This window comes from Triticum urartu, chromosome 6 (genome assembly GCF_003073215.2).
Source record: "Triticum urartu cultivar G1812 chromosome 6, Tu2.1, whole genome shotgun sequence".
NCBI lineage: Eukaryota > Viridiplantae > Streptophyta > Magnoliopsida > Poales > Poaceae > Triticum > Triticum urartu.
In genome coordinates, this window is record NC_053027.1 from 29,231,967 (window position 1) to 29,303,275 (window position 71,309).

A 71,309-nucleotide genomic window follows, 5' to 3' on the forward strand; every position below is an offset into this window, starting at 1 on the left:
ACAAGTAGTAATTAAGAGCATGAACTAGTAGCTACTGATCCTGCTGCTCCCTCTCAGGTAGAATAGCATAGAACATGTATAGCTCTCCTGATTCATCATACTGGAGCATGCAGATGAATCTGTCTCCTAATCTTGGGTTGCGCTTCTCCTTGCTGCCCCGTAGTACTTCTCTGTGATCGTTAACAATTTTGCTCCAATCTTTCACTATTAAGCATTCTTCGCTTTCAGAAATCCTGAATGCACTCATGTGCAATGTAGGAAATCTTGGTCGTAAGCTAACCATTGACATGCGACCTTTTGTCTCGATCCACTGAGGCACAACTGTCATCGGAAGTCCCTGTTGAAGAACATCGTATAGTAATTAATATACTAAGCAATGAAAGTTTAGCTTCAAAAATAATGTATGCAAAAGATGCACTAATTAAGGACAAATATTTAAAATCTTACCATCTTTCGATTATAGATGTGACCGTAGTTCAATACGATCACCATTGGTCGCACGTTTTGAGTACTAACATTTCTAAGTTTAGAAAAAAAATTGTCTTGACAGTATTAAGATCCTCAAGCCATGAAACATAATGACTTATCTCCTCGCAGTTTAGTTGAGCCTCGGGGCAGTAGTAGGTCCTGTCTACCAAGCGCCGTACATGTTTGCTTGAACCGAAATAAGCTGTCAATACAAATTAGTTGTCAACTATTTTTGAATAAACTGTATCAAAGACATAAACACATATGCATGCATGGTTGAGAAAAACTCACCAAATGGTAGAACTGGAGGCGTTTGCACATCGACCCAGATGTCTATATTACCTTCAATATCATCTTCCGGACGAATATCAAAGGGCGACGGGCAGCGACGACGGGAGCGGCGCGCGAGAGGTTGACGAAAGAAGTGGGGAGATGTAACTGAAATTTCGTAAGTGCTGTATATATAGGGTGAGCCTTTAGTACCGGTTGAAGCCACCAACCGGTACTAAAGGCCTACTTTGGCCAGGCAAAGAGGCGGGAAGAGCAGGCCTTTAGTACCGGTTGGTGGTTCCAACCGGTACTAAAGGGTGGTCTTTAGTACCGTTTGGAGCCACCAACCGGTACTAAAGGCCTTGCGCTGCCACCCCAAAGTTTAGTCCCACCTCGCCCGGCGAAGGGCAGCCGCACTGGTTTATAAACCCAGCTGCGGCTACCTCTTCGAACTCCTCTATATAGCAGGCTTCTGGTACTAATTAATTAGGGCGCGCTGCCCTGTGAGTCTGCTGGCCCTTCTGGGCCTGCATTTGCACACCGTAGGTCTGGCAGGCCCACTGGGCAGCGCGCCAACAAATTTTTTATATAGTTTTTTCTTTTCTGCATTACTTATTTTCTTCTATTTATTTTTGAGTAGTTTTTTATATAGTTTTTTCTTTTCTGCATTATTTATTTTCCTCTATTTATTTTTGAGTAATTTTTTTGTATAGTTTTTTTATTTTCTGCATTATTTATTTTCTTCTGGAAATTGAATGCTGCATACTGAACAATTAGGTAAATGACCGAAAAACAACAAATGATGTCAGAACATGTTGGAAATTGATGACATCGCTTTAAATGCTGGATACTGAACACAAAAGAAGTCCGGAGTTCAAATAAGTTTAAAAAACATTGAAGTGGCCATGTAACAGATGAGTTCTCGTCCGAAACCCTGATACTCGGAAAGAGTATGTCCAGTTTGTACACGAAGTGCGTCCAGTTTTTGCCGTGACCCTCTCTACTCTTTCGCGCATGCTATGCGGGTGATATGATGATACCATGCCAAGTTTCAACATTTTCAGGATTCAATTTGTAGTGATTTTCAATTTCACGGTCATTTAGCTCTCTAAACAATTAGGTAAATGACCGAAAAACAACAAATGATGTCAGAACATGTTGGAAATTGATGACGTCGCTTTAAATGCTGCATACTGAACACAAAAGAAGCCTGGAGTTCAAATAAGTTTAAAAAACATTGAAGTGGCCATGTAACAGATGAGTTCTCGTCCGAAACCCTGATACTCGGAAAGAGTATGTCCAGTTTGTACACGAAGTGCGTCCAGTTTTTGCCGTGACCCTCTCTACTCTTTCGCGCATGCTATGCGGGTGATATGATGATACCATGCCAAGTTTCAACATTTTCAGGATTCATTTTGTAGTGATTTTTAATTTCACGGTCATTTAGCTCTCTAAACAATTAGGTAAATGACCAAAAAACAACAAATGATGTCAGAACATGTTGGAAATTGATGACGTCGCTTTAAATGTTGGATACTGAACACAAAAGAAGTCCGGAGTTCAAATAAGTTTAAAAAACATTGAAGTGGACATGTAACAGATGAGTTCTCGTCCGAAACCCTGATACTCGGAAAAAGTTTGTCCAGTTTGTACATGAAGTGCGTCCAGTTTTTGCCGTGACCCTCTCTACTCTTTCGCGCATGCTATGCGGGTGATATGATGATACCATGCCAAGTTTCAACATTTTCAGAATTCATTTTGTAGTGATTTTCAATTTCACGGTCATTTAGCTCTCTAAACAATTAGGTAAATGACCGAAAAACAACAAATGATGTCAGAACATATTGGAAATTGATGACGTCGCTTTAAATGCTGCATACTGAACACAAAAGAAGTCCGGAGTTCAAATAAGTTATTAAAAATAAAAAAAGAGGTGCAATGCTGGTTAATTTGCTTCAAGCCATTTGGAATAGTGTAGACTGCACTGCACATAGCTCAGTGCAATCTATGATATTCCACAAGGCTTGAAGCTAAACAACATGTAGGTGAGCATTGCAAGTCTTCGTCATTGTCTGTGCACTCACGGCTTATAAACCGCTCATACCGCCTCTCTCTTGGCGAGGTGGGACTAAAAACAACTTGCCATAACCTCATTAGTACCGGTTCGTGGTACGAACCGGCACTAAATGGTGATGGTGGGGCCACAGCCTGACCGCAGGCTGACACAGCCTCTTTAGTACCGGTTCGTGGCATAAACCGGTACTAAAGGTTCGCCACGAACCGGTACTATTGATCGCCGCCACGAACCGGCACTAATGTACACATTAGTGCCGGCTCTAATTCAAACCGGTACTAATGTGCTTCACGTTTGACCCTTTTTCTACTAGTGAACTTTTTCGCGGATGCGCTGGCAGCAATGCTGCGGAAAGCGGTGGAAGCCGGGCACATCAAAGGGGTGTTGGGACACCTCATCCCTGGGGGGATATCACATTTGCAATATGCGGACGATACGCTATTGCTATTTTAGCCGGACCTCCACAGCGTGGCCACAGTTAAAGCCCTGCTTATAAGCTTCGAACTCATGTTGGGCCTTAAAATCAATTTTCACAAGTGTGAAGTGATGCCCATGTGCATGGACGAGCAGGAAGGTAGACGCATCACGGATCTACTGAACTGTAAACTAGGCAAACTCCCGTTTACATATTTGGGCCTCCCGTTGGACGCCAAGCGCATCTCGATAGAGGGGTGGGCTCCGCTCTAGACTAAGGTGGGCGGGCGGGTTTGCCCGTGGAGGGGTAAGTTTATGTCCTCTGCCGCTAGGCTGGTGCTCACGAATGCGAGCCTCTCCTCGCTCCCGCAATTTTCCATGGGACTTTTCCTTTTGGCCGAAGGGGTGCATGCCAAGATGGATACACCCCGGTCCCGTTTCTTTTGGGAAGGATCAGGACCCAAGCGTAAGTACCACATGGTTAGGTGGGACGCGGTTTGCCGTCCCAAAGCCCAGGGAGGGCTAGGGATCACGAATACTAGAATCCTCAACATCGCGCTGATGTGTAAGTGGATTTGGAAACTCTCGCAGGGGGCGACGGGTCTGTGGGTAGACCTGCTGCGTGCAAAGTACTTCCCCTCCGGGAATTTTTTCAAAGGAGTGGCGAGGGGCTCTCCTTTCTGGAACGACCTGCAAGCGGTCCGGCCGGCTTTCGCTATGGGGGCCAAGTTCGGCATTGGCAATGGGCGTTCGGCCCGTTTTTGGTTAGACCATTAGGTAGGAACCCGGCCTCTATGGCAAGACTTCCAGGACCTCTACAGCCTGGCGGTCAATCCGGAGCAGCACGTTGCCACGGCACTTGCCTCCTCCTCCCCCCCCCCCCCCCCCCCCCCCCCCCCCGCGATCTACTTCAAACAGGAGCTAACGGGAACAGAACAAGCTCACCTCACGGTTTTGCTTGCTCTTATCGCGTCGGTCGCTCTTTCCTCGCACGAGGATACAGTGACTTGGTCTCTCACCCCATCCGGCAAGTTTTCCGTCAAGTCGTTGTACCGGAAACTCTGCCAGGGCCAGTCCTTCCAAGTGCCGAAAGGCTTATGGAATGCGCGACTCCCGCTTAAAATTAAGGTGTTTTTTGGCAACTGTTTCGTAACAGATTGTCCACCTCGACCAATGTTGCTAAATGCAATGGCCCGTCGTCCGGCCTTTGTGCAATTTTGCAATGTCTCGGAAGACGCGAACCACGTGTTTTTTTGTTGTCCGTTAGCTCGTTTTGCTTGGAATGCGGTTCGCACCGCAGCCAACACCACATGGAACCCGGGCTCGACCGCCGATCTTGTGGCCATTGTAGACTCGGTTCATGGTGGCAACAAACGCGTTCTTTGGAGCTGTGTGGGCGCGCTGGCCTGGGCCCTCTGGCTCACGAGGAACAAACTTGCGATCGAGGGAATCTTCCCATCCCACCCTGCTAATATCATCTACAAATGCAACCTTTTCCAGCAGCAGTGGAGTCCGTTGGCGAGGCGCAAGGATGCTGATAAACTTCAACATGCACAAGAACGTCTTCGTCAAGTCTACATGATGGCTAGGGAGCCACCCACCTCTTCTTCGACTTGAAGTGGCCCTTTTGGATGGCGCACGAGCGAGCTTGCGTGCTCTAAGCTCAGGCTGCGAGCCATGTAATCATCTATGCTTGCTCAGTCTGCTTTTGGCCTGCCCGATAACTCTTCAGACTTTGCGCTATCTTTGGCCGGAGCCTCCGTGCTCGTGTTTGTAATCTCAGATCCTGTCAGTCACGCTGCCTAGTTGTAGGCTTTATTAATTTAAAGCCGGACGCGTCCAGCGTCTCCATTCTAAAAAAAGGAAAAATCTTCCGATGTCGATCACATCCACGCCCGCATCCCAAACACTTGACTTTCTGATCAGTCTGACGAGTTAAGACTTAAGACAAGTGTCATTTGTGGAAATAGCATGTGGGTGGCGCTACTGACCAATTAAGGCAAGTGGCATTTGTGGAAATGACATGTGGATGGACCAGTTTACGATGGACCATTAGTGCATACGAGTTGCATGTAGTAACGTAGTAAAATGATACCGTCAGAGATAGAGATATAATTTCCCTTCTGCCACTTCTCTTCAAAGGAAAAAAGGCGACTTGCAAAGTTGCAATTTAGGTCTTCCGGGCGAAGCTCGATGCTTACAACACAGATCAGCGATGTTTGTCTTACTTACTCTACTACGAGATAGGTACAACACGAGCTGTCACTATACGCTTTCGGATACACTAGTCTGCTCGGCTATTTAAGGTCTCACAACACGCCCATTGATAAGCGGGCCTCAGGGCCGGCCCTAGCATCTTAGAGGCCCTTGTGCGAGCTTCATATAATGGGCCCTTATAATGGACTCAATTTTTCTTTCAGTAAAGGACGTAGCACCGTTTTCAGATTCAGTTAATTGATTTACATGTTAGCTACTTTTACTTTTCTCACAACCAGATGATAATTGCATTTTTGAAACATTCTTACAAAAAAAAGGAGAGAGCACCTGATTCTTGAATCTTGGTTTTGGCGTAAATTAGAAGAAATTCTATGCTCCATCTATCCAATAATCAAAATTCATGCAACGACACAACCTGCAGAGTTTACATGACTGCAATTTGTACAAAAAAGAGGAATTGAGTAGGTTAAACATCAGCAATGGTTCATCTCATGAATTTTGATTATTATCTCAACTGATCATAACAGAAATAAGTAGACAAAGATCAAGGAATTATGATCTAAAAATTACCTGAATCAGCAATGGCTTTGTTGCTTCGCTTCAACAGTGCCTAGACTTCACGTCTGCATTGCTTGCCCTCACACACTGACCACAGCTAACTGAGGAAGGACGGCCAAACTGCTCTCGCGTTCTTCCCAGGGGCCCAGGACTAGAGTGTGTCGCCGGCTGGCCTCCGTCCGCCGGGTTTCTTGGGGCTATTTATAGGACGCGAGGAACCAAAGAAATTCATTGATTAGCTTTGGGAATTGGGGCCCGGCCTCTTAGGAACTTGGGGCAATTAATTGGGAAAGAAGATGGAGAATGGGAGATGAATGAGGGTGTGATTCAAAGAGCCAGCGAAGGATAAAGATTTGCTTCTTTTTTTTGAGTTGAGGATAAAGATTTGCTGTTCGTGCGTGACTTGTTTCCTTCTTTATGGGTCAGGCCTGCTTCTCTTGTGTACTTGTGTACTAGTAGTCTATTTTTCTTGAGATGCATGGGCCCCTGCTGAGGCTGGGCCCTAGGCCGTCGCACTCGTTGCCATGGCCCAGGGCCGGCCCTGGCGGGACTATCACTTCCAAGTTCCACTATGTTGATGGCCTCTGCTGCAAGAAGCAGCACGCCGCAGCTTCTCCTATTCCTTTACGCTGGCTGCGTCCTCCTTGTCATGTCGAGTAATGCTCCTTGGCATGTCGCAGCAGCTGCCAACTCGCCGTTCTCCTTCAGCTTCGACTTCTCCACCATATCCACCTCCCGCTTAGAAGACCTCCAACTCGAGGGCGATGCGGCCCAGCACGGGAAGCTAGTCGACCTGACCTGCTACTCCCTCACGCAGAGAAACCCCTACGGCGACTGCACGGGGGGGATGGTGTACGCTCACCCGGTGCCCTTCTATGACAGTATCACCGGTGAGGTGTCGAGCTTCACCACGCAGTTCACCTTCGCGATGGGGCTCAACTCCGCTGGCGGCAACGAGGGTGGCATGGCTTTCTTCCTCTCCAGCTACCCTTCAAGATTGCCGCCGGACTCAAGCGGCAGTGGGGGCAACCTTGGTCTCCCTGGTAATGACGGCCTGAGCCAAGCCTATGGCACAGACCGGTTCATCGCCGTTGAGTTCGACACATTGAGCAACACCTGGGATCCAAGGGGCACCCAGGACCATATCGGCATCGACATCAACACTGTTAGTCAGTCGGTTAACACGACAGGCTTGCCCACCTTCAGCTTGAACGGCTCTATGACGGCGTCCATCACCTTTGACAGCAATACCAAGATGCTTGTCGCCTCCCTGCAGTTTGATGACCGTCCTTCTGTCGGCCCTGTTGAGGTAAGCACCATGTTGCCAGATCCCGTCACGTCCTTGCTACCGTCGGAGGTGGCAATTGGGTTTTCTGCGGCCACCGGTGAATCCTTCCAGCTCCATCAGATACTGTCATGGTCCTTCAACTCAACTCTTGCAACTCACGCAGGTATATCTGTATGCAACGCCCTAATTTTCTAATTCAGAATACTTGAAAGAATTATCTGGCAGAAAAAATGATACTAATATATACTCCCAAAATGGATTGCCGGTGTCTTCCCCTTTTCCAAAAAAGTCCCAAAATGGATTGACATAATAAGTGTTTGATTTTTTTCTAACTTTGATCATGAATATACATAAAAAAAATTAGATTCATCGTGAAGTAGTTTCATGGTCATTGTCTCGCAATTTTTCTTCAGCATATTTAGGAAAAATAGCAATAAAAGTGACACATCTCATAGGCCATGTCAAAACCTATTTTGGAAAAGGAGTGAAAATATTTTTTTATTATTAAAGAAAAGGAACAAAAAGATTGTTATTTTGGCTAGGTAAATTATATTTTGGACCAGCTATTTGTTAAATTGATAACATGGATGAATATTTCTAAATTTTGACAGTTTGAACCACATTTCAAACTGAATATTCCACTTTGAACCAAATTTAACTCACATATTCAGTTCAAATGTGGAATGTTTCTAAAACGGAGTAGGATTATTTCTCAACATTCAGTAGATGTGGAATATTCACTATTTGTATCACCAGGTCTCCCTAAATATGAAATGTGCTTCAAAGTAGAGTATTCAGATCAATTGTGGTTCAAACTGTCAAAAATTAGAAATAGGATGTCCAAGTTGTCATGGTGTAACTCTTTTGTAAAAAAAAAAAAGGTAGTGGAGTTTAGACCTCTGTCATGTACATCTTACATCTCACTAGTAAAGTTTACTAAAATACCTCCATTGCCCACCAAATAACATGAATTTTTGCTCCAGCCAAAATTTTCAACAGCCTACCATCTCTCGTATAAATCTCGCATCTAAGTCAGTCACGTTCCTTAACTTGCCTATTTATTTTTCAATGATCCCCATGGCCTGATGGCCAGACTCCAATATGAGTGATAATTCTTAAGTTCTCAAAATCAAGACATTTCATAGAGTGTTTAAATATTTATGCTATTAGTATGAATTTAGCATTTATAATTTATTACTTTATTTGGCCTTTTCTTGTATATATAGGTATTGGCCCACTAGCAACACAAATAAAGCTAAGCCGAGTGAACGGATCAGGGGACACTAGTGGATCAGGGGAAAATAGCGGATCAGTGGACGATAGCGGATCAGGGGACACTAGTGGATCAGGGGAAAATAGCGGATCAGGGGAAAATAGCGGATCAGGGGACACTAGTGGATCAGGGGACACTAGTGGATCAGGGAACACTAGCGGATCAGGGGACAATAGCGGACCAGGGGGCACTAGCGGACCAGGGGGCACTAGCGGATCTGTGGACAATAGTGGATTTGGGGACACTAGCGGATCAAGGGACACTAGCGGATCAGGTGACACTAGCGGACCAGTGGACAATAAGGGGTCAGGGGGCACTGGCGGATCAGTGGACAATAAGGGATCAGGGGGCACTGGTGGATCAGTGGACAATAAGGGATCAGGGGGCACTGGCAGATCAGGCGACAATAAGGGATCAGGAGGCACTGGCGGATCAGGTAGAAAACCCCATATGCTCGTGATCCTACAATTTTTTTGCATGAATATTGTTTTCAATTACAATAACGATACACTTTGATTTAAATGTCAATCGCTATATTTCTGTATAGCATAGAAAATGATTTTTCCAATAATTTGATAATGTCCGTTAGTCATGGCCTTACTATTGCATTTAACACTGAAAGTGCCCATTGCTTTTTGATAATTTAGTAGGATTATAATGCTTAAGTCGGCAAATACCAACAACATTTAGCTCCGCCAAAAAAAATACCATGACAAAATGCTGGCTAGACCATGCCATGCTGCATACAATAATCATAATATATGGTAAGATATTCTAGAGAATATGTGAAACTTTAGAAGAAGCAAAGAGGACTTGCTTGATGAAGACCTGCAGGTTTGTGCTGCCGTTTTGCATGGAGGACATGGAAACATTTAGGTTATGTAATTGTGCTGCATCCAGGTGTTGTCAAGACCTTGTATTTTGTGCTCAGCTTTGTCTTGGCACACTCTAAAATTCTCAAAGATCATGTGTAAATTCTAGTTGCGGTTGATGGTAATGGCTTGGCCGTGGATGTTGGACTGGTATGACTTAGGTTGGGAAAGGGCAAGGGATGCGCGTCAGAGTAGTACTTGTGGATAGGGATGGCAGAAGTGGATCTTGATCGAGTTATTTAGTTATTAATTACTCCCTCGAGTCCAAAAACGTTGGTGCATTTGAAACGGGTCTAATCAAACTTTTAAAACTTGACTATCAATTCAATGTGTAAAACAACTTTGAAACTTTTGACTATCAATATGTTTTGACATACTTACATTCAAATGTGTATATTTTTCCCTAAGCAGTAGATCCATGATATCACAATTTTATTTAGTTCTATAATCATATTATAACGTTAAATAATGGTCAGAGTTGTAAGTTGGAGACCGTTTTGTGTCCCAAATCATCATATTTTTGTGGACCGAAAAGGGTCACGTATTCTTGTTACCTTATAGATGGCCTTTTATGGTCACTTTGCTTAGGAATTTTAAAACACAAGAGCAAGCAAAAGAAGTTGTCTGGCACAGTCTACAGGAAATCTGCGCCCACGCCACACACAAAAAAGGCTTTCAATAGGTTTAAATTACTTTTAAGGATATCCAATTAGTGAATATTTTCCTATGAAACTGAACAGAAATCGTTAAAGAAGAGTCGTATGCATTGACATCCCATAAACTCAACAGAAAGGCTCATGTAGATGAAGATTTCTAAATTTACAGTCCTGCAATTAATGTTCCTTCATTTTCGAAAAAGTGTTGAAATTCTCTCTAAATAAAGAGGCCCTCACTAACCATAACTCTCGTTGTAATGGCTCGGACAGTGCTTGTCTTTTGTTTGTACTCTGCTCTGCTTAATAATTAATAAAAATGGTTGTGTGCATCACATTGATGCAGAGGCTGGGGGTTTAACCTCCTTCTCGAAAAAAACAACACAGTGCCATGACTCCAGGAAATTCAGTGCAAATTTGATTTATTGTTTTTTTTTTTGCGAATTGATGTATTGCTTTGAAGATGTGCACCTTGAGGAGAGTAACTTCAACAATATTTAACCAGCATGGTCCATCCTTGAACAGGTAGCGGAGAGTATGTCATCACATGGAGTATACTATCTGTTCTGTACTTGGTAGCCCTGCTTTGGTGCGCAATGTCAGGTTTTTCACATCGTAGGTGGAGATTCAAAAGCGATTCCTTCGTGTTGGGAACAACCGGCCTTGGGCGATTTGAGCACAGCGAGTTGGCCAGGGCAACGAACGATTTCTCGGAGAAAAGCAAGCTTGGAGTCGGTGCCTTTGGTGCTGTATATAAGGGGTGTTACAAGGACAAGGAAGGCAGGCAATTAGAAGTTGCTGTGAAAAAAATAAAGCAGACTGAAGGAAGGGATTTCAGCGGCGAACTCAAGACGATTAGTGCAACGAGGCACATGAATCTAGTCGAGCTGAAAGGTTGGTGCTGCAGCCGAGACAACTCAGCCTGTATCGGTTTCTGCTGTTGCGGTTGTCGGCAAAAGGTTAAACGTTTCCTTGTATATGAATTGGTACCTAATGGCGACCTGGAGTACCACCTGAAGAATGTTCTACCATGGGAGAAGAGGTATGCATGTATTGTTCGTACCTTTTCTTTTTTCTCCTCGAACTTGTAGAACATGCACCTTAATTTGGAGCAGCTAAAATGAATTGCTACCAAGAGTAATCATTCTATATTACCTGGTATAGAGTGACACTCTATGGTCTATGGCTTTAACCATAGTTATGATATAACAATATATTTCAGCTTCTTGTACTCCACATGTTAACATATGTAAGGAGCACATTGGGTTAAAAACGTTGCTTTATACTTTTACTTATATTAATTTAACAGGTACAAAATAGCGAAGGGGATAGGTTCTGCCATAACTTATCTCCACCACGGATGCAAGAGGTGCATCTTGCACAGAGATATCAAGCCAAGCAACATACTCTTGGACGATGAGTTCAACCCCAAGCTTGGTGACTTCGGGCTATCGAGGATCACTGGCAAGGATAGTACCATGCTGATGACAACTGCTATCGGGACGTTGGGGTACATGGATCCACAATGCATTAAAGATGGGGAAGTAGAGTACAACTGTAGGTCCGACGTCTACAGCTTCGGAATTGTTCTACTAGAGATTGCATGTGGAAAGAAGCCCAGGGAGCAAATCCAGCTGGAGGAGCTGAGGAGCACCGGAACTGAAGCCCAGTTTGTGGAGAATGTCGCTGATGACAAATTAAATGGAGACTACAATAGGACAGAGATGCAGCGCCTGATTTTCCTGGGACTCAGGTGCTCCCACCCAGTTGGGCAACAACGTCCTTACATGAAGGATGCAATGAAATACCTGGAGGATGGCATAGAGTTGCCTGCTATAACTGAAAGACAGAGCCACCAGGGTGCATATGGCACTATTTGCTCTGACGAGCAGGCACTTATGTCACCTGGTGCTGTCTCTTCCTGTTAGTCAATCTCAGCTAGCTGTGCCATTGATTCATGGGTCAACACTTTCTCATGCCTCATCCAAGCGTGTGTGTTTCTCATATGCACACATCTATCGCTTGCAATTCAACTTCCTAAGTTTACCGTTGTAATTCGGATATTAATTCATCAGTATATCGACTGCAGCAGTCCTAAGGCTCTTAAGTTTATCATGTTTACCTCCAGTTAGTAGAGTCCAGAAATATAGTCTGTTGTCAATGGAAAGGCGGCAGTTTTTATTTCAGTGTTTGGGTTTATCACTTCTATTGGATTATTTTTAGAAAATGTACTCCTCTGTGTTTACATCACAAAGAAAATAAGCAAACGCTTTAATGCATGTTGCATCCATGCCGTTCGTGTTTGGGTTCAAGAAAATTAGATGGATATATGAATGTTGCATCCCTGGTAATCGTTAAATGTGGGAATGCCTTTTGGTGGAATGTGACATTCCGACTAGCAATGTCAGATTACCGTGTTTGGATGGAAAAGTTTGAGACCGTGTTTGGTTCAACTTTGTTAATGTGACATCCAAGCCTCTCCATTGCTGCGATCTTCTCCAAGCCTAACTACTGCTGCAGATCATCTCCAAGTCCTTCTCCACTGCCGTTTATCTATAGCCTGGGAACTAGTTTCAGACAATGTTAAGTTGGAGACCCAGGAGTATCTGTCTACAACGTTTAATGGATTTCTTTGTACAAGTTCATTTCTTTACTGGGTGATTCAGCGTGAGCGGTAGTGAAACATTTAATGGATTTCTTACAAGTTCAATGCTTATTCAGTAGAACTGCCATTTGTTGCATGGTTACCACAGTTGATCAGTTCGACGGCACGAATGGGGTTACTCCAGCAGGCACATCCACCGCGCCACAACCCGCCACGACCAGGATCCGGTCGAGCCCGAGCCAGTTCGAGCCGCCGCAGCCGCGACGGGCATCACCTCCTCGCAGTCCCTCCACGTCTGGCCACACGCCCGCGACTCAGCCTGGACGTGCCGAGCGGGCTTTTCGGCCTGCTCGTGGCCCGTTAAGGACCGGACCGTACGGTCCAGGACCGCTACAAAATTCGGTCGGTCCGAGCTCTGAATATCGGCCCGATAACACATCCGGTCCGGTCCTGTTTTTAACCGGGCTGACCAAGCGGACCGAGAGGCGGCCCAAGGCCCAGGCGCCCCACAGTCCAACTCCTGTTCGTTGCTAGGGCACGGCGCACCCCCAGTCGATCCATTGTATCCTCCCAGTCCCACGCCGCACACCAAAGACAGAGCCGCCACCTCCAGGTCAAAGGCGACGGCGCCGTCGGACCTCGCCCCATCCGGCCGTCCCTCTCCAATCTCCATCGCCACCTTGATCTCTCCTACCGCGCCATTGTCACCTTGCTCTTGTCCAAGCTGGAGGAGCACGAGTACGCTGGTGACGCAGATCAAGCAGCAGGGACGCAACCTGCACGCCGTCGGTCCCGCCTCCCCTGGTTCCTTGCCGAGCGCCACGAAGAGGAAGGGACTAAGGTAACCTCGTCCTCGACTATCTCATCCTCTGTAGTTTCTCCTCTGTTTTAGGTATAGGTTGTTGTTTATTTCATGATTGATGTACACTTGCTTGTACCGATGAAGTGATGAGGTAGAGGTAGATGTTTAGGTTGTTGCTTTATTGTTGATAGATCTACACTTACAGATGAAATGATGAGTTATAGGCTGAATCAGGCAGAGATAGATGTTGCTATTTTTATGACAATGTGCTTCTTTTTGTAGAGAATGGTGAAGGGGAAGGGGAATGAGAAGGAAAATGCGATTGGGAAGGAGAAGGAGAAGGGCAAGATGAAGGCAAAGGAGAAGAGCTTAAGTTACTTAATTAGGCAAGAATCGCCGCTGCCTCCGCCGGTTCGGAAGAAGGGCAAGCCGCCGAAGCTGATTAAGAAGGCGAAAGACTATACCAATGCCCCAATCGCAGATTTGATTTGTAGGGTAAAAAAACACCCTCCGCTGCCTCCACGTCTCCCCAACCGCACCGGCGCTGGCGTGCGTGCTGCGGAAGCTGCTGCCTCCGGCTCCGCAACCAACTCCGAGATGGCTCATGCATCTACTATGGTATGATTGTTTTACTTGATGATGGATGTAGCCATATTCACATATATCCATATAGGTACTGTTTTTTCTTATTTGTGTGCTCATGTGTGTTAGGTGTCAGAGGAGGAAGAGGAGGAGGAGGACGAGGACGAGGACGAGGGCATTCAGGAGGAGGAGGACGAGGACGAGGACGAGGGCATTCAGGAGGAGGAGGACAAGGACGATGAGGAATACGAGGAATTTGTTGTCCCACCTGGAGGTTATTATATGTCGGATTTCGACGAGGATACGTCGGATGGGTACAAGGAATCAGCTGCTGAACTAGAAGCCGAAGGAGGTGATGATATGTCCGATGAAGAAATTGTGCATGTTATTTCCAGTGATGAGGAGGCAAGAGAAAGGAACAAGAAAAAGACCAAGAGGCCAAGAGCCAATGCTCCTGTTAGGACGTCGTCAAAAGTTTGGGTCCATTTTCATAAGGATAAGAGGCCATCAAAGAAGCACCCTGGAAAGCTTGTGTTGAAGGCATGTTGCAATTATTGTGAGTCTGAATATGCATATAAACAAGGTGGTAGCACCTCAACTCTTAGAAGGCATCACAAAGTGTGTAAGAATTACAAGAACAAGAAAGCTAAGGAAGCCATCCAAGCAAATCTTTTCTTCCGAAGAACCAATGCTCCAACAATGGACCATTCCATTGAGTATGACCAAGGAATAATCAAAGAGCTTGTTGCGAAGATGATATGTCTGCATGAGTATTCATTCAGAATGGTTGAACATAAGTGGTTCAATATTCTAATGAAGAGCATGAATCCAAATTATCAACCCATTGGAAGGAAGGTAATAAACAGTGAGTGCATGCAGGTTTTCCATAGAGAAAAAGAGGTGCTTAAATCCCTCCTAAAGGGTGTGGACTCCATTAGCTTAACTACGGATTTGTGGACAAGTAATCAGACCATATCTTACATGTGTGTGGTTGCACATTATATAGATGAGGATTGGAAGATGCAAACTCGTGTGCTTGCTTTCATAGAGTTGGATCCTCCTCACTCTGGAAATGTCATTGCTGATGCTCTCTATGTTTGTGTGACCGAATGGAAGATTGAGAACAAAATCATGTCCGTCACACTCGACAATGCTTCTAACAATGATGGTGCCGTTGATGCTTTGAAGGCAAAGTTCTTGGTTCGTAGAGGTATGCTTGCTGTTTTTCAACATATGCTTGCTGTTTTCGACTCGTATGCTCATATAGAAGTTGAATATAGATAAGGAGTTGAACATATGCTTGCTGTTTTGAACATATGCTTGTGGAGTTGAACATGTGCTTGCTGTTTTTGAACATATGCTTGTGGAGTTGAACATATGCTTGCTGTTTTTGACTTGTATGCTCATATGAGAGGTATGCTTGCTGTTTTTAACTTGTATGCTCCTATTCTTTTGCAGGTGCGGACTTCGATGCCCAATATTTCCATGTCTGTTGTTTTGCACACATCCTCAATTTGGTGGTGCAAGATGGGACAGAGGTCTTGGACCCTTTGATAAAGAGCTTGAGACAGACGGTGAAATATTTCAAGAGGTCACCTTCTCGTCTCAAAGCATTTGTGGACACTTGCAAAAGCTTAGGTGTCACGGTTGGTAAGCGTTTGCACCTAGATTGCAAAGCAAGATGGAGTTCAACCTATAAGATGATTAAAACTGCCCGTAAATACAAAGGAGCCTTGACCTCTCATGCGGGTTCTGATGCCAACTATGCTTGGGCGCCATTAGAAGCAGAGTGGGATATGTATGACCTTATTGCTCCATTGCTTAAGAGTTTGGCTGTGGTGACGACCGCATTTTCAGGCAGCTTATATCCTACTTCAAACACCTTCTACTTACACATTGTTGGCGTCAAGGTTGCAATCAAAGAGGCAATGAAAAGTACAAGTGAACACTATAGGGTAATGGCCGAAGAAATGTTGGAGAAGTTTGACAAATATTGGGAAGAAAAGAACAACGCCATGGTGATTGCTACCGTGTTTGATCCAAGGTACATATGCTTTCTGTTTTTCAACAAATGCTTGCTGTTTTTACTCCTATGCTCATATAGAAGTTGAATATAGATGAGAATTTGAACATATGCTTGCTGTTTTTGAACAAATGCTTGCTGTTTTTACTCCTATGCTCATATAGAAGTTGAATATACATGAGAATTTGAACATATGCTTGCTGTTAACTCATATGCTTGCTACCATCTTTGATACAAGGTACAAGATGAATTACATAGAGTGGGCCTTTGGAGAACTTTATGGACCGATGAGATGTAAACATGAGTTCGACCTTGTAATGGAAGAGTTGGAGACCTTGTATGACAAATGTGTGGCCCAAGATAATAGAGGTGGAGCAAAAGTAAGTGCATCCTTGTCTACAAGCATCCCAATTCAAGCTGGGTATGAGTCCTTCTTATCGGCCCGTTCAACACAAATATCAAAGAGTGAGCTTAGAAATTATCTAGAGGATAAATGTGAGCCTCCCACAGTTCCTCTTGATCTTCTTGGCTGGTGGAAGGTACATGCTCCTAGGTACCCAATGATGGCAAAGATAGCAAAAAAGTTCCTCACTATCCCGGCTACCTCTGTCTCATCGGAATTAACCTTTAGCACTACCGGAAGGATTTTAGGTATGTCAACTTATCCTTTTAAACTTTGGATATGAAATTGTCAACTTCTCACACTCGAACTAACATTTGTCAACTTGTGTTGTATTAGATGACTATAGGAGTTCTCTGAAACCCTCTACGGTGGAGGCCTTGGTTTGTAGTGCAAGTTATATCAAGGGTTCACACATCGACTTGAATGTGTTGGTATGTTTGCTATTTTCTCTTTAAATTTTCTTTGTATTTTGTTTGTCATATGTGATGTGAAAATTTGGCTATGTAGCCGAGGGAGGATGAGGAGGATGAGGATGTTGAGACCATAAAGCTACCCTCCTAAAGTGTGGCAAGATGAACAACTGGTAACTACTATCCCTACATGTTTCACCATACTTGTCATATGATACCCAATATGTTTATGTGGACGTCTCTTTTCTTGATTGTAGACATGTGGATGTTGCTCTTGCTATTTTGGAGATGGATGTCAAAGAGATCTTCTCATGTGGATGCTACTTTTGCATTTGTGTTAATGCTGGACTTGCATATTGTCATTGCAAGTTTGAAGATGAACCATTCATTCGTGTATGTTTGAAACCACTCATTTGTGTTATGTTGGAACTTGCAATTGTTATGAACTATGAAATGCCATTGCAAGTTTGTAATCATGTCGTTCAATGATGATATGAACTCATGTTTGACTTGTGGATGTGATACATGCTGTTTGTTGCTGTTAAAATTCTGTATTTTGATGTCCAAAATTCAATGAACTGTTATACAAATTTTTGGTGTATCCATTTTCTTTACAAATTAAAAGAGATGCCTACAGTGGCAAAATGCTCACTACGCGAGGCAACAACCGGTCCAAAGGAAATTCATAAGTTGTTTCTCAAGTTGACTGCTTGTTCTGCTACAAATAAATCAACCCATCGTCTTCTTTAGCTAGCTTGCATGCACTGATTCAGATGAATCGATCGAGCTGCCTACCTGCTAGCTTGCACGTACTCAAATCAATCGATCCAGCTCCCTGCTAGCTTGCACGTACTCAAATCAATCGATCCAGCTGCTAGCTAGTGTGCTAGCTTGCACGTACTGCATGAAAATGAATCGATCCAGCTGCCTGCTACTGTGCTAGCATCACATACTGCTACAAATGACAGATCCAGCTCTCGGTCCATTCGGTCCTCTCGGGCCTGACCGAGCTGGGGTACTGCCGGTCCGGTCTTGAGAAAGCGGACCGCTCGGCAGCTCGGTCCGGTTCGGTCCGGACTGGCCGCGGCCCGTCCAAAGCACGGCTCGGTCAAAGACCAGACCGGCCCGGACCGTGTCCAGCCTGACCCACGACCCCGCCGCCAGGCGCTCGCCATGCCGCCGACGCACGCTGCGCACGCGCACCGCCGCCAACCGAAGCCCGTGGCCCACGCCAGCCAGCCACGAATCGGGGGGAGAGAGACCTCGCCGCCGACCGAGCTTTACCCGGCGGCGCACCTGGGTGGCAGCGAGGGGAGGGGAAGGAGAGGGAGGTCGCGGCCCGGCGACGCTATGGTTAGCCCCCCTGGTCGCTCGCGGGAGGGGTCGGACACGTGAATAAGGTGTATGATTTAGTTCGAAACGGGATTATGCATGATGTCCCATTCCTAGTGATCTTTAAATGCAATGTGTTGAGGTGGACTGCCCTCTAGACCGACACTCGGACTAGGCGACTAGCAATTCAGATTACCGTGTTTGGTTTGAAAATTTTGAGACCGGGTTTGGTTCAGCTTTGTTAATGTATAAACGGTATTACAATCATATAGCGGGAGGCAACTGCAACAGAATGGAAAAATGCTAAATCTGCTTGGTTCAGATTAGTAACGCTTTCGGTTGTGGAAACTGAAGAATGCTGTCAGAATAGACAATTACTATTAATTAACAGGCGGTCTGGATATCAATACAAATCAAATTTCTGGCGAACTTAGCTCTTAGGTGAGGGTTGGCTGTCGGAAATTTGGTATCTGGCTATGCCAGGCGGTGTGTGTGTGTGGTCTGAGTTGTACCAAATCAGTGCCGTGTTTATTGGTTTCTTATAAATGAAATCAAGATCGGAGACTCGAAAACAAATCAAATTTCTCTGTCAAGCACAAAGCTATAACTTGAGCCCACTGCAGAACATATACCACTAAACACAATAGTTCCCGAAGCGGCGGTTGGCTGCAGGCTAGGCACGCACAAGAACAGGCTTACACGATGGACATGAAAAAAAAAGACTAACCTAAACACTATACCGCGCGTTACCCGGCAGACGACTACCGAACACTAGCCATTCCATGAGGAAAAACTCCGCCCAATACGCTGCCGAAGATTCATTCGATTATACTTCAACTGGTTTTTTTAGGTGCCGGTTTTTTTCTAAATTAAAAACAGTCACAAGTTTGCAAAACAAATCATGATTTCGAAAATGTTATGAGTTTAAAAATTTGCAAATTTAATATTCAAGATTTTAAAAATGTGTTCCCAAATTGTAGAAATGCTTGAATTTCAAATATGTTCGCGAACTAAATGTTCCCAAATTCAAAAAATGTTCACGAATCTCAGAAATATACATGATTTTTTATAAACGTTCCCTCTAAATTTAAAATATGTTCACATAAATATTCCTGAATTTCAAAAGTTGTTCATGGAAAACGGAACACAAAAAATGAAAAAATTGATAAAAGAAACACACACAAAAAACTACTAAAGGAAGGTTCTAGAACCTTCCTAAAACCGGTGCAGAATACACAGATGTAAGAGCATAAAATGGGTCTACCCATGTAGTGGGCGACAGCTCCGGGGGTATGCGATTGGTTCACATCCAACGTAGTACGTGTGGAATATGATCTATTGCCGAATGGTCCGTTTGCCTCGGCTCTCTTTACCGTAACGCTGATTTGTTTTTGTTGGGGACCGGAAAGTATTGAGCCTTCTCTTTTAACCAGACATACGGGTGCTTTTATGTAAAAAGTCGGGCTTTGATCTGCATCCCGAGTTCTAGATTCAACGACTCATGTTTGAGTTTTCAAGACGCCGACATTGCCTTCATGGGGGGAGTGTGGCTATATGAGCAGATCCAACTCCAACCCCCTAAACGTTCCCATCCCACTCTCTTTTCTGGTTTCAAGAGCATGCAATGATGCAATGGCCAACTGTCCATCGTCTCATCCAATGGTGCCACCAACGTCGGCCATCACACCGCCTGCTTACCTCCCCTCCAACTAATTAAGTCATGCCCTCGAATCCCGATCCCTAGTGCCCAAACTCATGCCTCAGTTTTGATTCTCCATCTCCCCTAGCCACATCTGCCTACTCCTTCCATATGTCGCTTCGACAACCACAATGATCTCTCGGGTGGTTGATGGAGTTGTGAGCGCCTTCTCTGTGCCCCTCTTCGATGTCACGCCCATAGCGGCCCTCCTACCGCCCTCCTGCTCCACTTTCGATTACGAACAAGAGCCCGATGAGATGGATGCGATGACAACAATGATGTCATAGTCCCCAAATCCGAGCTATTGGAAGTGGAAGAGAAGAGCTTGATGAGCACTTGGCCACCAAGGCTGCCATCGAAAGTCACACACGCAGACGAGGCCACGGTATTGAAATTTGAATGCACATATGCAATGTGGTGTTTAATAGTTTATGAATCTCGGAAGCAATGTCGACACCGCCTTCGGTCCTTCGTATCTTGGCGGGCGCTTCGTATGTTTTTGTGCTAGTGTCAAGGTAGTAGATCTCTACATGCTGGTCTTCGCGTTGGTGGTGTTGTGGACAACCAACAGCTTCGACGGCAGCAGGCGGGCCCTTGGTTTTTTTTGCTTTGTTCCCACAACCTTTGGATTAGCAATGACACTATGGCCTTTATTCTCCCATTGTGTCTCCCCGAGTGATAGATTTTCCATTGGTGGTTTTGTGCTTTCCGTTCTCTATTGTTGTGGGAAGCCGACTGAAGTTTGTTATGGAGATCGTTTGGCTCTGGGATCTCCGACCTACGCAAGGCTTCTACGATGGCGGCTTATTCTCAAGGCATGGTCCAGTTGGACCTTAGCATGACTTCCTGGCCGCAGTATACAATGTCAGATTTGGAATGCTTTGTTAGACTATAGGATTAGGATGTTAAGCGGGTAGCATTAGGTATCAAATGCACTGTATCTTGCTTCATCACATCGCTCGAGTCAAAGTTTGCTACTCTTAAAGCAAATATGCAGTCATCGATGTGTAAGAGGTGCTAAGATTGTCTTGCCTTTGGTTTACCTCTCTTGGTCACAACTAGATTGTTCAACCTTCTCTTGTTGTGAGCAAGAAGTGATACTTTCGCCTCTTCAAAACTCATCAAAACGTTAGTCAACCCATCTAGGCATCCCCAGCAATCCAACATCACAAAGAAAGCAAAAGAGCAATGCAAATTAGCTAATTTAATCGCCAATTGTTTATGTAGAGCCGCAGGCTAATACAGGTGCAATTCAACATACAGAGAGCTCCTTACCAACTACCAGGTATGCAATTCGACATTCATTATTACTCCCTCCGTTCCTAAATATTAGACCTTTTAAAGATTCCAATATGGTCTACATACTGAGCAAAATGAGTGAATTTACACTCTAAAATATGTCTATGTCAATCTATATGTAGTCTGTATTGAAATCTCCAAAAGGACTTATATTTAGAAATGGAGGGAATAGTTAGTACTAAGCCTCCAAATATCTAGCTCGGAACCAGATAGAAACTCCACAGAAAAGCACATAAAATGGGGCATCATGCAACAAAGTAAGCAGGAACCTGATGTCGAAATCAACATGTTTGAGACAACATGAAAGATAGTCAAACACGCCCACACATGCGCACAAAATAACAGCAAGCAAGGCCAATCAGCAGTGCATCCACCACAAGGCAAGTGCCATAACATTCGCGCCAGTTGAATGTCTACGGAAATTAGATAACAGGCAGAAGTTAGCTAATGAAGCAATATATTGATTCCTACAAGTGCACTCCACATCGAGCATAGGAACGAAAGGAATTGCACCCAAAAGCCCACTTCTGCATCTCAACCGCCTGAATAAAAGTAGATACCTGCAGAGCAAATATCACCGGTCAATGAAACTTGTACTACCATTCAGGAAAAGCTATTGGTGTTGTATGGCTCAAACAGAAAATGTTAGGGTGGAAATTGTGCCAAAAGCCATCTCAACATTACTAGACAAAACCAACATCCCAAACATAGAACATCGATAGGTAATTTGTAGTGTGGTAGTGTACTTTTAACTTCAAATATTAGAATTATTTGGCTACACTAGTCCGAGTAGCGGCCGAAGAATAGTAGGCATATCAGCATATGAGGAACTCATGGAGTACTAAAGTATAAACATATGACTAGTTCATGGCCTCGTCGGGATACTTCCAGAAGTACTCTTCAAGTATTGTGATAATGGTTTCTTCACTAGGTATCCCAATGATCCACAATAAGTAGGACTGTAAATGGCAAACCTATAAGTCTATGAATGAAGGAAATTTGTAAACAAATGCTCATGTTCTGCTACTTATCAATTACTTGCATAGACGGCACCAACATGCAAGTTACACTGTGACTTAGTAGATCCTTAACAACAACATAATAAGAGTTAAAGGCTTTCCCTGAGAAAATAGTTCAAACTTCAAAGCCAATGTAACAGCAAGTATTAGTTGAACAAAAATGTCTCCCAGAAGCACAGTGAAGTGTACGTAGTTCATTTGCTACTACTTAGCATGATAGCATTCTCATCTCTAAGCAGGCACGAGGATATGCACAAACGGAGAATGTGGAAGGGTCCTTGTTCACTAGTTATCGGAGAAGCTAGAGGGGGAAGAACTCACACTACCAGAAGCAACTGAGGGAGTACTGAGGGGGTAAAAAACAAGGCAGCTGGATGGAACGATTGGGAAAGGGAAAGAACACATCCAGTAGAGAGGGCTGGTGAAACACCAGAAAATAAAGCAGAGGGCAGGTGGGTGAAGGCATGAGGAAGAGAGCTGCGCAGGAAGGGATGACGAAGCAGCACTTGGAGCAAATATTCAAGACACAACCTGCCAAGCAAGCATTGGAGTGTAGAGAACATCTTAAGAGTCCTCTCTTGCAACTTGGCACTTCAGACATGGGAGTAAAATGAAAAACAGTACATTTTCTTAAGCAACAGTTCCAATAGCTAACATACATCAAGCAGAACATAAGCTTACCTGCTCAGCCAGTACATCATGATAATCTGATAGGATTCATCTTATGTATCGGGTGGAAGATCAGCTGCATCATGTCCACCACCAATGCATGTCTCTGTAAGTATAAGAAGTCAAACAACCAATGGCATTCCAAGAAAAAGTCAAATAGATAAGAGGATAATTCAAATACATATTTAGATAAACTCACAGCCGTAGTTTAAAAAATGACAGTTTTGATAGAACATGACGAATAGATAAATAAACCACATCTACTGTCAAATTTAAAGAATATTCCGAAAATGATAAGTAAAAATGAATATGATAGAAAACGAAGAGCATGCGCACCCAGACTATTAACCAGTCAGAAAAGGAAAAACCGCAAAAGGATCATACAAATAAATCCTAGCAAAAAAGGGATCATGCATGAATATTCAGATTTCATTACTTCAAATAAACTTAGCCTAAAAAAAGAAATGAACTCAATTCTTTAGTTCTCTCTCACACAAACGGACTTTTCACTTGCAACTTAAAAGCGACCGAATAAAAAATCATAAATTTCGGACAAATTCTTCATTATCGTTTTCAGATTATTATCAACATTAACAGAGATAGTAATATTGAATAAAAAGAAACTGAGCTAGCTTTAAGCTTCCAAATGTACCTATTGAGTTGCCTACTTGAAATTTCAGCTTATTCAAGCTAGCTATCATATCTTGAGAAAAACTGCACTGAAATTATGTGCCCTTATAAGAATTCTTGCATATGCCAAGATGCAGGCAACTTGAAATTTAGCTCAACCATTACAGAAAGAATCTGCCAATCTTGGTGTTTATTATTTAATGATATGATATTCATATAACAAACTGTTAAAGAAAGTTTGCTAGCTCTGACTTGCACTACAGTTCAATGGTGTTAATATCATAATATTACAAGAACATTCCTACATATTTGTTTGATAATACAACACATTGATGACATCCATCACCTGGATATGGAAGCTGGACTGGTGACATGCATATAAAACAGACGCTGGCTATCAGTACGAGATGTGAATCAGATCACAAGCATCACATAAAACACCAACACGTAAACATTGGAATAGAAACACTACAAAAAAAATGCTATATGTTGAAGAGATCAGGAAGCAGGAAAATAAACAAGTGAGCGGGATTCCGTCAACCAATTTTCAAAAATTTAACTTCATTTTGTCATACCCGAAGTGTAAAGGCATGCCATTACCTGCAGGGTAAACACTTTCAAATGGATGATAGTGCAAGGGGACGCGGGTTTCAGAGAGTTTCTTGAATTCCAATGACTGAAGCTGGACAATGAAGAGTCCAATAGGTGTACACAGGAGCACCATATTATTGTACTCTGCAAACCCTGCTACCAATACGCGCCCCATCTTCTTCTCTGAATCCAGGGAAATCAGCTTGTCAAGTTCAAAAGTTCTTCCCATGATCCATGAAGCAGCACCATCAGAACTGGCCTCTCTCTTCCATAATTGGGCATGGAAGCCTGAGAGAGTGAGTACACCAAGCCCACCACCATCTGCCTCCATAATCGAGATGTCGGTGTAGCTTTTGACACGCATGTCCTCTCTCACAGATATCATAGCTAGGCTCTGCCTATCTAGATCAAACTCAAGGATGCCATTGGAAAGTAGCCAATAAAGGGAATCCCCAACCAGCACAGCTGGCCTACTAGTAAAGAACACCGGAGATGAGGCGAGGAAACTCCATAGGCCGGTCACCGTCTCCGATGAGAGGAGGGAATCCCCAGGCTTGTATGGAAGAGGTGCTTCCAAGAGATTGCTCCATATGCCGGTCTCCGATGAGTACACGTAGGTGATGGCTCGTGCACCATCTGTGGCTACTAGTACAACCTGGAAGTGGCGATCGACTCCGGCAGTGCGAAGCACCGCCCCCTTGGTTGGGGTCTCCTCCATATCAAGCAATGAGGGAACGGCAATGCGGTGCTTGTCGCCCGTGACAGGGTCCCACACCAGGACCTGGTCCCCATCCCGAGGGAAGATGAGCACGAGGCCATGGCGGCAGTTGGCGATCTGGTCGCCGTCGTCGTACTTCATGGAGAAGCGCTCCGTGGGGACACGATTGGGGGCCTCCAGAGTATGTTCGAAGGAGACACGACACATGCCCTCTTCCATGAGGAGGAAACCGATGAGGGGAGGGTTGCGGCGGTGGCGGAAGCGGAAGCGGCGGAAGAATTTGGGGTCGGAGACGAGGCGGCACCAGCGCGTGCAGATGGCAGAGGCGTGGGGGAGTGAGGACCGCAGCGGGGGAAGGCGGAGGAGGATCTCGGTTAGCAGGTCCTCGTCTTCCAGCGGCAGCGCCGCCGGCAAGGGGAGGCTCGCCGTCATCGGGCTCTCCTCGTCACAGTTCATGCGGGATGTGGTGCGGTGCGTGGTGGACTCGAAGCAGCAGGCAGTGGAACGAATGAAGTGGATCGGCCCAAACTTACACCGGAAATGAGACTGAAGCCCAAAATGTTTATTTATAGTTGGAATAAAGCCCAGAACGTTTTAACCTAAAAAATCAATATACAGCTCTTTAAAAAATAGACTAAAAAACTCTTCTAAAAATAGATATACTCAATTGAAAAAAGGTTATATACTGGTATAGAACCATGTAACGACCCGATCTACGAACCAACGTGTGGTTGGATGGTTAGGTGAACAGTGGTATTCACAGCCCAATAGGCTTCAAGTCCTGGTGCTTGTATTTATCTTGGATTTATTTCAGAATTTCTGGTGATGCGTGTTTAGTTGGAGGAGACATTTCCGTCGACTACGAGGTGTATACAGTGACTTTGTAAAATCTCAAGATGATATGCCGGCTTGGTCTTTCGAAGGTGCTCATAGGGGTAGCATGTGCCTGTGTGCGTTCATAGGAGTGAGTGTATTTACGTATATATATGCGCTTGCGTCTGTAAGACCGGATCTAGAGGAACAAACCATACAAGGGGGGATTGGAGGAGGAGTGGGTGAGATAGAGTTGCATGGGAAGAAAGAGGTGCGATTAGGGCATTACTAACTGATCCTCTACAACCAGTTAGTGGAGTATATTTAGTTTTTTACTCCACTAACTGGCACCTAGCCGATCCCCAATTTGGCCTAACGGAGTATAATTTTACTCCTTTCTTTATATTTTTTTTCCCTATTTTTACTCCCTCTTTACTTCTTCGAGTAAAACGGCGCGGCTCTCCTCTGCTGCCTCTCCCTCCCCTCTCACTCCGCATCTTCGCCCCGGCCGCCCATTCAACCCCCCCCCTCCCCTCCTTGTCGGCACCGCCCGGCCGCCGAGCCTTGTAGGCCGCCGCCGTTGTCCTCTACCACCTCCTCGTCCCGCCGCCGGCCAAAAATAGAGGGGATCTGCGGCTACTGTCGCCATCACCGGATTTGGCGTTTCCGGCCACCGGCGGCTACGCCTTGCCATGGATTGGCTGGGAAGCGGCCCACACAGCCCCGATAAAGCCTCCGCGCCACATGCAGGTACCGGCTCTTCCTCTAACCACTCTAATCGCTCTCGTTGTTGGTTCGCCGGCAAATACACGACTGCCAGTCGCCCAGGCTCGGCGCTCGCGCAGCGGCTCACCAGCTTGCACCTGTCGCTCATACAGTGCGACGACTGCACACGTCAAGTGGTGCGCCGAGTTTCTACCACGCCACAACATCCTAGATGGGTGTTCTTCGAATGCACAAATGATGGGGTATGTGCTTGTTTTGATTCGGTTTTTCACCAGATTCAATTCAATTTCGGTAGCTCGTTGATACTCATCTATGTATGTAGGATGATGGATGCTCGTTTTAGTATTGGGAAGAAGAATACATCGATCTATTGATAGCACAAAAATTAGTAGATGTTCATGCACTCGTTGCTAGAATTGAGGCTAAACATGACACTAGATGTGACATTAGAGAAGAAATTAGAGGGGAAGCAACGTCTACTTCTTTGAAATCAAAGAAGAAGAATAAAGTATGCAAGATTGAGAATCCGCATATCAACAATGAAGGCATCGAGAAGATATTAAACCAACTAGTGGGAGCAGTTATGCAAGTTGAATATCTTCTAAAATGTCTAATTGTGCTTCTTGTTTTCTTTGGTCTTACTCTTTTAGCATAGAAACGGTAAATTATTATGTAATCCAATGTCGTTGAATGAAACAAAGAAGCAAAGAAATGTGTTTCGATGGACAAAATTAAAATGCAAATGAAAAAAATTACTCTGCTAAATTTAGGGGATCGTCTAGGTCCGATCAAAACTTAGTGAAGTATATATACTTCACTAAGCCTTTTACTCCGTTAACCTTTAAGGTATCGGTTAGAGTTGGCCTCGCAAGGAAAGAGCAGGCGAGGTTAAGAGATCACACAAAACGCATGCATCTCCTCCCAGAGTCGCACACCTAAATAGCACACACTCCAGGCCTTACACACGGGCCCCACATTCACATGTCCTGATGGCCCAACCCAACTCTAGTCCACTGCTTCGCGAGAGGATGCAGGTGTGACACTGCGGAAGGAGCTCCATCTGCAGTGGTTGACGCGCCTTGCACGATTGTTGCTATGGGGAAGCGCCGCCATAGTGTAGCGTAGTCCTCCAAGGTATAGTGGCATCCATTGATGACGAGAGCCAACACACCTTGAGTTGAATGTTGGTGTTGTCAGTGCACTTGTCCATGCGCCTTTCCACGACTTCTTCAGGTTTGTCATCGTGGCCCGAGAGTACCGACGGCCGTGGCAGCTTGGAGAAGACTGGAGTGTAGTTGGGGTGAACGGCTTGAGCTGCGACACATGGAAGACAGGGTAGATGTGGCTGTCCGGCGGCAACTCGATCTTGTAGGCGAGGGAGTCGATCTTGTCGTCGATCTTAAAGGGATCAAAGAATTTTAGGTGAGCTTCGCGCATGGGCGGTTGGCGACGGAGGACTGTGCGTAAGGCTAGAGCTTGATCGAGACAGAGTTCTCTGTCGCAAAGGAGCGCTCGGTCTGATGTCAATCCCCCCCCCCCCCCCCCCCCCCCCACACACACACACACACATTGTTTGATGTCGAAGACGGGCGCTGACTTGACGTTCGAGAGCGCCATTTCCCCAAGGTTGGGATCGACACCGTAGGGAGCCTTCAATGGTGTGTAATTGATAGAGGAGTGAAAGGAAGATTTGCACTGGAAATCTTCTATAGGAAGCTAGCGGAAGACGGTGGGTCCAGTGATCGTACCCGAGTAGCGCCGAACCCTTCATCAAGTCCAAAGTGGAAGACGGTGTCCAATATAAGAAGTCCAACTCGTACCAAACCGATGCCGAAAACCTTCATCAACTCAATAGGAGAAGACGGGGTGCAATAGCAACCCTTGCACTAGGTATTCCGAACCAGAATTTGAAGTTTTCACACAAGAAGGCGTGCAGTACAAGCGCTCCCGCTCATGGCGCGTCAAATTTGGCCCACAAGGAGCCGACGACGGGGCAAAGGCTCAATGCACTCAATACCCCCCCCCCCCCCCCAAAAAAAAAAACTTCATCTAAATCATCCCAAACCTCCAATTCTTTGTTTATTTTCTCCGATCCATGGTTATTTTTCTCGCATCGTGACTTAAATGAGATTCTACTTTCTTAATTTCCAATTGATTTTGAACGTTAGAGTTTGTAGTTCTCACTTAGGCCTTGTTCGGTTCAGGAGTGTTTAATCCTCTGGTGGATTTAATCCTCTAGAGGATTGGGTGATCCCCCACTCTGCACCAAATCCCCTTGGGGAACAAATACATGTCACCATGCAATCCATGTCAATTGTTACGCATTCGGTTAATCCCTTGCTGTAGATAGAGCACGGAAAGTAGACAGGGGAGAAGCACAGAGAGAGAGAGAGAGAGAGAGATAAAGAGAGAGCCAACCTGAAGGTCTTGCCGCCGGCGACCTCCTCTTCTCTGACGTGAGGCGACGGGGGAGATTGGTCGAAGTCCAGCTAGAGTTTCAGCCGGGCTCCATGGCTGTCTAGGTAGCCGCCGAGCTCGTGCCGCTTCCTTGTTGTGCCGACGGTTGAAAAGGGGAGAAGGGGAAGGAGGAACCGCGCCATCGCTATCTGCTCCGGTAGCGTCTCCGATGCCCACTGAAGTGCGCCACTGCGGACGCCGAAACTGCAGCCGGAAGGCAGGGCCGTACACGCACGACTGACGGAGGCAGCGGAGGGACCTCTGCGTCCTGGAACCAAAGGAGGTCGGAGGGAGAGGGCCGCCACCCGCCAGATCTAGAAGGCTTGTCCGGGTCGCCGCCGTCAGTTTGGTCCGGGTCGCCGCCGAGCTTGAGCCGCTGCAACTAGATGCGGTGGCGCCGGTTGGACAGGGGAGAGGGAGGAGAGCGCGGGGGGAGGGGTGGTGAGGAGCACGCCATCGCAGTCTCCTCCAGTAGCACTGTTGCTGCTGCCCTCCTTGTACGGCGCTGCCGCCGGCGCCGCCACGACATGAGGAAGGTCAGGCGAGAGAAAGCGAGACAGAGACAGGGTTTGTTTCCACGAGGCGGGACGCGTAGGTCGTTTCCCGGCGATTTCCACGGGGTTTCGGAGGGAACTAATCCCGGCCGGGTCTAACCGAAGGCTATTATAAGCCAGACTGGGATCTGACCCCAGCCGGGGAGAAACCCACGGGGATCGGCGGGGTTTCGATCCGATCCCGGCGGGGGTGGGGATAACCGAACGTAGCCTTAGGATTTCCCATCATGGCCTAAGCACGTTCATCTGGCACAACATCGGGGTGGGTGAAGAATGAGTCATAAGCAACATCGAGGAACTTCACATTGCATACAATCTCACAATGGACGAATGATGCATCGATTTGATGAGGTTGTTCAAGTCGTCCTCGTCATCACTGCCACCGAATCTCTCTATGTGGTAGCGACATGTCATGCAACAACGGCTAAAAACAGGCGCGACGATAAGTCCCACAATAACATGTTGCCTATCATCGCCACATGTTCTCTTGCTTGCCATCATGGGCCCATCCTGCTAGCCGGGCGGCATGGCGGCTGATGGTCTCATATTTGAATGGATAACAACAATGAATGTTGCTAGGCCCGGAAAGTTTCTTGAACTGCAACGAGTCGAGATGGATCGTGAAGATGCCAATCATTGTCCGCAAGAACAGCATATTACTGTCCTCAGCAAACCCTGCCACTATAATAAATGGCCTCCCTCCTGTAGATTCGGTGGGAGTTGCAGTAGCTTTGTCTAGTTATGTTGGGTCTTCCTGTTCCATATATGGGCACTTGATCCTGACAGAAAGAGGAAACCCAGCCCACCGTCATCTGTTTGGATAATCGAGTACCGGTAGTCGCTCCCACTCCCAGCATCCAAATGTGTCAGCAAACCTATCATGGCTAGGTTGTGCCTCTCCAAATCAAACTCGAGAATTCCAACCAAATAATGTGCATGTGCATTCATTCTAGCTATTTTTATGCAGATTGTTTAGGGCAAAAGATCGCTCGACATTGTAGATTACCAAGATGCAACATGGTAATGAACATTACTAAAAAAATTGACAGCCAATAAATATAATCTAAATAATTTAAGAAAGAGGGTGTGCCTCAGCTCTATACATCCAGCAAAAGAGACCACGAGAGTGTTATGCCAGAGAAAATTCAGGGCATCATGGATCCAGATTCAGAGATATCAACCATCCAAATATTAGTGATCTAGAATCTAGACATGGTTGACGAACAACATGGCAAGCATATTACTGAGCCATTAAAACATTGCTATCATAAGGGATATTGTTCAAAGATGAAACAACAATAAAAGTGCGGAGCTATTCGTGGCCCACATCCTGTTTTAGCTCGAATCGACTACTTTGTTGACTCTAATTAAGCATAACTTGATATGCTAGTTTTTTTAGAACAACTTGTTATGCTAGCTTACCCAAAACATAAAATGTTTTGGGCTGCATCACGGGCTCCATCATATCTAAGGGAGGGGCGCTACAAAAAGAAAATCAGTTCGTCGACCTAAAAGAGGAATGGGTCGCCTGCCGAGGCAAAGATCAGACCATCGTAATCTCGGTTTTACATGGGACAATAAAAGAAAAACGAGCTAGGGTTTAGGGTTAACCGAATACTGCGGAGACGAAGATATCCTATTATGTAGTTGCATGCATTGTACCTGATCAATGCTAATCTTCAACACAAGCTACAACACATTCTTCCTCGAGTTAGCCTATTATTCGCGGAGTATAGACAAATGACTCATATATGCCATTTGTCAAGTTACGGTAGTAGCTTTTTGGGCGTGAGTAGCCAAGATATTGAATCTTTGAGTCACTCAAATGGTAGGCCACCAAGTCAAACATATCAGCAGACAGATAGACAACTTCCTTGTAAGGATGAAATCCAAGAATCGCAAAGTGTACCCAATCGCTATCAGCACCGAATCTAATTGTAAAAAAAAAAAATCATCATTGTCAGAATCCCACTCCAATCTCTCTTTGGGTAGAGTTGTAGCAGCATCGACATCTTCATGACCAGTGTCAGGCACATCGTGTACCATCCAGGGTGTGTCCGTATTGCTAAAACATTTTCTTATGTGTTGGCCACAATGTCTCCATCTGTCCACTTGAATATTCAGTGAGGATCCACACCAGAAGTCGGGACGCCCCTTCAATTACTCCAAAGTACACCCCTTTTTTTATATCCCTAGATAAGGTATTACTTGTCTCTTCTCCTCATTGTATGTTGGTGCTTTGATGACTTGGTACATACCATTCCAGAACGAAAGCCTGGAAAAAAATCCCAAATGATATCTTTATGTAAAGTAAATAATATTATATTCATTTACAATTGTAGTGATCAGATAGCAAAATAATTAAATATATTTAATTTTACATCCACGGGAACTCATATAAAGCATTAGCTAACTAAATCTGTGGTTGGATGATGCTAACAGACGAAAATATAATTAATTGTTGTCTCTAATTTTGGTACATGTCACGACAAGAAATTAGTGCATTATTTTCTCATAAAGGAATATCACCATATTATATATCCAAGTGTGTTCTTTAATTTCTTTTTGAATGAAGTGCATAATTAACTTATTGGCATGCCTTTGGTAAACTTAGAATCTAAATACCACGGATGTCATTTCTTTATGAAACTCATACACAGGTATACTGGTCGACTATGTGTGTTGCAAAAAAAAAATCAGATTTTTCGTTTTTTTAATTTATTATTCATAAGAGTTGCACGTAGAACCATGTTCATGAAATCCGCGTCCCATATATCTTCCTTAATATCTTACTGAATACAGTACCCAATTAGCTTGCTGACATGCCTTGATAAAATTAGAGTTAGTGCCAATTTTCCTAAATATTCTAAAACCGCCTGCCGTCACAACCATAGAGGAGGAAGATGGTTCACACAGGTTAGGGTGCAGGTTCGCGTTGGCTATTGATGCCGGAAAGATAGGGGTCTAAAGGGATGATTGAGCGGTCATGGCAAAACGTATAGCTCAGGCAAGCTGGAGAGGCGTGGCAACACCGCTAGACCTAGGGAGCGGCAGGCGGTTCGGCTTGGATTGTAGGGCGACAGCGGAAGAATATGAGAGGAAGAAGATGAACAGTGTGCCTGAGATAGAGGTAGAAGATGATGCTCAACTGAATTTAGAGAAAAACAGTCAAAAATAGTCGCCTGATGTTTAGGCAGTCTCATAGCTAATTTGCTTTTTTATGTGTGTAAGAAAAATCAACCAATACAAAATAATAGATACTTTCATTAAAAGAACAGATTCATAGGCATGAGTTCAAAAGAAAAAATGCAAAAATAATTAGATTAGTGCATATATATACATACCTCAAAGCAAAAGAATCTCGGCAATGCACGTAAAGCACTCTCTGCTGGTACACTGCATAGCACTGGCGTGGCCCCCCGAAAGTTGGCTCAACGCGATCCACCAGCATGTCTCGAACTAGGGAAAGTTGTAGCTGCGCTAGAGCGCACTGCGCCCTGTTATCCAGCCCGTTCAATACCTCCAAGGTTCGTGCTACTGACACAGCCTTTTGGGCTCATGCGGGGTAATTAGGCTGGTCGTAATGATAGTATCAGGCTGGTCATAGTGGGGAGTAACTTAGGCCAACTCCACCGCGCGACCCCAAACGGACGTCCGGATTGGCCGGATTTTGTCCCTTTGGGGCGCCGATGGGTTCGCCCGTGTCCGCCTTTGTCAGATGGATCGTCCGTGCACGCACCGCGCGGCCACACCCCAAATCGTGTCCGGGGTGGACGTGAATAAAAGAAATATTAAAACTAAAACGAAATAACTAAAAAACTAAATAAACACATTTTAAAAAAACATAAAATATATATAGGGGGCGGCCACAAAACGGCCCAGTTTTCACGGCCACTTAAAAGGCCCATTTTTCATAATTAACATATAAAACAAAATTAAAAAACACCTCCGCCTCCCGCGCGCTCCTGCCGCGCCCGTCGGTGCCGTCTTCACTGGCCGCCGGTGTCGTCGTCGTCGCTGACGAGGTCGACGTAGTCCGGCGGCGTCCAGAGGTGGGCCGGAGGTGCGTGGTGGACGGGGGCCGGCTGGACGGCCGGAGGTGCCTGCACCACCTCCTCCCGTGGCGAGGCCTCCCGCTCCGATGACCGCGGCGGAGTGGGGCACCAGTTCACGCCCACGTCGGCGGCCATCCCCGGAGCAGTGCAGGACCAGCCCCACTCCTGGCCCAGCAACTGCTGGAACGCGGTCGGCGGATCGTCCCTCCTCTCCTCCTCGACGGGGAAGGCGACGTCCCCGGCGGCAGAGAGGGCCATGGCCTCCTCCAGACCGTCCCACTGCCGCTCGTCGTGCGTGTTCATGGAATCGTCCATGACACGCAGCAGGAGACGGGCCTCCTCCTCCGCTGTCATGCGAGGAGGGGAAGGGGACGATGGAGACGGGGAAGGCGACGGCGTGGGCGTCAGGCCACGCACCCGCGTACGCCCGCGCGGCTCTGCACGTGGCCTCCGCGGCCCCGACACGGTGCCGGCGAAGTAGGTCGCGCGCCGCACGTCGTGCTCGTCCTGGAGCCATGTGTCCCAGAGCGGCGAGTCGGGGGCATACCTGTGGTCGTAGTACAGGTCGTCGGGGAGGAGGCGGCGGCGGCGGTTGATCTCATCGCGCCGTGCACGGCCGGTTGCCGGCACTGGCGGGATGGGCACCCGGTCCGCGGAGAGATGCCACCCGTTGGGGAGGTGGGCGTCGCTCCACGGGACCGGCGTCCTCGTCTCCCAGTACCTCCAGCACACGTCCGCGCAGATGTACTGCCGGTCGCGCTCGCCGGAGGGCCTAGGGGCAATGGTGAAGGGGGCTGGCGCGGGGGCTCGACGGGAGGAGTGCGGCGGTGGCGCGGGGGCCCGACGGGAGGAGTGCGGCGGAGACGCGGGCTCCTCCTTCTTCACGGAGCCACGGCAGCGCCCCGAGGAGGAGCCGGCCTCGCGGTCGTGCTTCCCCTTGCCGTTCCAGAAGCCCATGGCGAGGTGGGCGGCCGGCGAGCTCGAGGAGGAGTCGGGCTAGGATTTCTGCGCTGTCGGGGTTCGAGGAGGCCACTGGGTGGCGTGGGGCAGTGTGGACGACGACCCGTCCACGCTTCCCACTTAAAGAAGGACGGCGACCGCTCGACGTGCGGATGACAAGTGGGGCCGCCCGCTCGTGCGCATTGAAGTGGGTGGGTGGGAGGTGGGCGGCCGCCTGCCACGCGTCCCCGACGCGGACGAGCGCGCGTCCGTTTGGTGTCCGCCGCGACCCAAACCCGTCGCGCGCTGGGCCGCCTCCTTTGTCCGTTTTACCCCAAACGGACGGGGCCGGACAGGAGAGGGTCGCGCGGTGGAGTTGGCCTTAGACTAGTGTTATGCATATGACACTAGTCTAAGTTATTACCTTCATAATGCAAAATAACATAATAGTAGTATCATAGATGGCTTCATTTATTCGCTCGTAGACTCATCTTGTCTTGGAAAGTGCTACGTTACAGTAACATATTATGTTACCACCTCTTATTAATTACTTGTCACATAAGCAGAATTTTCTCGAAGTGCGCTATGTTACTAGTTAAGTTACTCCCACTATGACTAGCCTCATAGCTAGTATCATGCATGCCAACTAGGCAATTTTGATGATGTGTCATAGCATTAAATGAAGAAAGAGAGGGTGTAGTATCATATCATGATACCGTATCATATTAAATGTTATGCTATTTTGTGTCATGCATGGCAATAAATAGAGTACTACATGATACTAATATATGATACTATGCATTAAAGAGGTAGTATCATACACTAGTATCATATGCATGATACTAGTATATGATACTGCCCGTTACAACCAGGCTTAGCAGTTTTGTCTCGGTGTAGCAGCATAGGCATGCAGCATGCTAGGCTATAGGTTCCTAGGTAGGAGTACTAGGCTTTGCTAAAAAATGGGTTTGCTTGTCCTGTCTAGTCACATGCACCACTGTTGTGGTCTAGTCCAGAACAGATCAGCATGGTGCACATAGCCTAGTCGACCGGTTTTTCTCTTCTTTTTTGGCAATGAAGCCCACTGACAGTTATTGATTTTATTTATGATAAGGTGTTATTGGCTCTTGAATTTTTTTTCTTCAAAATGGAGACATAAGATTTGCCTCATCCATGAACGATCTCGAGTCGAGCTCGAGCTACTTTCGTGCTAAATGATACAATAAAAATTATAAAACGGGTTTTATCATTTATGTATCTCACTACTCGTTTTCGCTGGAGTTTCAACGGTGACCATGACAAGTGACAAGGAGGGAGTAGGGATGTGGATGGCGATTGACATGGCCAGCATCGCCGCGGCAAACAAACTGGGCGATGTATCGACGTCCTTTTTTTGCTGAACCTGATATGTTGAGTAATAGATTTTGCCACAAGGAAAAGTTTTTGATCTTACGCATATCCACATATGCTTGAGTTGTTTGTGACTCAGAGGGACCTGTGGAAATTTTGAATCGATGTGCAAACGTGCAAGAAGATTGTGATGGTGCTGACGCGGTTCTCGCCCATGTCTCCGCACTGTTACGGACGGAATTTTTCTTTTACTTGGCAAAAGTTGTTTCCTCATGTGGGCCACCCACGCGTACATCCATCAACCAGTGTTGGACATGTGCCAAGCACATTTGCCCCTACTCTTTCTTGTCCCTGGCACATGTACGTGCTCCCTGCACGGGTGGGTGGAGGCGCTGGTCCGCGTGGCTCGGGAACGCACGACGAGTAATTAAATATATGACTTTTTTTAGGTGTATATAAGTGCTACTAAGGGCATCTCCAGCCGTTGGCCCCCCAGGACGCATAAAAATCGCCCTCTGGGGGCGAGCCGGCGATGCACTCGGCGCTGGGACGGTTTTGCGCCCAGTCGTCCCCCCAGGCCGTCATTGGCCCACTTTGCAGCCCAATTTCGGCGAATAAACGGCCCATATGGGCGAGAATAGGCCCATATTCGGCGTGGTTTCGCCGTGTCTCGGCGTTCAATTATCAACACAATTATTTCTTATCACATATTTCATCACAGAAAAATCAAATACTTCAACAAAATACTACAACAACAAATAGTTCAATACAAATTATATTGTTCAAACAAATAAAAACTCATATTTCATCACGAGGCGTCCCCCTTGAGCCTCCATAGGTGCTCAATCAGATCTTTCTGCAGTTGATGATGCACCTGTGGGTCTCGGATCTCCTGACGCATACTGAGATAGGCAGTCCAAGTTGCCGGTAGCTGGTGATCAACTTCGGCTAGAGGACCCTGCCTGTAGTATGGTTCAGTGTCAAACACTGGATCTTCTTGCTCGCTCTCGATGATCATGTTGTGCAAGATGACACAACAAGTCATGATCTCCCACATTTGATCTTTCGACCAGGTCTGAGTGGGGTACCGAACAACAGCGAATCGAGATTGGAGCACACCAAATGCCCGCTCGACATCCTTCCTGCAAGCCTCCTGAAGCTTCGCAAACCAGGCGTTCTTGCCTCCTGCCACAGGGTTTGAGATCGTCTTCACAAATGTCGACCATCTCGGATAGATGCCGTCAGCTAGATAGTACCCCTTGTTGCATTGGTGCCCATTGATCTCAAAGTTCACCAGAGGAGAATGGCCCTCAACGAGCTTGGCAAAAATAGGAGAGCACTGCAGCACGTTGATGTCATTGTGAGTTCCTGGCATACCAAAGAAGGAGTGCCAAATCCAGAGGTCCTGTGTGGCTACCGCCTCAAGCACCACACTGCAACCGTCTTTGGCGCCTTTGTACATCCCCTGCCAACCAAATGGGCAGTTCTTCCATTTCCAATGCATGCAGTCGATGCTTCCAAGCATACCAGAAAATCCTCTTGCTGCATTCTGGGCTAGGATCCGAGCAGTGTCCCGCATTGGGTGTTTTCAAGTATTGTGGCCCAAACACTGCCACCACTGCCCGACAGAACTTGTAGAAACACTCTATGCTGGTGGACTCGGCCATGCGCCCGTAGTCGTCGAGTGAATCACTGGGAGCTCCATATGCAAGCATCCTCATCGCTGTCGTGCACTTCTGAATGGAGGTGAATCCAAGAGCGCCAGTGCAATCCATCTTGCACTTGAAGTAGTTGTCGAACTCCCGGATGGAATTCACAATCCTGAGAAAGAGCTTTTGGCTCATCCGATAACGGCGCCGAAATGTTCTCTCGCCATGAAGTGGAGCATCGGCGAAGTAGTCGGAGTAGAGCATGCAGTAGCCTTGCAGACGATGCCGGTTCTTTGCTTTCACCCGCCCCGGCGCCGAGCCACCTCGCCGCGGCTTTTCACTGCTCGCCAGCAGCTGGGCGAGGGCGGCGAGCACCATCAGATGCTCTTCTTCCTGAACGTCGGCCGCGGCTTCCTCCTCCAGCAGCGCGGCGAGCTCTTCCTCCTCATCCGAGTCCATCACCGAGACGGGCAAATCGCCGAACACCTTGCGCTCGGTGGCCGTGAACCCGCCGTTAAACCGCGCCTCCGCGGCCGGAAACTGCGACCGGAAATGCCCAGCTGTTGCGGGAGGGGCTGCCGCGGCGAAGCGCTGCTATTTTCCGGCGGGGAATGGCTATCTACCGGAGTCGGGCGGCGGCCGTCGCCGGGATACAGCTAGTGGTGGCCGAGGGCGCGGGGGGTGCGAGGCGAGTCGGGGAAGAAAACCTTGACTTTTCCCCTGGCGGTGTGGGCCAGGCGTGCTTTTCCCTAGCGCCGGAGCCCCCAACGGCTCCCCAGCGCGTCGGGTTCGGCCTGTGACCGCCGGGCGGAAAAAAGGTCCGAACCGGCGATTTTCGGCGTCCTGGGGACGCGACTGGGCCTTTTTTCGGCGCCGGCGCCGAAAAAGTGGCCTGGGAGGGCCTGTTGGGGGCGCGGCTGGAGATGCCCTAAGGCCAACTCCAACGCAGACCCCAAAACGGACATCTGTTTTTGTCCGTTTGGGATGTGATTCGGGCGGCGTCCGGGGGCGGACCATCGCTCGGAGCATCCGCGCCCAACGCGTGCAAGGCCGTGTTTTGCCTTAAACGGACGCGAGCGGATAGGATGTGGTCGCGCATTGGAGTTGGCCTAACGTAGAGAACCTAGACAGGTCATGAGGAAGATTGAGGGAAAAAATTGTATCCTTACTATTTTATGAGAATAATTCACATCCTTTTTTTCTCAATTTTTGTTATATACGAAGCTGGACAATAAAACAATCTTCTTCACTATCGGGCAAAATCATTATTTTGACCCTTTTTCAAACTTAATCATGAATTTACCATATTTTAAGAAGATTTTTGAATCTGACCTTTTTTGGTCAAACATCCTTGGCGTCTAGTTTGCACATGAGAAGGCAATCCCGGGGTGTGTGTGTGTGGGGGGGGGGGGGGGGGGGGGGGGGGGGGGGGTGCGCTTTTAAGCACGGGGCCGGAGGAGCAACAACTGGGGGTGTCGGAGTCCTATGCGGTTGTCGTATGCATGATGAATAGCAGCTCTGACCACTGTGATGATATTCACAATATCGCCGTAGGAGTATCAATCTCGTGGCTCCATTACCCGTTAGGTGCTTATCTCTATGTCATTGAAGGAAACAAGCTTGTGTTCGCAACATATGGGGGTGCACAATGGGAGTTGTCTGTGTTCGACGTGGACGGATGCAAGAAGGTCGTGAATATTCTGGGGAAGGGTCCGAAGCAGCTACCGCGACAGCATGAGTTGCACGATGCTTACAGAAAAAAAGTGTTCTCATTTTTTATTTATCATGTTAGTACTATTATCATGTTGGGTGTTGTTTTGGTGTGGTCACCTAAATGTACCAGGTACAAGTATGCTTGAATGTATCATATACAACTATACAGTTGTCCACTTAATGTACCGGATATAAATATACTTGAATGTATCAAGTACAAGTATACAGTTGTCCACTTAATGTGCCGTGTACAAGTATGCCTACATGTACCGAGTATAAGTATATTGTTGTCCACTTAATGTACCATGTATAAGAGTATCCATGTGGCAGCCAAACGTACCAAAACCAATTATTCTGCGCAGATTCTACCAGGTTCATGTATGTTTATGATGGGTAAATGCACTAGGTACAAGTTATGAGTAACAACCAATATTATTGCCCGAAATAGTGCATCTCATCCGAGTAGTCCTCTCCTCACCGGAAGAATCATCAGACGACTCGACAGAGTGCTTGTATATTTACTTCATATACAAATCCATTGTTTCAAAGAGGAAGGGACAACAAAATTTAGTATGAGCAATCCAACTAACACTCGCCGGCCATGGTGACTACCGTATGGGCGAACGGTACCTTTGCGGTGGATGCAGGAGTTGTCTGGACCGATGGAGGATGAGAAGCGTCGTGAATCTCGGGTGTATCGGCATGGGTGACGAAGTTGCGGACTTCAAGTAAGGCTGGGGCGGCGCGGCCGTGGTGCTGGAATGGTAATGCCGAGAAAAGAGAAAACAAATGCAGATAGAGTTGTATTAATCGACACGTGGGGTCGGGGTGTGCTTTTAAGCACAGGCCTTAAGCACGGGGGGCGGAGGAGAAACGACCGGGTGTGTCAGAGTCATACGCATGATGAATAACAGCTCCGACGAGAAGCTCTTGAATGTTCTTCGGGAAATGTACGAAGGAGGTACATCGGCCGCATTAGTTGCATGATGCTCACAGAAAGAAGTGTTCTCCATTTTATCAGTACTCTTATTTTGTTGGATGTTGTTTGGTGGGGTCACTTAAATGTATCATATACAAGTATGCATGAATGTACCACATACAAGTATACAGTTGTTCACTTAATGAACCGGATATAATTACGCCTGTCTGTACCAGGTACAAGTATACAGTTGCCCAGTTAATGTACCGGGTACAAGTATGTCTACATGTACCAAGTACAAGTATAAGGTTCTTCACTTAATGTACCATGTACAAGAGTATCCATGTGGCGGTCGAACGTATGAAGTCCAATTACTGTGCATTGATTATGCCAGGTATATGTATGTTTATGATGGGTTAATGTACCAGGTACAAGTTATGAGTAACAACCAATATTACTGGCCGAAATAGTGCATCTCATTCGAGTAGTCCTCTCCTCGCCGGAAGAATCATCAGACGACTCGACATAGTGCTTGTATATTTACTTCATATATTAATACATTGTTTCAAAGAGGAAGGGACAACAAAATTTAGTAGGAGCAATCCAACTAACACTCGCCGGCCATGGTGATTATCGTATGGGCGAACGGTACCTTTGCGGTGGATGGAGGAGTGGTCTGGACCGACAGAGGATGAGAAGCATCGTGGATCTTGAGTGTATTGGTGTAGGTGACGAAGTTGCGAACTTCAAGTAAGGCTGGGGCGGGGCGGCCGTGGTGCTGGAACGGCAGCACCAGCAAAAGAGAAAGCCACCAAAGACGCAGAGCATGCTCAAACTTGTCGGTGTTTAGAACGCCTAGACCACCAAACTTATTGGTCTACAAACCGTCTTCCAATTGACTTTGCACTTGGCTCCTGACGATATAAAGGATTCAATAATGAACTTCTAAAACGGAGACAACTCCAATGTTGTATCTCATATCGACACACCAAATGTTCGTGGACACATCTACAGACACATTTTGGAGAGCCGGCAATCCAACTGTCATTTGAACTGTCCCCTCACATGTCAAGCAAACATTTCACCAAACAATCGAACTTCATGGACACCAAATGAATTAAGCAAGTTTAATATATTTACATGCAAACCTGTCAATATTTAACAAGTTTAAACTAAATAAAAAAAGCCAATTACGGGTACCGGATGCTAAACTCGTAGACGTTGCCTTCGACGCCGCTAGCACCAGGTTCGGACATCACGGAAGGTGTTCCACGAACTACAACCTGTATCAGGTACAGAGATCACGAAAGGTGTTCCAGGAACTACAATAGTACATGTACCAGGTACAAACGTCACCAAAGGTGTTCCAAGACCTGCATAGTACATGTATCAGGTACAAACACCAGGACCTGCATAGTACCTGTACGAGGTACAGACGTCACCGAAGATGTTCAATGTACGTCACGAACGTGTGCCTCAAACGGCCTTCACAATGACGTGGCATCCCGTTCCAGGCACACGGCGTGGCGCCATGCCATGTGGCTTTCTGTTATACGTGCTATGGGCGGCGCAGCCAGCACAATGCGTCCCCTATGACCCAGTAGACTTATTTATTGTTAGCCGCGCCATATGAGGTGCAGGGAACTGGACGTCTTGAATGGCATTTGACCATTTTCTGTTTCCAGACTTTTGGTGTAAATAGGGCGCGCTTTTAATTAGACCAAACACTGTCGAGAGTATTTTCCCCCGTTCACAGCATTTCTGGTTTGTAGCATGGATCATTCGAACTCAATGCTGGCGGCCGACTGGATGTGGCGTTTGTATTGCTCTTGTTGTTTAAATAATTATATCAAGTATCTGTCAGGAATAGGAATCTTAGAGCAAGTATAATAAGCCTAGTCAGCTGGCTATAAGGTTTTACATGTCAGCAAAAATCCTTGCTGGAGAGTGAGAAACGAAGAGAGAGAGAAGAGCCGGCGCTCCGTGTATCGCCCGGCTGCAGCTCAATCTTCGATGCAATACAGCCAGCATGCAGCCGGCGTGAGTGCTAAACGCAAGAGCTCCGTCTTTCCTGCCAATCATGTGAGCCTGTTTGACCTTCTTTACATGCAAACATTGAATAGTATAGTCTATCTAATAGCCAGCCTACAGCCAGCCTATTATACTAGTAGTCTTTTATCAAGCCTTTGAATGATGTGGCATCCATATACAGCCAGCAGCAGGCTCTTCTATTAGCCATGCTCTCTTACCCTGTGTAAAGCATGCAGGGTCCTGAAATGTCTGCATGCCGTCTACGAGAAGTCTCGGTGCCCCGTGACAGAACTTAGAGTCCCAACGCAAAGGGATTACACATTTTCACTCGTGACCAGCTGCCTCTAGACTAGGCACGGATGGTAAAAAAAAGATATCAGCAGCGTCTATTGGTTGCATGGTGCGGCTATCCTAGCTCTATGCCCCCTCGGTTTTTTTTTATGGGTCGCCGTATGGAATCTTTAGGAGGCGACATGACCATGTTTCAATTTTAAACATTGCGTGTATCGGGCAGGCGACGAAGCGCTGCGCTACCGTCTTTAACAGTCATGTCTACAGGTAGGTTGCAGAGAATCTATTTAGCATAGAAGATCAGGACACAAAGAGACGGACGACGGCTGATGGACAATTTTATTATTCTGATCCCGTGATCAGAATAGTGTTTATATATATATATATATATGACAAATTTTATCTACAAGCAATGGTAGTTACCTCCTACCTCTCTGTCTGCCATGTGTCATCTCAGGCAGCCAAGCCAAGCGGGTTAGCGAACAAAAAAAATCTATTAATGTCCCACCGTCTAGTTAGTTGTGCAGGTTAGTTGAATAGCCAAATAATATTCTGACTGCATGCACCGCATCTGATTGCATGGATAAGACTTACTTTTTAAAATTCCTGAATGAGGGCTAGCTTGCTTGATCGCATGTATTGCAAAGGAAAACAAATCTTGGCGTACATACTCTTTTTCTTCTACTTCATACTTCCAAAATTATCATAGGACATATATTCTATTTTTCAGGAAAATTTCGGTATGCTCCAATTTTTATAGTATATATGCTATATTTCCCACATACTATATACTACAAAATCAAAGAATATATACTATGTATACTATATAGTCATGAAGAGTATGATGTATGTCTTGTACAGTCGATGGAGAGGCATGTTACATGGAGTATGTACTTATCGAGTATGGAGTATAAGGGAAGGAATATGTCAATGGAACTAATCAAGAGGGTATTTAATAGTAATATTACTATGTGGATGACAGCCATGAAATTTCTCAAGCACCTGACGTGCTTGCATGTAGTATGTAGATTAGAAGAAAGGAGTATATGACAAAAGTAGTATGGAGTATCATAAAAGAGGTAGTATGGTAGTATGGAGTATTATCTAATCAGAAGTAGTATGTCAATGGAACTAAACAAGCGTATAGGAACGGTCATAGTGTGTACATGTAATTTCTCAGTCACCTAACGTACATCTAGTATATAGATTAGAAGAAAAGGAGTATATGACAAAAAGGTAGTATATTGTATGCTATACTGTAGACATCTGTATGTGTAGAGTAGACCAGTACAAACTGTTCGTCCATAATTTCTACATCTCTACATGATACTGAACTTTTGATATACACAATATAGTCTTGTTTCCATCGATGCTTGGGGTCGATGCAGGAGTAGTCAGCTCGTCGCCGACGGCTAGTTGCACCCATGGTACATCCAGTGTAAAACCACACACCAGTGGAGGAAGTTGCCAATCAAATCCGGAGCGGATGGATACGCTGTCACCGGCGACAGCTCCACAGAGGTACGCCTTGCGTACGCTCCGAGAAGACGTCGTTGGTCTTCCTCCGGTTGCCTCACCGAACGCCTTGCTCATGTGGTCGCTTCGGCATCTTCAAAATCATGGTGCCGCTGACATGAAAGAACCGTAGCAGATGGTAAGGTCAATGATACCTGGCTTGTGTGGTACTCAGAACGACAACGGCCAGCTATTACTTCACCGTCTCGCTGGCGGCAGAAGAATACTCGCGAGGACGCTGATCCTTTGTCTACAACCGGCGGTGAAAGTGTCGCCTCGGCAAAACGTAGATAGTTAACAACTCTATTTGTTGTTGTTAAAGAGAAGATAGAAACAATACTATTTTTACGTAGAGAGAAATGGTAGGTTGGTTAGTAAGCGGATAAGGATGTGAGACGACTAGATAAAATTGGCATTCAAAAATTGGGATAAGCTCACGGCCAGATCGACGTGGATAACTACCAAATAAACTAATCAAAATAATTAATGGCTATTCTAAATGGATCGGGTGGAACCTCATCTAGCCCGTTAGGCATTCTCAAAAAAATAGCACGCTCGATCTAGGGGCATGAGATGAACGGTGGATTCTTAGGTGGCTACCACCTAGTGGTAGTTTTTTTTTGCGGGGACCACCTAGTGGTAGTTACCACCTAAGAATCCGTATATATAGGGGCTCCAACCCTAGCCGCTGGGTCACCACTCCTTCCTTTCCCTCCCCTCCATCTCCATCCACGGTCGGCGCCGGGCATAGCCTGTGCGTTCGACAGCGTCGGCAGAGGCACTCATCCCTCTCGCAGGTCATAGGGTGACGCGGGGCGCCCTGGCTTGAGGCTGTGACCCCGATCTGGACTGCGGCGGCGCCGATCTGGTTCATGACGACCAAGATCTGGACTACGGCGGTGTGGCGGGCGGCCGATGTCCTAATGGCGGTTGTGGTGGCAGTGTTGGCGATGACGATGGCCGTGGCGCGGCGGCGTCGGAGGCACCTCCAGTTAGATCTGTTCCGACCGGTGCACCCGGCGGTGGTGATCATCTCTTCTGTCAGAGGTGGCCGGCCTGCGGCTGGGTGGTCAGATCTTGAGATTCGTCGTCTAGTCCCGGCTACGAGTCGGGGAGACACAGTTGCTACGCCGATTCAAGCCTAGCCGACAGGTGCTACGCTGAGTCATGCCTGGTTGGCAGGTGCTATGCACGATGGATCTTCCAGAATCTTCGCGTCTGGACGGACGAGCGCAAGGCGGTGGTGCCGTTGGGCGCCGTTGTAGCGTCGACGGATGTCCGGAATAGCAAGGATGCTGCGGATCTCTCTCCTAAAGATGGGTCAGTGGTCCGATGATAATGACAGCTTCTAAAACGTATACATGTGGTGTGCGCTTTAGGTAGGATGCACCGGTTGCTGGTCCCGATAAGTTATGTGGATGGATCAGCGACGATACCGGTTTTGGATATGGGAAGTGAGAGCGCTCCACATTATCGAGTTTATAGGTGTGAGTGGTGGCTTCGGGTGGATTGGTGTATGTTTCTATCAGACCTTTGTGGAATAATTAATAAAGATGGCTGCATGCATCGATTGATGCAGAGGCAGGTGGTTTAACCTCCTTTTCTTAAAAAAAATTATATATATTTTATTTTAAAAAATACCATCAATGGGACGGGAACCTAGTACTATTATCTTTGCGCCATGTTCTATAAAATTTATCAAGGCAACTGCTCGTTTTAAAAAGGTAAACGATTGTAGCCGGTCAGCCGGCCGAACTTTCGGCCAGCTCGCTCGCCACAGTTCCCTTCCCCACATAAGGTAAATACACCCGGAGTCATAGAACTTGCACGCGACGTTCAGTTTGATGCATAAACTTGTAAAATACGTATTTCTGGTCATCTAACTTGTTCTCTCATTTATATATGGTGCTTTCTATCGTATTCGGCGGTATCCCACGCACATGTGGCATGCCAACGTTGTAGGGGCCCACTGTCAGTGGCTGAGGGTTATCCGCGAGCTTTTTTTTAACCCTTGTATTTTATTATTTATGCAGAAAATTCTCAAATAAAATTAAACCAAACTTTTTTAACCCTTGCATTTTATGTACACGGAAAATTCTCAAATGAAATTGAAAACGTGGGTACATGCTGGAATTCAAACTACTCGACCAACCTGATGTTTGGCGATTAGTACGCACAGTTAGCCGCATATAATATGTACAGTACGAAGAAAGTAGAAATTAAAACGGGAAAAGCTGTGCAAAAAAGGGATACCCCGATTCAAACCTATGACCTCCTGGCTAGCTCGCCGCACGTGCAATTAAAGAGACATACACAATTTATCTTCTGTATTCTTCTTTCTTTTCTCTACATAGGAAAATAACTTATATTCTAGATAAACTTTTTGGACAAATGACTAAACTTTTGTTTGAATTCGAATAATATTAAATTTGAAAAATCTAGATAAAAGAAATATAGTGCAGAATGAGTGAACATAATATTTTTAGACAAATCAACTAATTTTTTTTTAAATTCGAATAATTTTAATTAAAAAATCTAGTGCAGAATGAATGCACGTATTTTTTTGGACAAATCAATGGAAATTGTGTCCGAATTCAAATAATTTAAGTTTTTAAATATAGATAAAGGAACATATAGGTCAAAATGCTTGTATGTAAAATTTTCAGACAAATGAACTAGTTTTTGTGAATTCGAATAATTACAAATATAAAAATCTAGATAAAAGAAGATATGTTGCAGAATAAATGTACGTGAATTTCTTTCAGGCAAATCAGCGTTTTTTTTTGTTGGCTGAGCGAACATTGTATTATAGAAAATTTTGTTAGTGAGTTTGACATCAATTTATTCTAGGTCGAGTGGTTAGTGCGGTTATCTCTTAATTTGTAGGACGTCCGTTCAAGTCCCCTGGTGCTATTTTTTATTCCTCTTTCTTGAAAGACACTGTGTACCGACATGTGCGTAATTAAATAAAAATCAAGTGTGTTTTTTGCAAAAGAAAGATAATGTGTGGCTCACCAAGGCTTCACCACTCACAGCAACTGACATGTGGGCCTTATTCATGCTGACACGACACGTGAGGACAAGATACAACTGGATACGAAAGAGTGACCGTATCTGCACGCATAGACAAGTTATGTGACCGCAATGACGTATTTTACAACTTTTAGCACCAAATTGAACATTTGATGCAAGTTCTATGACTGCCACTAATATTACCTCTCCCCACATGCAACGCAAGTACATGATGGGTCTCGTGTGACCCCACGGAGATGGCACGTGTAACGATTGTTAACGGCCGGTCCGACCTCGCCGGTCGAAACATTCCTTATAAAGAAACACCTCCCTTCAATTTTTTATTTAATTTATTTGTTTATTTGAAATGGGCAATAGGTGGGAGAAACACAGCAAAGGGGCCTACAGGACGCAATACATCTGGCAGGGACAAGCCTCCCACCACCAGTTCGCCGGCCGAGCTACCACCGCGGCGCGCCCGCTGCAGGCCAGCGAGGGCCCAGATCGAGCCCACGCGCCCCCGGCCACCACCTCACGGGCATCGACGTACGATCACCGTCGCGCGCCCTACCAGGTGAGCCCGACAATGCCGAGGACCTCTCCCGCCGCCACATCCAAGGACTCTGCCCTGGATCTAGGCGCACCCCACGCCACCAGGAGGCCGCGGCTACCGCACCGCACTTCACCGACCGGGATGCCCCGCCGCCACCTTCCCTGGGCCTCGCAGGAGATTCTCTTGCAAGTCCTCCGGCGGTGGCGACGTAGAGGAGAGGGAAAGGGAGGGGCTAGCAGGGCTTCCTCCATGTCGCCAGAGGGGGCCGACGTGGGGGACTGGGAAATGTTTCCCCTGTTTTTTTATTTATGAATTTAATGTTCATCGTGAGCTCATGAGCGGAACATGACTTTCTGATTTTTCTTAGTTCCTTACCTCTAGTGATAAGTAATAGCAATAGGATGTGAGTAAGTCCATGTCTAATGTCTCAATGATTTTGTATTAGCTAACTTATTAATAGTGGTTCATGGTTGACCTATATTTTGGTTGTGGTTCAGAATTTCAAAAAAAAAAGTGCTCGTTTTTAGTCCAGCCTGTCCAACTTTTTCTTTTAAGCTCCGCCACTAGTAGCAAAGAAAGAAACATGCAACAAGTACTAACGTGTACACACCTATTGATGCTGGCATAATCAACACTTCCTCATCACCAGGTGCTTGCCTGGTTGATTACACAAACCACATGTATGTACGAATAGCTGATACCAATATTTGAACAATCTCTAAAATAGTTTGACCTGCCATATTCTTATGGACACTAGATAAAGTATCATAGATTAGATATGGATCATAACACCACCAAAATACAACCGTCAGCTATTTGTTCTTAAGAACGCGAGGAACGTTCTGCTACGAGGCACAAATGATCAGTTACATCATTATCCTACACTGACTATCATCTAAAGTTCTAAGCCACGCTTCTTGCATGACGCCCTATTATGGCCTCCACCCTTGCATTTACCACATTTTATCGCCTTCCTTCTGGGAGTGTTTGGATCAATCTCAAGGTCACCAGCCACTGTGTTAACTGCAGACTCCTTCAGTACGTTTTCCTCACTATACAATCTGTTCACCTCCTTGCTCTTCTGCTTGAACAGCGATACGTAATCCATTCTGGATTTTGGTCTTACAGTGGCTGGCCTGCCTTTGCACTTCACTCGTTTAGGCGGCCTCAAATCATCACAGGATGTGATGGTAATGAAATTGTCTGCATCAAGACAGCCTCCAGACAAATCAGCGAGGCTTTCTTCCTCTGACAAAACACATACTTATAGCCTCAGTCTTGAGATCCTGTAAAACTCTCAGCGTCTTGCCAAGCATGCTCTTGCAACAAGATGTCTCCTTGACTGTCTCAAGAGCGGCGATGTACAGAATATTCTGCCGGTATGACAGATCATCCTGCTGGTCAAATGGAAGTGGCACAGGAAGGTTGCAAGGCTGCACGTCCTTTGCCCATTTGGTCCAACGCTTCACAATATTCTTAGGTGGTATCTTCAACACATCATTGCGTATCAGCACCTGGGTAGCCAATTGCGAGACATCGTCGGTCATTATAAATATCAAGCAAGAAAATAGAATAAAAAAAGATGTCAAGGGAATCGGAGATACAAACAAATTACAGCACAACATTATATCATGTTGAAATCGAGTCAAACCTTGATTGAGTGACGGCAGAGCATCCCAATGTGGTCGAAGTATCCACATTCACTAGTAGAAAAGGGGACTTTGGTCCAGGCGGGTAAGCCCATTAGTCCCGGTTCAGTCCAGAACCGGGACCAATGGGTGCATTTATCCCGGTTCGTGCGGCTAAGGCATTAGTCCCGGTTCACCTGGGCCCTTTAGTCCCGGTTTGTGCCATCAACCAGGACTAAAGGGTGCGATGCCCATTAGTCCCGGTTGGTGGCAGCACCAACCGGTACTAAAGGTTAGACTTTTAGTCCCGGTTGGTGCCACCAACCGGTACTAAAGGGTGCGATGCCCATTAGTCCCGGTTGGTGGCACCAACTGGTACTAAAGGTTAGACCTTTAGTCCCGGTTGGTACCACCAACAGGTACTAATGGCCTTTGAGGCATTAGTACTGGTTCATGGCACGAACCGGTACTAAAGGTCCCATTTTCAAACTCTCCCCCCCTGATCGCCTTTTCAGTTTTAGAAAAAACAAAAGAAAATGATGGAAATGTCAAAAAAATAAAATAAAATAAGTTTCCCATGTGATATGTGGTCTAGTTGTTTGGAAAATTTACAAATATGAATTTCGACTTTATTAAAAAAATCTCTCTCGAATTTGTAAAAATGGGCATAGCTTTTGCATACGAACTCGGATTAAGAAGTTTTTTATATGAAAAAGCATCTACTCGAAAAGTTACCATCCAATTAACGGCGTTGTTAAATTTTCAAAATCCTCAAAAACCTAACAGAAAAAAAGTTACGGGGCTTTTAAGATCTAGAGTGGAAAAAATCGAAAATTCAATTACTAGTGGCACTAAATCAGGTCAAACAATGGCAAACTGTAAATTCTCAATACAAGTGGCGGAATTGACCAGGTCGCAACAATAGTTAACAGAAAAAATATTTTTTTTTTAAATTGTGGTCAAATCTGGTCAAACGTTGGTCAAACTGTGGTCAAACAATGGTCAAACTAATTATTCTAGAATATTAGTGTTACTAAATAATTATTTCAGTTATTTCAATTTTGGTCAAATATGGTCAAACTGTGGTCAAACTGTGTCAAACTAATTATTCAAGAAATATTAGTGTTACTAAATAATTATTGTTTTTAAAACAATAGTTTCAAACTCAAACAGTGAAATGTGTCACTTCATGCTCAAGCAAAATTCCTGAAGGTTAATAGGATTGACATCTTACTATTGTCAGAAAACAACAAGTGCAGACTTGGAAACGAGGGAGAATAGAACCCGGAAGTTAAGCGTGCTTCAGGCTGGGGGAGTGGGAGGATGGGTGACCGTTCGGGAAGTTAGATGATTTGGAATGATGAGGGGTGATTAGAGGATAAATTGAGCAGTGATGAGGGGTGGTGATTACAGACTAGAGGTTAAAATAATTCAGAAATTTGAAAATAAAAAAAAATCAAAAAAAAATCATAAAATTTCCTTTAGTCCGGTGGAGGGACTAAAGGAGCTCCACGTGGACCCTTTAGTCCCGGTTCGAAAACCGGGACTAAAGGCTTACCACCGGGACAAAACCCCCTTTTTCTACTAGTGATTCACAGTCTATGAATTCGCGGCCTTCCCTGAATGTGACCTTGTATACCTCATCTCATAGTCAGCATGATAATCCGGTCGTGCACGGGTTACTACAAACTCAGTGTCACTTATGCATTTTGCCACAATATGGGATGCAGATTCATAGAGTTCCTCTTCAAATTTTCTAAACACTCCGCTCGTGTATATCTTGGCTGCTTCTGCTTCTATAGGAAATCCTCCGTTTAACTTGCAGCGTTTCTGTGACATATTCAAATCTGTAAGAAATCATCATATATAGCATGACACCTAGGACCAGGAAATAAGGAAGTACAAATTAATTGGTGGCATGGTCAAAAAATAGTCATGTGTCCTATATTCACAGTACACCATCACACCCGCCATGAACATCAACACTAGTAGAAAACCGGCCTTTTGTCCCGGTTCATAAGGGCCTTTAGTCCCGGTTTCTGAACCGGGACTAAAGGGTCGTTACTAATACCCTCACCCTTTAGTCCCGGTTCAAACCAGAACCGGGACAGATGGGCCTCCACGTGGCCGCTGCCGGCAGCCCAGGCAGGGGGGCCTTTGATCCCGGTTGATGACATAAACCGGGACCAAAAGGCTTCCACGCGTCAGCAGAGGTTTTTCTTTTTTTTTAAAAAAAGTGGCTGTTTTAGGGGTTTAGGGGGTTATTTTTAGGTTGTTATTAGCTAGCTAATAGAGAGAAGTGTCCTCTCTTATATTAGTCCTTGGTTTACCTACGCTATTGCTATGTTCATTTCACCCGCAGATATATATATATAATAACTCATGCATGCTTCGCATCATACATCATCATATATAATAACAAGTCCTACTAATTAATCAAGCATCATCATACAACTTCTACTCGTTATTAATAATAAGTCATACGATCATCATCCTCATAGTCATCGAACCCAACCCTACATAATTGTTCTTAGCACATGATCATCAGTATCAGGTAGGACCTAAACACACTTAAGGTAAAATAGCATAAAACAATATAGACCCTGACTCTCCATTATGAAGAATGGAGATCATCCTGTCTCCAATTCTTGCGCCTCGCTTCCTTTTGCTTCCAAGAAGCTCCTTACGACTGTCCATACATTTTTTCCATCCTTTGATTGTCATGTCTCCACTTCTTTTAGAAATCCGGTATGGACAGTTGAGATTCGTAGGATGACCTGGATATATGTTCAAAACACGAAGGCTGCCGCCATTCTGATACATCAAATGAGGCACACAATCCTCTGGGATTCTCTGTTGAAAAACATAGTAATAACTTCGTAGTTAGCAATGATGTACTAGTTTTAGAAGTATGCAAAAAGATGCACGGATGTCGTAATAGTAAAAAAACTTACCAGGGTATCTCCATGGTAGTTACCGTAGTTCAACACGTGCACTAGTGGCACGTATTGACCATAATGTTGAGGAGTTCGATTGTAGATATTGTAATTCTCAAGTATCATTACAAAATCCAACCAGATGAGTTTTCTCCTTGTAAGTTAACTCAGAGCCATCGGTGTAGTAAGTTCTATCTACCATCTTCTGCACATTCTTTGATACTTCAAAATAAGCTGTCAATGGAAATAAGCTGTCAACTATTTTGAAATGAACAATATAAGTTCTATTAATAATTAACTATGTTTGAGAAATTCACATAGCGGTAGAACTGGAGGAGTATCAACAAGGACCCAAATGTCCATATTGTCTTGCTCGATTTCAGGATCACCAAGATCCATGGTGACAAGCATACGCTCATCAAAACCATACAATTTGCAAAGTGCTTCCCAATTTTTGCAACCAAAATGGGTTACGCTCTCAGCATTATACAACTTTACTTCAAAATCCACATCATGATGGGTCCTTAGGTGAATTTTCTTCGTTTCAAAATTTTCATGGTCTTCAAAATCCATCCTCTCCAAGACATAGCGTCTTGCATGGCATGGGATAAACTATACTCGAATTGTAAAAGATGAAAATTACACGTTGAAATAGTTGAAGTCATGCTTAATTATGAAAAAACCACACTTGTCGTCGTTGCGTACCGTTTCAACTTCGAAGGTCTCCTTGAGTTTAATGCTAAAGCGCCGACCATCGTCCAGGTGAGGCCTGTCGCACTCACCTCGATCGTCGTGGCACCAGTCGCACTCCCTCGGGAGACTTTCGTCCTCCGATGATGACATTTCCTATACGTTCATAATTCAAAGACTAAATTAGATCATTATTATTCAACTAATCATATGCATATGCCTTGCATAGTGCTCTCCAATTTGAGCATTCAATAAGAAAAATCAAATCGCAAAATAAAGTAGTATTCAAATTAGGATGCCTTAAATTATAAGAAAAACTACATCATCTCCATGTGTCCGTACATCGAATATTATCACTAATACACGTCGAATACTATATATCATACATATCGCCAATACAGCTAGAACCGTAGCGCCCGACGGGTATCGGCGCGGGCGGTGGACACCCAAAGGGAAGGAACCATCACAAGATCATAGCTCCAGTGAGATCCCTGAAGAACCTGCCAGGTATTATCGAACCTGCCCTCCAACGCAACCATGTAGCGACGGACGTGCTCGTCCTCCTCGCTGACACAGTGACGTACCACCTCTGCGGTGTTCGGAAGCCTCGCACCGTCACTGGCCCACGCGACCCCCACCAAACAAGGATCAGGTCAACGACGGGCTGGCTCCTCACCAAGCTACGCCCCCCGGAAGGTAGCGCCTCCCAGTACCACCCCGGCGGAGCCCAGTCCCGGACATGGCCCATCTGTCAAGCAGGTGTCGTCCTCCGCCGACTCGACGACGAGGATGCGGGATAGGCATCGTCCACGTCGATGCGGGAATAATTGCTTTAACTAAAAAAATAAACTAGTTCTATTAATTTTCTTGCTAAAAATAAACTACTTCTATAGTAAAATAAACCAGTTTTAATAAATCAACTAGTTCAACTACTAAGCACTTACTATAAATAGAATAATGTAGTACTTACTAAAAATAAACAAGTTTACCTAGTTCTAACTAATTCCATTAAACACTTTCTAAGTAGTACTAATTACTAAAAGTTATCGGGGAGGGGGGGTATATCAACAACGACATACCCGATAACAAAAATAAGAAGAGGAAGAAGAAGAAAAAAAGAGAAGAAGAAGAAAGGAATAGAGAAGAGGAAGAAAAAGAAAAAAAGAGGAGAAGAAGAAGGAATAATAGAGGAGAAGAAGAAGAAGAATTCTTCTTCTCCTCTATTATTCCTTCTTCTTCTCCTCTTTTTTTCTTCTTTTTCATCTTCTTATTTATTTCTCCTGTTATTCCTCTCCTCTTCTTCTTATTCTTCTTCTTCTTCTCCTTCTTCCTCTTCTTATTTTCCTTTTTTCTCTCCTTCTTTTTCTTCTAAATATGAACATATACGTAAATTGACAAAGATAATTCTATGAACAAAAAAATCAAAAAAATTCTATGAACAAAATTACAACAGAAAAAAATCATAAAAAATCTATGAACAAAATTACAACAGAAAAAAAATCATAAAAAATCTATGAACAAAATAAAAATTCTATGAACAAAATTACAAAAAAAAAATTCATAAAAATTCTATGAAAAATTTGACATATTCTTTGCATATATATAAACACACAAACTTTTGCATATGCAACAATAATATCACCAAAAAAATGTATGAACAGTAAAAAATTCTAACTTTTGCATCTAAACTATACATCTAAATTAACTACAACAATTCAATTAACTATACATCTAAACTACGCATCTAAATTAACTATAACAACTCAATTAACTCTGCATCCTAAATTACGCATCTAAATTAACTACACATCTAAATTAGGAAATTACGCAACGGGCCGGGGCGGCGATCGACGAGGAGGCCGGCGACGGTGAGGGGCGCGGCGACGACGACGGTGAGGGGCGCGACGACGACGACGGTGAGAGGCGCGGAGACGGCCGGCTACGGTGAGGGGGCGCGGCGCGACGGGCGATGAGGAGGCAGGGGGCGGCGACAGCGACGGTGAGGGGCATGGCGTCGGCGGCGAGGAGGCAAGGGCGCACGGGGCGGGGACGGCGTCGGAGGCAGGGCGACAGCGAGGCGCAGCCTGGCGGCGTCGTCGGGCGGGGAAGAACGAACTGAATGAAAAATTTCACAAGTGCTACTTATATAGACGAAGCATCGGTCCCGGTTCGTACAGAAACCGGGACGAATGCCTCCTTTAGTCCCGGTTGGTGGCACCAACCGGGACCAAAGGCCACTTTTCGGCAGCCCAAAGGGCGGGAAGTGGCGGCCTCCCGGTTTCTGTCAGGAACCGGGACCAATGCCCACCTTTAGTCCCGGTTGGGGCCACCAACCGGGACCAATGGCCTTGCGCTGGCGCGGTGGTGGGAGTTTAGTCCCACCTCGCTAGTTGAGAGTGACCAGCACCTGTTTATAAGCTCCGCTGCCTCTTCCCTCTCGAACTCCTCTGAAATGCAGGTTTATGGGCCTAATTGGACACTGCAATGCCTGTGGGCCTACTGGGCCTACTGCGGGCCTGAATCCTGGCCCATGGTAGGGTTTCTAGTCGTATTCAGGCCGTGCTGGCCCAGTGGGTGGCATTTTTTTCTTTTTTTCTATTTATTTTTTCATTTCTACTTAGAACTAAATACTTATAGTTTTTTATTGATTTCTTTTTTCTTTTAGTTTACAAAAATTATAAACTTTCTGTTAGTGCCATTAACTTTAAAATTTGAATAGTTTAAATTTGAATTTTTTTAAAATTTGTGTGAATCACTAGTTACTAAATTTGTGTGAAAACACTTTGTAGAATAGTTAAAATTGATTTTTGAGTCAATCTTTTTCCTGCTATTTAATAGTAGGTGGCACTTTTTTTGTTTTTTTGTTTTGTAGTGATTTCTTTTTTATTTTAGGTCATAAAAATTATAAACTTTCTGTGAGTGCCATTAGTTTTAAAATTTGAATAGTTTAAATTTGAATTTTTTAAAATTTGTGTGAATCACTAGTTTATGAATAACTTTACTCAATTTGGTAATTTTGTTAGTCATAACAAATATTATAGGCATTTTTTTCTTTTTTGCTATTTATTTTTTTCATTTCTACTTAGAACTAAATACTTATAGTTTTTTAGTGATTTCTTTTTTCTTTTAGGTCACAAAAAATAAAAATTTCTCTGTTAGTGCCATTAGCTTTAAAATTTGAATAGTTTAAATTTGAATTTTTGAAAATTTGTGTGAATCACTAGTTTACTAAATTTGTGTGAAAACACTTTGTGTATTATATTTACTATGTACAATCTTTCTGTACAGAGATACCAAAAATTATAAACTTTCTGTTAGTGATTTTAGTTTTCAAATTAGAATAGTTAAAATTTGAATTCTTTCAAATTTGTGTGAATCTCAAGTTTGTGATTAAAATTACTAAAAAAATGAACATAGATGCGCCTATAGAGAAAATTCAATCTAAATTCATAATCAATTTCCATGAATTTTAGATAAATTGATTATGAATTTAGGTCAAATTTCCTGTATAGGGGCATCTATTTTCATTTTGAGAGGAGCTCAACAATGCATAGAGGGACGGGCTTATAAACCAGTGTGGGCGCCCTTCGGTTGGCGAGGTAGGACTAAACTGTGAATCGCAACGAGAACCGACCATTTAGTCCCGGTTCGTGGCATAAGCCGGGACTAAAGGGGGCCCTTTGGTCCCAGTTCAGGCCACCAACCGGGACCAATGGTGGTGGGCCAGGAGCCAGGCCCATTGGTCCCGGTTCTAGACTGAACCGGCACTAATGGGCCGTCCCGGCCTGGACCATAGCCCCCTTTTCTATTAGTGCAAGCATGATTGATAATAATGCTAATTGTTCATAACTAATGATGCGTATTTCAATTCTATAAGAGAATGGAATTGGTATATTACCATCTTTGTGGTGTGTTGCTGCCTACTCTCATCAGCTGAACGCGATTGAAGAAGCTTGTTGTATTGCTTGACGAATAGATGCATGGGTGATGATCTGGGTATGTACCGCTTCAACATGTGATTCGCGCTCTCGCTACGTTGGGTACTTGTCATTCCAGCACAAAAGACACCAGAGAAATATGGTTTTGCCCACATATGTCGCTTGCTATATAAATTTTCTAGGTACAGGTTATCCGCCAAATTGAATTTTTGTAAAAGTTCAGACCACTTGCACTCAAACTCCTTAACGCATATAATTTCATTTATTATTGCATGGAACTCCCTTTTGAAGTCACTGTTCTTGCTGTAAACAGGCCCAAGCTTCTCCTTTGCACACCTCAATACATGCCACTTACACCACCTATGCTGGGTGTTAGGCAATGTACTCTTTATGGCTCCTTCCATCGCCTTGCATTGGTCTGCACATAGGGCATATAAGCTACAGGGTTATAACAACATATGACAACATGATTTATTGGAAACATAATAATGAATTTTGGAAATAACCTGTCAGAATTGTCTGTGGATGCTTGCCATTCATTGTCTCGACAAAGGTTCTAAATGTCCACTCAAACCCCTTAATGTTCTCATGTCGCATCAGAACTCCTCCAAAGATAGTGGACTGAAAGTGGTTATTCACACCAACAAATATGCCGAATGGCATGTTATAAAGATTTGTCCTGCAAGTTGTATCAAATGTGACCACATCGCCAAAGTGTGCATAATCTTCACGGTTTTTCCCGGTGCACCATAAAATAGTCTGAACAGATCCTTCCTTGTCGACATTTACACACACCTCCAGGTTTGGGTCAGCAGTCTTCATTTGTTGCAGCAGATCAACTGTTTTGTATATGTCTTCATTTATGGATTCTTGCGCAATACGGGAGCACAAGTACTTCAAATTCTCCTTGCGGAACGGTACAGATGCACCATCGCCATGTGCCACACAAAGAATATTGTAAACCTTGCTCAGGCTGACATTGTTCTCCCTTAGGTTCCGAATGAAGCCCTTCAACAAAGGATCTATGACACTGTGAGAATTCCAATACCGCGTCTCCTCATATCCAGCCGACAACGGGTGGTTGTGCTCGTTAACAAACAAGGAGACATACCACCCATGGTCCTTTGTACGAAGGAGGCGCACCATTGCCTTGCATCCTGTTCTACAAGATTCAGAGTTCTCTTTCTCACTCTTGCCCTGCACCCATCCGAACAACCAACTTATCATTCAGTGAAATTTCAGGTCATGACATTCACAACTTTATATAAAAATATCTAAGGGTATGTTTTGATTGGCTTGATTATACCTGACACTGGCAGACTATCTCGTGCATAGCCTTGTACCCTGTTCCATTTGTCCTTGTTTTGTAGTGCCGAATCCCAAACCCATTCTCCCATGAAAACAAATTGTACATCTCATATGCTTCATTGCATGTGTCGAACAATATGCCCTCAATGGGGGCAAATAAGTCTTTACTGTGATTGTCAGTCGCTCTTGCAATACAATCTTGCAGGTAACTTGTCTTGCTCGGGCATACTCTTGCATCAGGCCCTGTAACACCTTTGTTCCTGTATTGATCATCCATAAAACATACTGTCAGCTCAGACATGGCATTGTGATTTTGACTTTTGTGGTGAATGAGAATGCTACTACGAAAATAATATAATTACAGAAATACATGATAGTATAAAAATCCAGCTATCGAACTCTTTTCAGTTTGACAAAATATACTACAGCAATGCTGCTGCAAGCGAAATGACATGAACAGCTTAATTTCTATACCATACAAATTGACCATTACCAGAATTATAATTAAGTGGGCATACTAACGAAGAACCACGTGCAAAACTGCAAACTCAGCTCATAATTTGCCTAGGATTGACTCGACAGAACAAAAATAACACCAAAACGTGTCGCGTCTGATTACATGACATTCCGATGGCAGATAGATATCAGACCAGTATTCAGCAAGGCGATTTTAACTAGAAAACAAATGACACCTGAAAATCACACGGCCTAGATAGATGAGATAAATCTGAATGATAGAAATCAAAGATGCCGAATAAGAGATCGCATCCATACCTCCGTTTCCAGCAGCCGACGCGCGCCGTGGGTTGCTGTACGATGGGCTCTGTCTTCTGGATTAGCGCATCCTCGTTGGCACGGACAGTGGCGTCTGCTACCACAGAGATTGGAGAGGATATCCTGGTGTGTGGGAAAGAAAAGATTTTCGTTGCGCGAGTGAGATGGTGCTAGTGATGAATCCGTAGATCTGCTGATTGAAGAAGGAAAAATCATGGATCCACAAAGATGCATACCTAGTTTCTGCAACAGTACCGCCGTCTTGACCACCATGCCAACTATCTAGCTCGAACAAATCGAGATCCCCTAATCTCCCTTCAATCTGTGGCTCCACTACGGACTGGATGCGAGATACCGCAGGCTCGTGATGGTTCGTTGCAGCAATGGCAACAGTGGTGTGCTGCTGTGCTGCAGATTTAATCATGGGAAGGAAAGAGGGAGAGGGCTCGATGAAGGGTACAGGTTCGCCATGACTCATCTGGAGACTGGTGACCCAGGTGGGCTTGTCTGCCATGGATTCGAGCATTGGATCAGGGGCGGAGAAGATGGAGCAGGCAACAGGCCAGATGAAGGAAGGAGATGAGTGGGGCGGGCAATAGGGCAGATGAAGGAAGGAGATGAGTGGGGCGGGCAACAGGGACGTGGTTGAGTGCGGCGGAGGAAAGAGAAGATGGAGCGAGCAGCAGGCTGGTTCACGGGCCGACACAGACTGGACATCAATGTCAGACGAATCTCGCTGATGGGTGAACAGTACTACAGTATAAACCTATGAAAGGCCCATTCATTGAATAGCACATACCTGGCCAAACGGGCCGGGCCGGCCCGGCACGGCACGGCCCATTGTAATCGTGCCTGGTCCGGCACGGCCCGCCAGGGCACGATTACTATACGGGCCATGCCGTGCCGGCCCGCGTGCTGCGCCCCCAGGCCCAGGCACGGCCCAGTTAGTAAACGGGCCGGCACGTTGGCCCGTTTAGCACGGTGGGCCGCATATTTTCAGCCTATTATTTGACGCACTGAGCGTTTTTTAACCTATTTTTACATGTTGGGCCATATATAGATGTATAAAAAAATAAAAATAAAAACTTAATCGGGTCGTGCCGTGTCGGCCCGTGTGCCCAGCCTCCAGGCCCGGGCGTGCCGCGTGCCTGGCCCGGCCCGTTTAGCCCGTGTCGTGCCTGGCCCAAGGCGGGCCGTGCCTGTTGGGTTTCGTAGTAATTTCAAAAAAATTTCTACGCACACGCAAGATCATGGTGCTACATAGCAACGAGAGGGGAGAGTGTTGTCTACGTACCCACGCAGACCGACTGCGGAAGCGTTGACACAACGTAGAGGAAGTAGTCGTACGTCTTCACGATCCAACCGATCAAGCACCGAAACTACGGTACCTCCGAGTTCGAGCACACGTTCAGCTCGATGACGATCTCCAGACTCCGATCCAGCAAAGTGTCGGGGAAGAGTTCCGTCAGCACGACGGCGTGGTGACGATCTAGATGCACTACAGCAGCAGGGCTTCGCCTAAACTCCGCTACAGTATTATCGAGGAATATGGTGGCTGGGGCACCGCACACGGCTAAGGAATAGATCACGTGGATCAACTTGTGTGTTCTAGGGTGCCTCTGCCTCAGTATATAAAGGACTAGAGGGGGGAGGCTGGCTGGCCACAGGAGGCGCGCCAGGAGAGTCCTACTCCCTCTGGGAGTAGGATTCCCCCCCCCCCAATCCTAGTTGGAATAGGACTCCTTGAGGGGGGAAAGAGAGAGAGGGGGCCGACCACCTCTCCTAGTCCTAATAGGACTAGGGGAAGGGGGGAGGCGCACAGCCACCTTGGGCTGTCCCTTTCTCCTTTCCACTAAAGCCCACTAAGGCCCATATAGCTCCCGGGGGGGTCCGGTAACCTCCCGGTACTCCGGTAAAATCCCGATTTCACCCGGAACACTTCCGATATCCAAACATAGGCTTCCAATATATCAATCTTTACGTCTCGACCATTTCGAGACTCCTCGTCATGTCCGTGACCACATCCGGGACTCCGAACAACCTTCGGTACATCAAAATGCATAAAGTCATAATATAACTGTCATCGTAACCTTAAGCGTGCGGACCCTACGGGTTCGAGAACAATGTAGACATGACCGAGACACGTTTCCGGTCAATAACCAATAGCGGGACCTGGATGCCCATATTGGCTCCTACATATTCTACGAAGATCTTTATCGGTCAGACCGCATAACAACATACGTTGTTCCCTTTGTCATCGGTATGTTACTTGCCCGAGATTCGATCGTCGGTATCCAATACCTAGTTCAATCTCGTTACCGGCAAGTCTCTTTACTCGTTCTGTAATACATCATCTCGCAACTAACTCATTAGTTGCAATGCTTGCAAGGCTTATGTGATGTGCATTACCGAGAGGGCCCAGAGATACCTCTCCGACAATCGGAGTGACAAAACCTAATCTCGAAATACGCCAACCCAACATGTACCTTTGGAGACACCTGTAGTACTCCTTTATAATCACCCAGTTACGTTGTGACGTTTGGTAGTACCCAAAGTGTTCCTCCGATAAACGGGAGTTGCATAATCTCATAGTTATAGGAACATGTATAAGTCATGAAGAAAGCAATAGCAACATACTAAACGATCGGGTGCTAAGCTAATGGAATGGGTCATGTCAATCAGATCATTCAACTAATGATGTGATCCCGTTAATCAAATAATAACTCCTTTGTCTATGGTTAGGAAACATAACCATCTTTGATTAACGAGCTAGTCAAGTAGAGGCATACTAGTGACACTCTGGTTGTCTATGTATTCACACATGTATTATGTTTCCGGTTAATACAAAAGTCTAGCATGAATAATAAACATTCATCATGAAATAAGGAAATAAATAATAACTTTATTATTGCCTCTAGGGCATATTTCCTTCAGTCTCCCACTTGCACTAGAGTCAATAATCTAGTTCACATCGCCATGTGATTTAACAGCAATAGTTCACATCACCATGTGATTAACACCCATAGTTCACATCGATATGTGATCAACACCCAAAGGGTTTACTAGATTCGGTAATCTAGTTCACATCGCTATGTGATTAACACCCAAAGAGTACTAAGGTGTGATCATGTTTTGCTTGTGAGAGAATCTTAGTCAACGGGCTTGCCAAATTCAGATCCGTATGTATTTTGCAAAATTCTATGTCTACAATGCTCTGCACGGAGCTACTCTAGTTAATTGCTCCCACTTTCAATATGTATCCAGATTGAGACTTAGAGTCATCTAGATTAGTGTCAAAACTTGCATCGGCGTAACCCTTTACGACGAACCTTTTTTCACTTCCATAATCGAGAAACATATCCTTATTCCACTAAGGATAATTTTGACCGCTGTCCAGTGATCTACTCCTAGATCACTATCGTACTCCCTTGCCAAACTCAGTGGTAGGGCATACAATAGATCTGGTACACAGCATGGCATACTTTATAGAACCTATGGCTGAGGCATAGGGAATGACTTTCATTCTATTTCTATCTTCTGCCGTGGTCGGGCTTTGAGTCTTACTCAATTTCACACCTTGCAACACAGGCAAGAACTCTTTCTTTGACTGTTCCATTTTGAACTACTTCAAAATCTTGTCAAGGTATGTACTCATTGAAAAAACTTATCAAGTGTCTTGATCTATCTCTATAGATCTTGATGCTCAATATGTAAGCAGCTTTACCGAGGTCTTTCTTTGAAAAACTCCTTTCAAATATTCCTTTATGCTTTCCAGAAAATTATACATTATTTCCGATCAACAATATGTTGTTCACATATACTTATCAGAAATGTTGTAGTGCTCCCACTCACTTTCTTGTAAATACAGTCTTCACCGCAAGTCTGTATAAAACTATATGCTTTGATCAACTTATCAAAGCGTATATTCCAACTCCGAGATTCTTGCACCAGTCTATAGATGGATCGCTGGAGCTTGCATATTTAGTTAACACCTTTAGGATCGACAAAACCTTCTAGTTGCATCGTATACAACTCTTCTTTAGTAAATCCATTAAGGAATGCAGTTTTGTTTATCCATTTGCCAGATTTCATAAAACGCGGCAATTGCTAACATGATTCGGACAGACTTAAGCATAGATACGAGTGAGAAAATCTCATCGTAGTCAACACCTTGAACTTTGTCTAAAACCTTTTGCGACAATTCTAGATTTGTAGATAGTAACACTACTATCAGCGTCCGTCTTCCTCTTGAAGATCCATTTATTTTCTATGGCTTGCCGATCATCGGGCAAGTCAACCAAAGTCCATACTTTGTTCTCATACATGGATCATATCTCAGATTTCATGCCCTCAAACCATTTCGCGGAATCTGGGATCATCATCGCTTCCTCATAGTTCGCAAGTTCGTCATGGTCTAGTAACATGACTTCCAGAACAGGATTACCGTACCACTCTGGTGCGGATCTCACTCTGGTTTACCTACGAGATTTGGTAGTAACTTGATTTGAAGTTACATGATCATCATCATTAGCTTCCTCACTAATTGGTGTAGTAGCCACAGGAACAGATTTCTGTGATGAACTACTTTCCAATAAGGGAGAAGATACAATTACCTTATCAAGTTCTAATTTCCTCCTACTCACTTCTTTCGAGAGAAACTCCTTCTCTAAAAAAACTCTGAATTTAGCAATAAAAGTCTTGCCTTCGGATTTTTGATAGAAGGTGTACCCAACAGTCTCCTTTGGGTATCCTATGAAGACATATTTCTCCGATTTGGGTCCGAGCTTATCATGTTGAAACTTTTTTCACATAAGCATCGCAGTCCCAAACTTTAAGAAACGACAGCTTAGGTTTCTTGCCAAACCATAGTTCATATGGTGTCGTCTCAACGGATTTAGATGGTGCCCTATTTAACGTGAATGCAGTTGTCTCTAATGTATAACTCCAAAACGATAGTGGTAGATCGGTAAGAGACATCATAGATCGCACTATATCCAATAAAGTACGGTTATGACGTTCGGACACACCATTATGCTGTGGTGTTCCATGTGGCATGAGTTTGTGAAACTATTCCACATTGTTTTAATCGAAGACCAAACTCGTAACTCAAATATTTTACCTCTACGATCATATCATAGAAACTTTTATTTTCTTGTCACGATGATTTTCCACTTCACTCTGAAATTCTTTGAACTGTTCAAATGTTTCAGACTTATGTTTCATCAAGTAGATATCCCCATATCTGCTCAAATCATCTGTGAAGGTCAGAAAATAATGATACCTGCTGCAAGCCTTAATATTCATCGGACCACATACATCAGTATGTATGATCTCCAACAAATCTGTTGCTTGCTTCATTGTTCCGGAGAACGGCGTTTTAGTCATCTTGCCCAAAAGGCATGGTTCGCAAGCATCAAGTGATTCCAAAATCCCATCAGTATGGAGTTTCTTCATGCGCTTTACACCAATATGACCTAAACGGCAGTGCTACAAATAAGTTGCACTTATCATTATTAACTTTGCATCTTTTGGTTTCAATATTATGATTATGTGTATCACTACGATCGAGATCCAACGAACTATTTTCATTGGGTGTGTAACCATATAAGATTTTATTCATGTAAACAGAACAACAATTTATTCTCTTACTTAAATGAATAACCGTATTACAATAAACATGATCAAATCATATTCATGCTTAACGCAAACACCAAATAACACTTATTCAGGTTCAACACTAATCCCGAAAGTATAGGGAGTGTGCGATGATGATCATATCAATCTTGGAACCACTTCCAACACACATCGTCACTTCACCCTTAACTAGTCTCTGTTTATTCTGCAACTCCCGTTTCGAGTTACTAATCTTAGCAACTGAACTAGTATCAAATACTGAGGGCTTGCTATAAACACTAGTAAAGTACACATCAATAACATGTATATCAAATATACTTATGTTCACTTTGCCATCCTTCTTATCTGCCAATCACTTGGGGTAGTTCCGCTTCCAGTGACCAGTCCCTTTGCAGTAGAAACACTTAGTCTCAGGCTTAGGACCAGACTTGGGCTTCTTCACTTGAGCAGCAACTTGCTTACTGTTCTTCTTGAAGTTCCCCTTCTTCCCTCTGCCCTTTTCTTGAAACTAGTGGTCTTGTCTACCATCAACACTTGATGTTTTTCTTGATTTCTACCTTCGTCAATTTCCGCATTACGAAGAGCTTGGGAATCGTTTCCGTTATCCCTTGCATATCATAGTTCATCATGAAGTTCTACTAATTTGGTGATGGTGACTAGAGAATTCTGTCAATCACTATCTTATCTAGAAGATTAACTCCCACTTGATTCAAGCGATTGTAGTACTCAGACAATCTGGGCACATGCTCACTAGTTGAGAGATTCTCCTCCATCTTTTAGCTATAGAACTTGTTGGAGACTTCATATCTCTCAACTCGGGTATTTGCTTGAAATATTAACTTCAACTCCTGGAACATCTCATATGCTCCATGACGTTCAAAACGTCTTTGAAGGCCCGATTCTAAGCCATTAAGCATGGTGCACTAAACTATCAAGTAGTCATCATATTGAGCTAGCCAAACGTTCATAACGTCTGCATCTGCTCCTGCAATAGGTCCGTCACCTAGCGGTGCATCAAGGACATAATTCTTCTGTGCAGCAATGAGGATAAACCTCAGATCACGGATCCAATCCGCATCTTTGCTACTAACATCTTTCAACACAATTTTCTCTAGGAACATATCAAAATAAACACAGGGAAGCAACAACGCGAGCTATTGATCTACAACATGATTTGCAAAATACTACCAGGACTAAGTTCATGATAAATTTAAGTTCAATTAATCATATTACTTAAGAACTCCCACTTAGATAGATATCCCTCTAATCTTCTAAGTGATCACGTGATCCAAATCAACTAAACCATAACCGATCATCACGTGAGATGGAGTAGTTTTCAATGGTGAACATCGTTATGTTGATCATATCTACTATATGATTCACGCTCAACCTTTCGGTCTCCGTGTTCCGATGCCATATCTGCATATGCTAGGCTCGTCAAGTTTAACCTGAGTATTCTGCGTGTGCAAAAACTGGCTTGCACCAGTTGTAGATGGACGTAGAGCTTATCACACCCGATCATCACGTGGTGTCTGGGCACGACGAACTTTGGCAACGGTGCATACTCAGGGAGAACACTTCTTGATAATTTAGTGAGAGATCATCTTATAATGCTACCGTCAATCAAAGCAAGATAAGATGCATAAAAGATAAACATCACATGCAATCAATATAAGTGATATGATATGGCCATCATCATCTTGTGTTTGTGATCTCCATCTTCAAAGCACCGTTGTGATCACCATCGTCACCGGCGCGACACCTTGATCTCCATCGTAGCATTGTTGTCGTCTCGCCAATCTTATGCTTCCACGACTATCACTACCGCTTAGTAATAAAGTAAAGCATTACATCACGATTGCATTGCATACAATAAAACGACAACCATAAGGCTCCTGCCAGTTGCCGATAACTCGGTTTCAAAACATGATCATCTCATACAATAAAATTCAGCATCATGTCTTGACCATATCACATCACAACATGCCCTGCAAAAACAAGTTAGACGTCCTCTACTTTATTGTTGCAAGTTTTACGTGGCTGCTACGGGCTTAAGCAAGAACCAATCTCACCTACGCATCAAAACCACAACGATAGTTTGTCAAATAGACTCCGTTTTAACCTTCGCAAGGACAGGGCGTAGCCATACTTGGTTCAACTAAAGTTGGAGAGACAGTCGCCCGCAAGCCACCTATGTGCAAAGCACGTCGGGGGAACCGGTCTCGCGTAAGCGTACGCGTAATGTTGGTCTGGGTCGTCTCGTCCAACAATGCCGCCGAACCAAAGTATGACATGCTGGTAGGCAGTATGACTTATATCGCCCACAACTCACTTGTGTTCTACTCGTGCATATAACATCAACATAAATAACCTAGGCTCTGATACCACTGTTGGGTTTCATAGTAATTTCAAAAAATTTCCTACGCACACGCAAGATCATGGTGATGCATAGCAACGAGAGGGGAGAGTGTTGTCTACGTACCCACGTAGACCGACTGCGGAAGCGTTGACACAACATAGAGGAAGTAGTCGTACGTCTTCACGATCCAACCGATCAAGCACCGAAACTACGGTACCTCCGAGTTCGAGCACACGTTCAGCTCGATGACGATCCCCGGACTCCGATCCAGCAAAGTGTCGGGGAAGAGTTCCGTCAGCACGACGGCGTGGTGATGATCTAGATGCACTACAGCAGCAGGGCTTCGCCTAAACTCCGCTACAATATTATCGAGGAATATGGTGGCTGGGGCACCGCACACGGCTAAGGAATAGATCACGTGGATCAACTTGTGTGTTCTAGGGTGCCTCTGCCTCAGTATATAAAGGACTAGAGGGGGGAGGCTGGCCGGCCACAGGAGGCGCGCCAGGAGAGTCCTACTCCCTCTGGGAGTAGGATTCCTCCCCCCCCCATTCCTAGTTGGAATAGGACTCCTTGAGGGGGGAAAGAGAGAGGGGGGCCGGCCACCTCTCCTAGTCCTAATAGGACTAGGGGAAGGGGGGAGGCGCACAGTGCCGGCATGCTCACGGGCCGGCCCGAAAAAACCGGCCCATTTGGCCAGCTATAGAATAGCATAGCCTCGCTTGCTTAATAATATGCATAGGCCTCTAATCTCTCTGGCACGTCCTGTGCCAGGGACACATCTCGAGGCAAATGCATGGCCAAGATACTGGGTGCAGTGCTCCTCACCTTAGAAAAACCACTCTCCTCGAACTATTCCCGCCGGCTGACCTTGGCGGACAAAAGTCATCTTCTGCCACTCTGAAGTCTCCGATGAGAACACGTTCAACGTCCATGGAGTCGGTGGCCATTCCGATTCCATCAAGCGGCGCGTGTCATCATCCTCGTCCACATATGGCGGGCCAAGAGACGATGGCATCTCATTGCTGCCTTTTTCGTCGGCTCTCTTTGCTGGCTTCTCGGGCTCGGGTACGGCAGGGATCATGAACACCTCGTAGTGGGGCGACAAGGCTGGATCGAAGGCAAGATATATACCGCCCACCGGCCGTCAGGGCCAAGGAATGAATGTCCACCGCCGCGTCGCGGGGTTGCACACGCAGAGCTCGTCGGTTTCCATGTCGCTGAGGAGGAGGCCGTTGCTGTGGTCGATGACCGACCACCAAAAGCGCCTGTGGTTGTCGCTGGGTAGGAAGTCGAACATGGCATCGATCGTGGAGTTGGGGGAGGGCCGGGCGAAGAGGTGCGGCTGCTCGTGGTCGATGTAGTTCATGAAGAGGCCGTGTACCTTATGCGTGTTGAGACAGGGGCGGAGCAAGGAGTAGGCCAAGCCCCAGGCCCATGCTGCTACAGTATCGCTACAGTGTAGCTACAGTACCAAACATGCTATAATTAACGAAGTAATTTTTTCCCACGCCCCAGGCCCGGGCCCCCCCGGCCTGGGTCCTGGATCCGCCACTGTGTTGAGATACCTCCGGCCTATATCGGGCGCCGGCCACGGCGCTTTGCCGGCTGCGCACGGCCGGGCCGCGGCGAGGGCGCCCCTCCACACAGGCAAACGGCGGAGGACGTGCGCGGCGTTCCTCAACATGGCGGCGGCGGTGGGGTAGATGCATACGGGTGCGGTTGCGCCTTTAGGTTAGGCTTGCACCGGTGGTGAGCGGCGGCCCGTGGCTGCGTGCGCCGTAATTGATGGATGCATGAGCCCCAAAAATATTGGGCCGGCTGCTTGCTCGGCTTGCACGCACACGACTCCATTTGTGGCGCTTTCAGCACCAAGTTGCCGCTCGCGGGCCAAGGTCCAGTCGCTATCTCGCTCGGATACGTTGCCTGGTGTTTTTTTGTCGTTCTTGTTTTTTTTCGAGCTCGCTACTGTGAAATGTGAAAAATAAAACATCTATCTGTTGGTTCAGAAATTAAAAAACCAGCAGAGACGGATTTGATCATGAATTTATACAAATTCAGAAATCTTAAAAAAAGTTTGATAAATTTAGAAAAAAGTTCACAAATTCAATAATGCTTGCACATTTACATAAGTTGGTGAAAATGAAATTGATTGCAAGTTTTCATAAAATTTGTGGATTTGATTTAGAAAAAGTACATGGGATCTGTAAAAGATCATGAATTTGCAAAACTTTGTGAATTTGAATAGGTTCACAAATTTGAAAAAAGGTTGGCGGATTTGAAAAATATTCATGGATTTGGAAAATGTACGAATTTGAAAAGAGTTTATGATTTTTTTTTAAATTGTGGATCCAACAAAGTTCATGAATTTGAAAAAGGTTCCACAAATTTGTAAAAAGTTCATGCATTTAAAAAAATTCAAAAATATTAAAAGGTTCCCTGATTTGAAAGAAAATCATGAATTTGTAAAAAGTTTTTAAATTTGGAAAAAAATGGTCGATTTGAAAATCTAGGCAAAAAATGAAAAAAAAAACATAAAGAATAATGAAAAGAATAACGGAAGGAAAAAGAACAAAAGAAAACCAAACTGCAAGAATCTGGAAGCTTCCTAAAATCGGAATGCACCATTCGCTCGGGAAACCTGGCACGCACGTACAGTTTGCAAACGAGAAGGAAAAATAGTAAACGTGCCAAGCGAAGGATAAAAGGGGGTGGGCCGCCAACTTGGGTAGGCCAGCCCGATGATCTTTTGTTCATGCCTATAAACATCGTGACAATTTGAATAAAGCTTCGCAAGATTGTCTTAAAAAATAGTTCATCTGCTAAATACTTTGTAAAAAAGCATCCTCTAAAATTGTTTCAAGTGTGCTCCACAAAGTACAGTCAGATTGTGAGATTTTTTTTTCTTCAGATTAGCAGAAGTTAGCTACTGCATACTCCCTCCGTCCAGAAAAGTTTGTCTCAAACTTGTACCTCAAATGGATATATCTAGCACTAACTTGGTGCTAGATACATTCATTCGAGGAACAAGCTTTTTCGGACGAAGGGAGTAACAATTTGACTGAATGCGTCTAACTAAAATTGAGATGTTTTTTCGTTAATTGCAGTCATTCTTCCTTCAGAGCTTCCAGACACATGTCAGTACGACTGATGAGAAAAGAAGAATACACTTGATTTAGAGAACATTCCTGCTTCCTGCAGAGCATAGCACATAGATCAGCACGCCGCTGCCCGTTTTTACCGCGCGCTGCGTAGTTGCACTGTTTTTTTTAGACTGAAATTACTTTCATGTCGACAGATGCAGCCACAAGAACCAACAATTCTGTGTGAAGAACAAACAAAGTCCAGTTAACATTTGCGCATAACCAAATAGAAAAGAAATGCAATGAAGGGGAGCTGAAATCCCCAAGTCATTTTGATCTCCACGCGCTGCATTCAGCAGAATATCGTATTGAACGAAATTCCATGTCGGTGAATTCAGCGAACAAAGCCACAGCCAAGTACTGAATTCAGGTAACAAGTTGGTAGCGGCAAGGAGATGGAATCATGTCGAGAGATGCAGCAACCAAGATAATATCGCGAGAACACTGATTCCATTGCATTCATAATCATCGCCATCCACTAACCACGCAGACGAAACCAACCGATGAAACAACAACACTCAGACCAATTCCAGAGTTTCAGAACGCAGATCAGCATGGCTGCTGAAGAAACCCATCTAAATTCAGACAACGTTTCTGCATACCCAAATTTTGGGGCTCATTCAGCTAAAAACTGAATAAGCGAATACAGCGCCACTGAATCACACGAGCATCGAATAAACACGCAGCAGAGTAACATATCGAGAGATGCAGTCAAGATAATACCAACGCTGGTTCCATTGCATTCATACACATCGCCTTGCACTAACTACACAGACCATACCAAACGATGGATCGACAAGACGACAACACACGCACTCGGACAGATGGAACAGCGGGGGCAGAGACTGGACGGAGCAGGAGGCCTAGCCGCCGAAGCCGTAGAGGGTGCGGCCCTGTCGCTTGAGCGCGTAGACGACGTCCATGGCGGTGACGGTCTTGCGGCGGGCGTGCTCCGTGTAGGTGACGGCGTCGCGGATGACGTTCTCGAGGAAGATCTTGAGCACGCCGCGGGTCTCCTCGTAGATGAGCCCTGAGATGCGCTTCACGCCGCCCCTGCGCGCCAGCCGCCGGATGGCCGGCTTGGTGATGCCCTGGATGTTGTCCCGCAGCACCTTCCGGTGGCGCTTGGCGCCGCCCTTGCCCAGCCCCTTCCCGCCCTTGCCGCGGCCGGACATGGTTTGTAGGAGCTGCGAGCGAGAGGAGCGGAGCAGATGGGATTGGGAATGGTGGGGAGGGAGCGAGCGGCGGCGGTGGTGGCTGCTGGAGTCGGAAGGGGTGGAGGGGATTTAACGAGGGAGGAGGTGCGGCCTTCCGTTGGATCCGGACGGAGTGGACGGTGGAGATCTCGATCCGGGGAGAGATGGCGCGGATCGCTGACGTGGCTCCCAAATTTTTGCCCGGTGAGATGGGCAGCAGCTCACAAAAATTTGGAGAGCTTTTGCCGGTTGCAAGC

At 45.3% G+C, this 71,309-nt stretch overlaps 3 protein-coding genes across 3 annotated transcripts; 1 reads left to right on the top strand and 2 right to left on the bottom strand.

The window, feature by feature from the left end:
- The first annotated feature begins 6,572 nt into the window (after nt 1–6,572).
- On the top strand, nt 6,573–17,063 carry LOC125516456 (probable L-type lectin-domain containing receptor kinase S.7). The gene is made up of 11 exons (XM_048681893.1): nt 6,573–7,452; nt 10,691–11,129; nt 11,397–12,010; nt 12,841–12,866; nt 13,291–13,533; nt 13,777–14,112; nt 15,193–15,286; nt 15,535–15,726; nt 15,934–16,120; nt 16,338–16,479; nt 17,010–17,063. The coding sequence occupies exons 1-11, from the start codon at nt 6,573–6,575 to the stop codon at nt 17,061–17,063; spliced, it is 3,207 nt and encodes a 1,068-aa protein (XP_048537850.1).
- Nucleotides 17,064–39,710: 22,647 nt separating this feature from the next.
- LOC125516457 lies at nt 39,711–59,561 on the bottom strand. Its single transcript, XM_048681895.1, has 11 exons — nt 59,520–59,561; nt 58,957–59,429; nt 58,721–58,843; nt 57,945–58,206; nt 57,145–57,835; nt 56,599–57,056; nt 48,711–48,960; nt 41,328–41,417; nt 41,185–41,192; nt 40,697–40,822; nt 39,711–39,881 (listed from the first exon to the last, which is right to left on the bottom strand). Exons 1-11 carry the CDS (start codon nt 59,559–59,561, stop codon nt 39,711–39,713), a joined length of 2,694 nt encoding a protein of 897 aa, XP_048537852.1.
- Nucleotides 59,562–70,573: 11,012 nt separating this feature from the next.
- On the bottom strand, nt 70,574–71,127 carry LOC125516045 (histone H4). Its single transcript, XM_048681531.1, has one exon. The coding sequence runs from the start codon at nt 71,029–71,031 to the stop codon at nt 70,720–70,722; it is 312 nt and encodes a 103-aa protein (XP_048537488.1). The 5' UTR covers nt 71,032–71,127; the 3' UTR covers nt 70,574–70,719.
- Between the last annotated feature and the right edge of the window lie 182 nt (nt 71,128–71,309).

Excerpts from the sequence above, each read along its gene's own strand:
- LOC125516457 (XM_048681895.1), bottom strand. The coding sequence starts at position 59,561 with ATGGGCCGTGCCGTGCCGGGCCGGCCCGGCCCGTTTGGCCAG. Across the intron at positions 41,418-48,710 it reads TCTCAAGACTGAGGCTATAA|GTCTTGGAACACCTTTGGTG; the intron begins GTATGTGTTTTG and ends TGTACTATGCAG. Across the intron at positions 39,882-40,696 it reads CTCCTCCATCCACCGCAAAG|CACCACGGCCGCGCCGCCCC; the intron begins GTACCGTTCGCC and ends TTACCATTCCAG.
- LOC125516045 (XM_048681531.1), bottom strand. The coding sequence starts at position 71,031 with ATGTCCGGCCGCGGCAAGGGCGGGAAGGGGCTGGGCAAGGGCGGCGCC.
- LOC125516456 (XM_048681893.1), top strand. The coding sequence starts at position 6,573 with ATGTTGATGGCCTCTGCTGCAAGAAGCAGCACGCCGCAGCTTCTCCTA. Across the intron at positions 13,534-13,776 it reads ACGAAGAGGAAGGGACTAAG|AGAATGGTGAAGGGGAAGGG; the intron begins GTAACCTCGTCC and ends TTCTTTTTGTAG. Across the intron at positions 16,480-17,009 it reads ATAATAGAGGTGGAGCAAAA|CCGAGGGAGGATGAGGAGGA; the intron begins GTAAGTGCATCC and ends TTGGCTATGTAG.